Source organism: Schistocerca serialis, chromosome 1 (assembly GCF_023864345.2).
Source record: "Schistocerca serialis cubense isolate TAMUIC-IGC-003099 chromosome 1, iqSchSeri2.2, whole genome shotgun sequence".
In the NCBI taxonomy this organism is placed as follows: Eukaryota; Metazoa; Arthropoda; class Insecta; order Orthoptera; family Acrididae; genus Schistocerca; species Schistocerca serialis.
In genome coordinates this window covers 1,174,399,403-1,174,471,491 of record NC_064638.1, presented here as the reverse complement: position 1 = coordinate 1,174,471,491, position 72,089 = coordinate 1,174,399,403, and the positions used below count along the sequence as shown (strand labels likewise).

General features: G+C 42.3%; 1 protein-coding gene across 1 annotated transcript; it reads left to right on the top strand.

The window, feature by feature from the left end:
• The first annotated feature begins 23,285 nt into the window (after positions 1-23,285).
• Positions 23,286-64,801, top strand: LOC126456311 (mite allergen Der f 3-like). Its single transcript, XM_050092065.1, has 6 exons — positions 23,286-23,411; positions 27,106-27,209; positions 36,533-36,668; positions 43,771-43,887; positions 55,206-55,361; positions 64,640-64,801. The coding sequence occupies exons 1-6, from the start codon at positions 23,286-23,288 to the stop codon at positions 64,799-64,801; spliced, it is 801 nt and encodes a 266-aa protein (XP_049948022.1).
• Positions 64,802-72,089: the final 7,288 nt, after the last annotated feature.

Sequence of the window (72,089 nt, the reverse complement as noted above, 5' to 3'; positions counted from 1 at the left end):
CGAACCCAGACCATTATCATATGAAACTATCATCAGTCCAACAGACCACCACCCCCTCTTCTCTACGACTCATTTCTGTATCATAACACCGTTGCGGCATACAACATGAGAATTCTGACACACAGGCTCCCTGCAGTGGTTTGCGGGATGTTCAGTACATTCATTTACTTGGTTAACCGAATCGCCATGAACTAGTTGCCTTGGCTACCCAGTGCATACATTCGACTCTATTTTGTAATCACCGAAATAAAATAACGTAACTGCCACCTACACAGAACTACCAACAGGGTAGGATGCAGAAATTTAAATAGGAAGTGTTCCTTTCCATTTGAGCTACTCTATTGCGCTATCTGTTTGTTGAAATCATCGTGCAGTGCAAAAGAAATGCTGTAACTGTCTGTCTCTCAGAAGTCTAGATGCGGCCATATGCATTATCTCACAGCGCTGTGGAATGCCGAAGTTCTGCAGGAAGTGTTGTTCACTTTCAGAGGTGCTGGAGCTACGTCACAGCTAGTAGCGTAACGGTAAGCGTCGCGTGTTCTATTACATTCGCTACTACATTTTTTTAAAACGCAATTCTGCTGTCTGCTGAAGTTATCAATTTAATGGAACTTTGAACATAATTCCCTTCACTTCTCAACCCAAAATAGTCGCATGTGGAAAAAAGGCTAACTTCTGTCTCATTTTGTTCTTTTCAGGTTTAATAGACGACCAGGCAGCAGATGTCTCGAAGCTTTTGTTTTATGTATGGGGAGAGCGCATCGTGCCAAAATAGTCAGAAAAGTATTTTCTATATTAGCTGTCGTCTGGTAGTGGCATTTTATTCTTCGTCAAACCTTGTTTGACAGCTTTAACTCAGAACAAGTTTTCTACATGCATGTAATCAATAAACTGCATGTGCATTGTCAGACTGTTATAGATAACATCAGAGAATTCGCATATATCGTCGATGATTAATTTCTCTCTCATGTTTAGTATTGTATTAACAACACTAAAAGAAACCTTACGAAAACTGTGCACTGTATGTAAGAAATGCAATAAAACTACCCACGATAAACTTACGACGAAAGAAAGTCTGTTTTAACAAAACTGCGTATCTGTACACAAGCGTGCCTCTATCTGCACGAATTAGTAAACTACTACTCATTTAGATTTCGATTGGGTCTGTGTTTAAATGGTATGCTGTATCATACTCAACAGGTATGCAAATATGGCATTTCATAAATAAAGTTACGTATTCCTAGAAACCCAAAATTTGCTTGTCAACAGCGGAAAGAGGCGTTACTTGTTGTGCAGCATTGTAAGTTTTTCACCATTGCACTATGAGCTGAAAGTATTTTCTTACGATTTGCTTATCGATGTTTGATCTGACTGCTTGCAGCTCTTACACAGAAGGGATAAAAACGTTACATCAGCGAGGCTCGAACCGCGAACCTTAACAGTCGCGTTTCCAGAGGTCAGCACGTCAACACAGAGCTAGCGGATAGATACGTTTTGCGCCTTTCTCTCACGAGGCCAATAGTGGCTAGAACTCGTAAACCGTTATTTACAGGATGAGATTAGTTGCGATTGCCACGTTCAATGACTTTGCTGGGCTGAAAACCGTAAATTTACAATCTTCTGTTACACCTCAAGCGATCACTTTCTTCATAGCGCTGCTGTAACACATGTACTTGAAGATCATTTTAGTCCTTTTGGTCATTATAGAAGTAGTTGCCCAAGAACAAGTTCTTTCCCTGTCTACGGAATCCTTTTCATGTTAATATCAAACGTCAGCAATTACTCGTAGATCACATTAAAAGTAAAGTAATTGATGAAGACGTTACTTGATAACGAAAACGCGCTGCCTTTCTTCATTTACTTGCGCCTAGAAATGGCTGTCGAATACTGCCCAACCAAAAGCCAAGGGATCTTACTGCCTTCCAATATACGTCGCTGGCGGTTCTTCCATATGATTTGGTGCACGTGACCTGTTTCAAGTTCTGTATGACACAGAATGTTTTAGAAAATCAATTGTTTTCCTTTGCAATAAACAGAAATATTTTCATTCTAAGCTATCCGAGTCTACAATTTTCGCAATATTGGTTCAAATTTAATATTCACTTCCATAATGTAAGGAAAGTATTTCACAGTTGCAAAACCCGCATCCGACTCACTGTCCTTACACTTAGTCGCTGGCCATAAATTCTAGCTCAAAGTGACGCCAGTTTAAGTAACCTAATGTAGCGAAGACTGTTTGCCAGTGCTCTTTCTCACCGGAAAATATGCAGTTCACTCGTTGGGCTCCATAAGTACACTGTAACAGTAATTTCTGTGTGTATGCAATGCATACGGATTGTAGAATTTAGTGGTGCTCCCTCTTCCACTTCTGTGTACAATATGCCTGACCTAAACGGGCCCTTTATCATTACAGGCCCTGGGCGGTGCAATATCGTATTGACAACTGTAATTTGCTTATACTGATAACCTCATTGTTCGTTTTACCCGATTTTGTAATCATTTAAGTAAAACAACATGACCTTCGAGTGGAAGACATTTAGTCCCCCATTTCCTTCTGTGAAATTTGTCAGTAAGCTTTTTGCCTTCGAACCAGCGAAATGCGGCAGAGTACGGCTGGTAAACGATTTACAAACCACGATTTAGTGCCGTTAACACGATTTCTTTAAACATTGGCGTAGCTGAAGGAATTTAGTTTCTTCTTAAATCGTCTTATGCAGCAACGTTCACAGATATCTCTAATAGGAAAAGCTCTTTATCCAGGTACGAAGGTTGTAAAACAAACTTCCCACAGTTTGTGTCAGGTTGATCTTTTCGTCTGATAGCACTGCGTATTAAAGTAGTGTTCCTGTAGCTGTGGGAATCATTGGTAGAAAACGAGTTTCACACCAATGGGTACAGTACTGATAAATAGTCAAAATGATTATCAACCTAAGTCTGCGTTCATCCACAAACAGAGGCGTATTTGTAATATTGAAGCTAGACTAGGTATCCTTGTCTTCCTTGAGTTGGCATTGGAAGACATTTACACACACGTATACGTGGGTAATCCTAAAGGTAAGGTCTCCTATGGGACATGCAAGTGGCAACGCAGACACAAACGAGAGATCCTTAATTTTAATGGCAAGCAGAAACCACAGTGTTGGCTGCATGGTGGCAAGGTGATAAAGAGCAAGACTATGGGTACGAAGGTCTCAGGTTCGATCCCTAACCAGTCCCACGATTTTTATGTGCCATTTTACACATATTTCCCCTGGGACAGTGTTTGTTGATGTGGAAAATGCCGAGTTGCACTGTGGTCCGAAAGCCACGTAAAACTGTAGTTTTCCCTATTAACTGGCTAGGTAAGTCAACTCAAAGGTCGGATGAAAGCAACAGCATACCACCTCCAACAAGACCATGCCTATTAAAGCACTGTGGTGTTCAAACCACTCTTGCGACTGATGACTGCTTTACTTACTATGGGTTCCAAAATTAATGATCTTCGGGTTATTAACATTTTTGTGTTTTCATGCTGTTTCTTTGATACCAGTAAAATTAAGTAACCGGCCGAGCACTGTCACCGTTCGAGTTGTCAAGGTGGTAGACGACGATGCTGTCGAACCCAGTTACAATTTTGGTCATGGCTATGTTTCCGTCGAATACCTCTATGGGCCATTCTGCGTATTTCAAGATATACTTTTATACACTTGGTACGCTTCCAAATTGATATCTGATAGAGCTGTATTTAGCAACATGAATTAGATATGTTTTCCGTGCAATATATCGGACAACACGTCAGTACAGCGAGATTTCGCTTGTGTGTTGCGCATGGTGCAAGAAATATTTGTGTTTTGCTTGCTTCTGTGATAGGTTTCACGCCACTGAATGCGAGCAAGCTCACGAATAGACTGTCAATAACTGGAATTACGCAATAACACACTTAAAAGTTGTATTTTAGCATTATGTATCCCGATGAAAATAACTGTAAACAGGTTATATGCCTACTTGCTTATTATCGCGCTTCTCGATGCTTTCCTCAAAAAATGAAAATAAAAATAAAAAGAGAGAGAGAGAGACAGAGTGAAAACAGAAATGTATTTCAAATATCAGCTCAGTGACGCCATGTTCGTCTCGTGATGTAAAGCAAGGATAGTTGATAGGTAATATCTCGTTGTACTAGCGATATGTATGGCTACGGGGTTCTTTGTTTTCTCTCTGCAAACAACTAGAACAGAATTCAGTAACAAAGTGGTAAGAACACCTACTCAGTGCGCCAATTAAACACTCAGCCATTCTTGGTTATTTTGTTAATCGTCTGTAATGCAGTAAACATCCTTGATTATTGATTTGTAATTACTACCATTGTTATTGTTATTCGTCACCCCACAACAGCTTTCCTATCACTCATTGCCGCCAATGCACGTAACGAATGGATCTGGATGAATGAAATGTGGGATGTTTCGTCACGGAGAATATACACATTTATCTCGGCGTCTTGTGTCAGGGTAATATGAAAATCTCAATAAGAAAAGACGACAATAACACCCAACTATTTCTGTCCACTTACCACCATGACGACAGACAAATTGGCGTCTCACTGTATTTTGATTATAATTCGTTAGCCTTTTTGCGACCTCATTTTAATACCTCGTGGGAGCAGGCATAATATTTTGCTTTTTGAACACCGAACAATAACACACAAAGATAGTAGATGCAAGGATGCAAAGAAAAAATCAGTCTCATGGGTGTGGATCCAGTTCATCATAAGAAGACTAAACAAGAGGGAAATATTACGAAAGCAATGAATACGCTGGTTAGTATAGATTATTTGTATAGATCTGAAGATGAAAAAGCGCAGTTCTGCACAGTGCCAGCATCTGCACTTTAGTTTCTGTCTTAATGAGCATAATTTTTAGTTTCTTCTCTTCTGAATTATCAAATGAATTGATTATTACGTGGCACAGAATAATTAGGTAACTGTGTTTCTTACATCTTCCATTCGCACCAACATCTTTCTACATTCTCGTGCAATTCATGAAATTCTACTTGTATGATCACAAGACGGCACATACTTTACGGCAATTCTTTAATTTTCTAATAAAGCTGCAACTAATCTACAGAACAAAATGAATAAAGAAGAAAGGATATCTTCCATTCTTATTTCCCACTATTCAAAAACAGTCTTGTAAAATATGTTACGAAGCGTAACAATGAGCCACCCACAAATTATACTTCATATTCTTACAGACTGGAAGAATTTAAGGAATTGTCAAAAGTCTATAGATTTTCAAATAATTTAATAATTAGAACATTCAAATAGAACCAAATACTTACTAAGATTGTTCCGAGTTTTTCATAATTATATAGTCTCTGGGCCTTGTTATTTTTGTGCATGATACTAACGCAACACACGTACGAGGAAAGGAGTCAACATTTCGGCGAAATGCTTGGATAATTTTACACAATGGATTCAGATTCGTGAACTCAGTCATCATTGAGTAACATACAAACTTTTTGGCAACATTTAACTCTTTCTGTGACATGTCTCACACATACAAATGCTTTTTCATCCTCAATCAATGTAATGCGCCACAGGAAATGTAAAAATATTTAACAGTAGTTCAAACCGAAAAAAATGTTTACATTTGAACAATACGGGAAAACTTTCGCGCTCATCTTCAAGAAATTAACCTATAGTATCACTTGAACTGAAGGATCATATCATCGTACAGGAATACAACAATATGGCAAAATTCCAAAGATCTAATTTTTGTCCTGGATTGAAGGAATCCCTTACAAGCCTTCTTCGCTTTGCTGCCTCTGGTTAAGAGTCCGAGTACGAAGCTTTCAGAGATCTAAGCTCCCCACAAGACGTCTTCCTGCGTAATCACTCCTCTCTCTGTCCATTACTGACTGCTCCTTAGTTACTACTGTATGATGATAGGCTGGATGAATTTCAGTAAGCAGATTTGACTGGAATATCACAATTAGTTCATTATATTACAAATTATCGAATTACGGTAACAAAATTATGCCACAAGGTTCGAAGAAAATTTCAACATTCATGAACTCTTCAGTCTCTGATGCCGTTAAATACTTGTGAATTACTGTTCCGTATTCTTATTATCTTTCTACTGACACACAGCCTTAAAGATACGCTGTAAAAATCGATACCACACTAGTCGCTGAAATAAAAATTGCAGATGATGCCCATTTTATATCACCTTTATTCCAACATCCCTGTTAAAGAAGCCATTGCAATAATAAAAACTTTCTAATGCGCAAAAATGTTGGCAAGCTAAAATTATTATATATGTATAGTACTACAAATAATCATCAGCCGCGTGGTCACACGCGCCTTGCCATGGTTCGCGCGGTTCCCCCTGTCGGAGATTCGAGTCCTCCCTCGTGCAAGGGTGTGTGTGTGTGTGTGTGTGTGTGTGTGTGTGTGTGTGTGTGTGTGTGTTCTTAGCGTAAGTTAGATTAAGTAGTGTGTAAGCCTAGGGATTGATGACCTAAGCAGTTTGGTCCCATAGGAATTTGCCACAAATTTCCAAAATAATCGTCAACTACAGTTACTTTGCATTCAATGGTAATATTTATCAACAGCCATGGAGTCATCCATATCTGGCACAACAGCAGAAAATGCCTCTGACCACTATGGGACTTAACATCTGAGGTCATCAGTCCTCTAGAACTTAGAACTACTTAAACATAACTAACCTAAGGACATCACACACATCCATGCCAAAGGCAGGATTCGAACCTGCGACCGTAGCGGTCGCGCGGTTCCAGCCTGTAGCGCCTAGAACCGCTCGGCCACACCCACAACAGCAGACAGTTTCATAAACCTCCTAGACCAGAAAGTCAGCAGCCAGGAACCCCGCTTAAAAAACATGGTGTACTACAAAACATACATAGATGATATCTTAATATTACTCAAAGGTGAAAGTAAGGACACCAATAACATCATAAATTTGTTTAATAATATACATGAGAAAATAAAATTCACAGCTGAATGCCAGAAAAATAATACCATTAATTTTCTAAATTTGTGCATAGAAAATAAAGACAACTGGTGCAATTTCAAGATATTCAGATAAAAGACAACTTCCAGCGACACAATCCCTGGATCTACTCTCAACAGTCAAAATTAAACAAACGGGGAGCATTACCTTCCTAAAGGCCGGTACTGCCAACTGATGGTTCTCATTTTTCCACCCTCTTTCTCCACAGCCTCTCCAGTTCTGGAATAACATCTTCTAACTGGGCCATATTCAAACTTCATTCTACACTATTAGTCTATTTCTACCTGCAGCTTTGTGAGAGGTAAAGTGATCTTCCCTCTCTTAGTGTATATTTTTATTTGAGTTTATTTTACATATAACGTTTAAGAATGAATCATCATATTGATCTTACTTGGTCGATGGTTATGCGACCGGAATTGTCTGTAATGGTTACATACACAGGCGGCGCAGATGCTCGGCGTGTGAAAACAGTGAAATGAATACAGCAACAAAGCATAGAAAATTACCTTGCGTTTATTACTATTAATGATTTGACACTACGAGAGCAAAAGATTTTGAAAGATTGTTAAAATTAATCTTATGAATCAATATGTCTGATAAAGCTTCTTGTATGTGATGTCAGTATGCAACGCAGGAAATGCATATCCTCCTATTTGTATCTATTGTACTATAAATTTTTTTCCTTATTTTGTTACCTGAAGATATGACATTTCTGTGTCTTTATATATTGTAATTGGTTTACTATTTGTGTATATATATATATATATATATATATATATATATATATATATATATATATATACACATATATATATATATATACATATATATATATATATATATATATATAATTATGCATTTATGTTGATGTATAATTGGTTTGTTTTGTAAATATTATTTGTATTTTTACGCTGGGTCTGGCCTAGGGAAAACTATGATATCCAACGATTACATCGATAGGTCATGTGGAGAACCAAAGTGTTAGGATCTTTGGTAGTATTAACTCTGCCGCATGGAGCGCGGGCAGAGAGAGTCTGACTGGAGTAGGGCGGTGGAGCAGGTGTATTTTGTGACGATCCCACAAGGTGCCGCGCTTTCGGGGTTTGGCAGCATGTAATTGCGATCGACTTGCCATGATAGTTTCTGACACGGTGTCGTGGACGGGAAGCATTAGCTGGCGCACATCAAGAGCCCGTTTCGCCTGGTGACAGTGTCGAGAAGAAGGCGCGTCAACATCCAGCTTCTGCAACAGCGACGGCCGACAATGAGTGACTGTCGCCACCTCCTCGATCGACGACTTCAAACCTTCAATCAACCAACAAGGAAGACTGGAAGCACATAAAGTTTTAGGCCGTATGGCAGACCTCAGCTTTTCAAACTGTTAAATTTTTCTCACTAAATTACAGCAACGTAGCATGAACCTTTGTTGCTCATTGTCCCAACTGCATTACAAAGCAGGGTGCCTTCCTTTTCCGGAATGAACTCGAGTGTCGTTGAAATTCAAACGCCAGCGTTAAAGTAATATCATTCCATTTCACTGCTTTGATTTCAAAGTTCAGTTAAGGTATTCATAGCTGGCTACAATATTTAGATTACACAAGCGCAAATTAAGAGTGCGAGTTTTGTTACCATATTTTAGCTTACCTGTGACTGCAGCTCAGCTTGGTACGTACTAAATTTTACTTTTGTTAATCAGAATCATTTTATTCAAGTTCAAAGTTAAATCTCTTATTTCTAAATTGCGTAGATTCAAGTAGCTTTTGAAATGAATGTTGAGGTAGCCCAAGACTAACCATATTTTATTTTATTTCGTAGTGCTTCAGAAGCAAAGTTCACTATTAATTTCAGTCACTAAATTAACTTTCAATTTTCCGGTTTTATTAATTCTTTTGCTAAATTAAGTCAGAGTGTAGCGAAATTTATTACTTCTGACAAACATTCAGCTTTCACACAACACGTGTCAACCTTCAGTTGCCACGCTTTTAGTGCTAGTTATATGTGCATTAATCTTTCATTTTCAGTTATGATAGTAGTTGTCCATTGGACTGGCGACCGTAATTTTCCCCAAATCTCAAATATCTAATTAACGCCAATTAATTGTTAATGTAATGACTGCACATTTACCTTCTTTATTAACTTTACCCCTTTTCAAAATTAATTTCCACGAATTTCATTTGCATTTTTCCTTTCATTTAGATGTAACCCTTTCCTCCCTCTTTACCGACAAATTAACTTCAGTGACGATTGCTTTTCCCAAATTTCCATTAGGTGCATGCGGTTTAATTTTTCACTGTCATTAAGCTCGATAAGTGAGGGGGAGGTTACAAGTAGTATGAAATTCTTTAGGTTTGTCCGACAAATAACGTACATAATCCAGAAGGACTGCCAATAAAAACACTCACATAACGAAAAAATATTGTAATGAAGCATTTGAGCATCCAGAATGAGAAAAACTAAATTTCGGTTATCCGTTCAGTACTTGTCTTCAAGTTAATTCTTTAATAAAACATTCACTGTTATCAGATTTCTGAAGCGAAATCCAGCAATTCAGATCATTTTATTACGTAAGCAAAAAAAATTTTTTTCCTGTGCACTCGTGTTTTATGATTTCATTAAAAGACTGAATATTCTATGGAACTGTTATTCCTGTAATAGTATTCTAGAAGATAGGTGAAGCCCGTAAATTATTACATAAAGCTATTGGCGGTTTATGGCTCCGATCGAGCAATGATCTGCAGAGCCTTATGGCGGTTAGAAAATCTTTAAGTATATACTTAATAATTCAAGGAGAAGAGCTTCTCATAAAGGAACAAAGTAGGTTAATATTTTACCTCTAGAATTATATTCTGAAATTAAGCACAAAGTAATACCTTTAAGATACATACGTTTTCGTTTTACAAGGAGTATGCGTCAGAGGTGCTATTACACAACAACTTCCTTTTGCATTACTAGATTCGGCACTACTTCCCCGCTACATTCACCAAGGCGAAACCACGTGCTACAAAACTCACAAAGTACTCCACAACCCACTAACCTACGATAATTCAGCCACTGACAAATTTTACAGTATCTTTAAATAAATGCAATGAAGTAACAGGGGAACTTCACACACAAGCAAACCCTGCTATAAACCACCAGAAAACAATTTATAACCATATGGAGTATTACATACATTAGGAAAATTCAAAACAAAGAATTTTGTGACCAAACTGTACTGAAAAAAAACTAGCAGACAATGGAAATAGTACTTGTCTATCGCCGATCAGCATGCGCAGTTACTCTGTGAACTGGAGATATTGGCACAAGAGAAATAATAACAAGGAGCCCTTTAACTTGATTGTAGCAACAATTTGTAACAATTCATGGTTTCAGAATGAGATGTATATTTGGGGTGCCATCACCACTGGATTCCCCAAAAAGCTTCTGTGTACATTACCTGCTTTGACTTTTGTGCTTCAACAGACACTGCCCGGTCTTAAATAAACATTCAGACATTCGTGGCGACTTCGTGACGTGTTACTTGGGAGCATCTGTTTCATCTTCTTCGACTGGCGGCTGTTTTATTGACGGTCCGAAGTTTCTGCAGCATCAGTTTCTGGAGATCTCAAAGCATTATCCTCCGTTACTAGCCCTGCACTGCGTCGTTTGTTGATAACTGCTTGAAGAAGGAGAACGGTTACAGGGGTGATACGATGTATCTCAGGAAAACATGGAAAGGGAAATCACTGACTGTCTGTCCAGCTGATTGACTGGTCTGATAACAAAACAGAACGATGAGAGCAATTCCCGACCCATGGACATTGATATGTTACCTATCATGACATCTTGAAAACTTAATTATTACATGATATAATTAGATGTTAGGATGATGGCACAAGAACTTCGTCACGCTCTTGCAACTATCAGCTGACAGCGATAAGACTGTTAACGACATAATATCGTCATTGACTGGCATCTGGTTGCGATGGCTGCCGCTATAAACACGCTGTGTACGATGTAGGCGAATTAAGAACACCATGTCGCAGACAACTTTACTTGTGTTGCTCATAGTAGCGTCCGTGCGGTGCGCTCCAGGTGAGATATTCACCTCTTTAATCTCTTTACATGTTTATATATCTACTAGGACTCACGTTTATATGAGTGGAAGAGAATTCTTTATTTATTGTATCATAGATGAAAGTTTCTTTAATTTACGTATTGGACATGAAGAATCAGAGGCGAACCCAAAGTGTGTGTGTGTCACAGGGGTCATACATGGTCCGCTATCTCCCTCCCTCTGAAAAGGTCCAAATTTCTTAGATAAGTTTCGCAGAATAAAGTGCCAAGAAGACTAGGAGTCTATAAAACTGTGAGAATACCAGGCGTTTACATTTATAATTTCTTAATTAGTAGCGAACATTACGCCATACAATAAAGTACTAGAAATATCGTGATCATTAGTGACAAGCTCTTGTTAAGGAAGTGAAGACTGCGAGAGAATCAGCCTTACCTTTGTTGTGAAAGACATTTGTATTTTCAAAAACGATATTTCTACAGAGACATAGTTAACGTTATTACTTTTCTACAGCAGTTAATACAAACTAAGACCATCTTAATTACTCAATTCCTTTACTAATCGAAAGCGTTCAAAATTCGTTTAGAAAACGAAATAATGAATCAAAGCAGTTCAAGTACTATGAAAACGAAAACTTAGAATAAACAATCAGAGATGTCAATAGCACAACAGTATATTACATGGAGGTAAAAATAAGTGGAGTTGTCACGAAGTCAAAAACTTGAAGTCGACGCCGCCATCCTCGTTGCCCCAAAACATTACCTTCAGGTTTTTATTCTGTCCAGAACAGGAATCTGAGAATACACTGAGTTCACCCACAGAGTCAGGCCAAATTTCCGAACAGAAATGGCAGAACATTGAACACACTTCATCAACTCCTTTGCTGGAAAATGTGTCGTCATACATAAAAAATACAGATCTCCCAGAAGAAAGCAAATGAATATTGAGTGAATAAAATGATAGTTGCCTGTGGTAATAGGCTTGATTGGTTGGAATCTTAGGAATCAGAAGATTCTTCTGGTAATCCACAAATATTGCTTTCTCAAGCATAGATTTTCTAGATTTCAACATTCGGATTGTTTAATCTCATGAAACTTATATGCTTTCCTCTTATGTAGTTCAAGTAGTTAGATGTTTCTGCTTATTCAAAGCTTGTATCTGTGGTACATTTTTTCTCGTTATTTGTCTGTAAATCAAGTGTATAAGAGTCGGCTCTCAATTCGTCACACACTGAACATGTGTTTCGTTGCAGTTAATCATAACAATTAGTTGATATTGTTCGTATGCCACATATGACTGGTGTAACTTATAATACTAATTTTTTCAGATACATATAACTGTTTCCTACCACGAATCCTATAATGTAATTTTCCGCCTCTCAGTGACTGTATATATTGATGTATTTTAGATATGGGTTATCCTTAAAGTTTGTTTGGTCTAGTGCTGCGATTTTTCTGGTCTTCACATGGGGTTTCCCTGTAGTAGCCTAATAAGACAACTGTTGGTGACGCCAGGCAATGCCAAAACTTCTGGTTGACATACCTGAAGATAGTGTATTTGTCCATCTCTATTAAAACACTTCTTATAGCCAAAGAAAAAACCATGACATGTAGCTTAATCTGCACTTTTCTTTGGTCTTCTTCGCAGCACAGGATTTACGGTGATATGTCCAATCAAATGAGTTTTGTGTATCGCAGGACGTTATTTGATTGAATTCCTTCAACAATCTATTCATTTGTATAAATGGAGCATTCTGGAAACATCTTAATCGCAAGCGTTTACAATCGTTACTTGTAATGTGACTGGGACCCATAATCTTTTCGAAGAATAATAAATACTTCCCAACACTTTTCATTTCCTTGCGCTTGTGTTCTCTACAGAACTGGAATGTTCATCTTTATACTCCGACATTTCTGATGGGTTCATTTCACTTAAGAAACAAATTTATGCACATCTCGGTAATAGTAACACAAGAGTGTCTGTGCTCATCTTACTGAGAAAAAGTCCGTTTTCCAGTGTACTGTGGATTCCCAAAATGGCACAGTTTTATATTGGTCATTGCTTTATTAATAAATAATGTAACAGCTGGAACTTCGTGATTGACTGCCAACTACTGTTGGAAAGCCAGTAACATGAAGATACAGCATCATAAGATGAAACATAAAAGAAGAAAAAAAAGCACTAAATAGAAAATTAACCTTGATCATTCTTCCTTAGTACCGAGTAAGCTTGATCAGTTTTCTCAAGTATACCAAAAGTTTAGCACAGATTTTCTGCCACCTTGATCGCTTTTGCAAAAAACGAATGTTACCACATTATAGTACATGCAGTCCTCTATAAGATGACATTTTGAAAGAAATTTTAAATTTCGATGGGCCTTGATCGTTATTCCCGTCAACACTTCAAAAATACATAACTTTTCTTATTATGCATACTTACTTCACGATTATATTTGACAAGTAGACCTAAATTGTACCATATTTGACCTCCTATATAATGGATGCATGAATAAGTATCAACAGTAGTTACATGGCATCCTAGTATTACCGTTGATTTATCACAAAGTTTGGTGTATGCTTCTGTAACTTGGAAACATCAAAATGAAATTCAAATCAAGTAGGTTGTTCCTGAAAAACTGCCATAGAGAGGCCCTGGCAAGAAATATTCTGTAAAATGAAGCAAATAGCTATGGTTAAAAAGATACAATGATCTTGTGGGAAAACCAAGTGTGAAAACGACATGCATTTAAATAAATCTTTATTAAAAGTATGTGAAACCTCTATTTAAGAAGAATGTACATGTCACAGAGCTTAGGCTATCACTCTTAAAAATTTGTGTTATGTACTTGTTGTACAAAAACACCCATTTGACAGGGTCTAGGCTATTGAGACCATTTATTTATTCACAATGTGGTCTTTTGGACTAAATAATATAGGTGGTACTTGTTTAAATGCTCATTAATATCATCAGGGCTGTCTACTGGTGACATTTATTGAATTGCAAATCGATGGAAATGTTTTCAAGAATGAATTTATCGTTTTTTGCTGTTATTGGCCACACAGTAGCTGACATTTCAAAGATAAGATTTCAGAGCGAGAATGTGTGTAAACTGACGCCATGATAGCCTAATAAAACAAGAATTCATTTCTGGAAGGAATTATATCTCCATGCAGTTCTATTTCTTCGACATTCCAAAAATATTTCAGTTTTTGAAGTCCAGAAATCATGCCAGCATGCCTTGCTTATTTCTTTTCTCATTGCACACATTTATGGGCTGAAAAAAACAACACAGGTAAGATTTTGCAGGCTTGAATATTAAACATGTTGTACATATGATTTGAAAGTTGAAAATGTAACGATTACGAATCAGTATCAGTAAGCAAACAAGCATCGGGAATTGTAGATTCATCAGCTATCAACACAAATGCAGTGAAAAAGGATTCAAATCGATTACGAAAGCATCCTTTTCACATCACATACTTCTCTACTTTGCTGTTTGAAATATATAAACAAAACGAAAGTTACATTTACGAGGGCAAATGCGAAGTTTTAATGGATCATACACTCCATTAAGACCGGAAAAGAATTTGAGAATACGTTGTTGACTATATTTTATTAAAGTAAGCACTGCAATATTCTATTTAAAACAAATGTCACGTGCACACAGCAGGAATTACTAACAAAAAGCAAATGGAATTGATTTAGTGACTCCAATCTGCAGAAATCAGTCACAGATAAACAAAAGAAAAAAAGAGGACTCTTCATGCAATCTGTTAAATATATTTCCCAGAAAGACAGAACCCCTCCGCAACAACAGCGAAATTCTGGAGAACTCTCCATATCACTTTTTCAAACATCTACTGCTTGGAAAATAGGCAGCTCACCGCCTATGTCGACAGCAGTTCCCAGAGAATCATTCCATCGATCTGGTTGTGGAGCCTTCAGTACAATGCATCCCCGATGGGGCACGTGGCTGGATGTTCCATTTGGTGGTTCTTCGCTAACACAAAAGGCCGTAACGCCGGCTGCCTGCAGAACAAAACGAGATAAATGAGTCTAAAATGTAGCCACACCCTGGTTGGTTCACAGCTGTGTTGGACGACCACGCATACCCACTGGACCATCCCCACACCGCTCCAGCAAGCGCCTGCCGATCTGAATGTAAAAGCATAATAAATGTCCTCTTACCATGAAAGTAGATCCAGTTCATTATCTTATAGATTTATGAGCAAAGTCGGTACAGTTTTTATGTTTGACTGCATGTTACGATTCACATCTCATAATTCCGCGACATCCAACGAAGTGCATGGCTGCTAGTCACATATGACCAACCTGTATAAAATTGGGAAAATGAACATCCACTATTTTGCTATGAAAGCTGCCGATCACCACAGAATGTCGTCGTTGTTTCGAAACCATCATCAAAATAAAGGAAAAGCGAGAATTTAAACTCCAAAGAAAAAACATCTATGTCAAGCAATTCCTTTCAGCTTGATGGACAAATTAGATGACCTGAGAGCGTCTCTCGCTGTCAAATCAGTGTCTGTAAATAAATTATCATGCGCAGGCGTATTACGAACATATCAGACATGTGAAATAACATTAGAGAATACAATCTTTCACACCATTTTGCTCACATATCGAAAAAAAACACAATCATCCTACGTTAGACAACAATAAGCTATAATTCAAGAGGACGTTGCTGTTTTGTACACTATGGCAAGACCCATTTTACCAGCGCGAAGCTATATCACACCGACGTTTATGAAACACATCATGACGGCCTGTCTTGTAACAGAACATCCTGTAAGCTTTTACCGAGTCTCTCCCTCTTCCATTACATCAGAACCTAATACCGTGTGCGTGCTTACATTTGACCTTTTTTCTCCATACTGCACTCTATCGATCGGCATGTAAAATTTCTTTCAAATTACAGACAATGTTTTGCAATAGCAACAGATTCTTGCGTTCTAGTTTTATAAGAAACTTGAGCATCATAGCCTGTTTCAGCCAATTTACTTCCACAACGAGCTATAATTCAAGTCGTGTCGACTTGGTATTAGAGGCTATGAAGTATGAAATAACACAGGACTTGGGTAACACCTATTTTTAAACACGCAATCGTAACAATAACAATAAAAGCAGTCGTGATTCGATGAGAATATCTGCATACCACTCCTTGTAATAGAATCTCCTATAAGATTTTACTGCGTCCCTCTCTTCCAGGACATCGAAAAATTAATAACATTTGCGTGTTGACATCGAGCATATTACATACACATGTATCCCTCCATTAGAGCAGGCGGCCAGAAGTTGAAGTTGTTCACACAACCTGTGTAAAGATTTTTCAACTATACTGGAGGAAAACCATTTCCACAAAGTATCATTACAAGAGAGTGTACCTGTATTGTTCATTCTTCTTCTTTTGCTACTGCCTTTGACCCAAAGATTTTGCAATTTTGCAGGGTTGGCAGGGTTACAATCAGATGTGGCAATGTTAATTTGAAGGGGTGGCCAGATGCTTTTCTTGCCGCCACCCCATACCTCCCCCCCCCCCCCGGGACTAAATCAGTGTACCCCAGCTGCCTTCATCTAGTGTAAATCATATCATGAAATAGTGTGAACGTGTTTCAAATGTCTGTGAGTCGAGTAACTGAGGCGGGACGTGGGGACCAGCCCAGTATTCACCTACTGGAATTTGGAAAACCGCGTAAAAACCACATCCAAGCTGGCTGGCACACCGGCCCTTCGTCATTAATCTGCCGGGCAGATTCGATTCGGGGTCAGCGCGCCTACCCGAGTACAGGAAGCAGCACATTAATACTCTCGGCTAACCTGGCAGGTCCTGTATTGTTCATTCATAAGCAGTTTAATACATTGTTTATCAGCTGTAACACATCTAAGCAGTGTATCACTACAGCTTTGTACACCATCATGCACTTTGTTTTTCTACCATGACTTCGAGGTCTGAGTCAGGTATTAAATTGATATTAACACTTTTTAATCCATTTTCCCTCACATAAAGGTGGAAATCACATGGTGTAAACTAATCAGTTCCCACAACACACAGAATGGTACAAATAAAACACAGAGGTGATGTTTCTCATTAACAAAAATGTGGAAGACCTCACAAGATATGGAAACTGGAAGAGGTTGTGGCATTGTAAAACGTTTCCAATAGCTATCTGGAGGTGATGACCTATACAGTTAATGTCACCGTCCGCAGTGAGATGATAGCAGATGTCTAGTGTTCTGTTTCAAAGAGCTTTTTTCCCTCATTTTGCAGTACTATTCTGGTGTTGGCCATCATCGGAAGATACTGCTTACAACATTCACAAGGTAGTAGAAATAAAAAGAGATACTATTAGCTTATTGGCGGAAAAAGAAGGTGGAAGGCATCACATCATATGGAAATAGGACGAGCCTAAAGGATTGAGGAACGTTTTCAAACAACTATCTGAAGGTGATAACCTCTGCATTTAATCCCATGCTCCACAGTAACAAGCAGCAGATATCCAGTGTTCGCCAATGCTCTCTCCATCTCAGGCAAGTGGTGCCAGTCAATCATTACATGGTAATCAATAGCATACCAGTTGACAGATGGTTTGGAAAGACACTGTTGATATGGGGCAATGTATTGTAATATGGACTGCAGTTGATAGCATGATCAATTTTAGTGATTTTACCAGTTGTTCAGTAATTTCAATGCCAGCCAATGACAAAACAGATTGTTTCCCAATTTCTGTGTAATCACTTTGCAAGTACCATATACTAGATTGCAAATGCAGAACGATGACTGTGGAGTACATCCATTAGATCATATATATCATATACTAGATTGCACTTGTGGAGAGATGACTTTGCAGTTGTTCCATTCGGCCATATAGAGCAAAGCGTACTAGACAGCGTCCCATATCGATGTAATTAGGTTATCTGCATATTTCCAGCACATCGATGTCATTATCATTGTTACTGGGGAGTCTAGGCAATATTGTTGCGGAATGTCAGTATATAAATTACATCGAAGATGTTATGCTCTTTAGCAGGAAGAATTTAAATGTGCTTACATCCCCTACAGAATCGTTTTGTAAAGAGTTTTTCGTGATTCGTGGGGCTGTAGCATTGTCAAAAACAACGTACAAGTGGTTGAAATCGACTTCACGATTGGTAATATGCATGCATAGTTGTGTGCGTGTAGTGCTGTCAGCAGTTGAGAGTTGCTGCAATATTGTTGCGGAATGTCGGTATATAAATTGCATCGAAGATGTTAGGCTCTTTAGCAGGAAGAATTTAAATTATTTGTCTGTAAATTACATTGCTGAGGGTGTGCACTCTATAGGTATGGGGAAGGGAAACTCTCACATTCCAGGATGCTAAGTGCAGTCGACACACTGTCGGCTAATTAATAGCTTATTACTAGGATAAATAATTACCCAAAGTTCACAGTTTGTAGACGTCCTGATATGGCTGCGGAGATGCATCAGTGTTGGAAGAGGTAAACAAAAGTAGCAAAGCTCATCTGGTAGGAATAAGAGGATATACTTATATGGAAAAAATATCAGAGAAGCAGCTGAAATCAACTCTGCACACATGTCAACCGCCTGTTACATATCCCTACACAGTAGAGTGGAAGTCAAACAAACGAGTAGAACTGTGCTAGACTTTAAGTTTCCATCTATTGCATCACTACATGAGTCTTCAAACAAGCTATGTGATATGAAGTGGCTGTATTCGGATTGGTTTCCAGACTGCGAGTTTCCAATCTGTACCACTCGTTGAATCTCACCAGAGTATGGGGCGAGTGTTTACTTTTCATGACCTTCCTGTGCAAAACGCGTGCATCTAGATCACTGGGAAGGGGGGCATTCTTAGGATTTTTAGTAGGCTGGTGCAAAGGACACGCAAATATCCTTGTATGAAATCAAACAACGTATGGGTATGCCAGCAGTATGACCACATATATACGGAAAAATACATAATTAAAACAAACACCCACCAGCATAACCAATACACAAGGATACAAGAGTTAGCGTGTGCTCAGTAGAGAAGCAGTAACAGTCGAATGTGTCAGACAGAAGAGCACAGTGACTTCTAACATAGACTAATCACTAGATGTTGCTTGAGTAACAGATCAATCACAGACATTTCAGCCCCTATAAAGCAGGCTAAGTGAACTGTTGGTGACAAGATTGTGAAGAGAACACAACCACAGGCCTCATGTGCTGAAGGACAGTGATCGTCGAGTTTTGCTTATTGTGCTCGTACAAAAATCTTATAAAATCAGTGGAAGGTATCACTCATGTCTTCCAGTGTGCTACCAGCAGTCCAGATAATACATTTAGAAGATGGGGATACAATGGTCAAGCAGCTCCTCGTAAGCCACACATTTCTGGTGTCAAGGCTGGCGTAAACCTGAGGTGGTGTAAAGAGCTGTGGCGCTGTACAGTGGATGACAGGAAATAACTGATTTGGACTCATATATCAAATCATACACTGAGGTAATCGGATGGCAGGGTTTGCATTTGGCGAGTACCTGCTATCCTGTGTAGTGCTAACAGTGAAGTAGGAGGAAGTGGTGTTACAGTACTGGGGTGTTTCTTGTGGTTAGTCTGTGGTCCCCCCATGCGATAAGAAGAAGAGACAGAGAGAGGGACACACACTAAATGCAGAACGATATGAACAAGTTTTACAGTGCTGTTTACTGCATACTCTTGAGAGGACCAGTCCAGACATGAAGGTTGCATCAGCATGTTGGTGGACCCTACCATGAAGCAGCATCTGTGTGGCAACAACTGGTGAGCAACGGCATTCCTGGATTGGAATGGCCTGCACAGGGTTCTGATATGAACCCGATGGAAGGGCTGCCATTCCTCCACAAACACCAAGGCATGTCACTAAAAGTATCCCCAGCAGTGTCAACCTTTCATGAAGGCGGTGGATGGACACACCCAGTGTTAATGTGTCCTAATGGGTGACTGTATGCTTTTGATCAAATAGCGTATTATGTGAAACAAGAAGACAGATTTAGAAGCTGTAAGAAATAATTATTTTATATAAAACTGTAAAGTAGAGACGAAGAACCAGAACATGAGTACAATGAAGTCAGATAGCCATTTGGATCTGTATGTCAATCTAATGGACGTTTGATAAGCCGCATGTGATACAAAGTGAAAATAGAAGAATCATTGCGATGTAACAGTTTATGGCCGATGGAAGAGACTGTTTTAAGTCTCAAACGATTAAAAACAGTCGATTGCTGTGTATCGACCACAGCAGCCACGTGACTATAACAAGACTGACATTTATACTACCGTAAATGGTAGCGAACATTACCAGATACAATAAAATACCAGTATCGTCGAGTTTATGAGGGACAGGCTCTAGTTAAGTAAAGTTAAAGAATGGGAGAGAATCATACGTAACTTTTCTGGGGAAGACATTCGGATATTCGACTTCAGTGTTTTGATACACCAGTATGATCGAAGTATACCAGATATGTCACAGGGGAGCACTGAGAAAAGTTTCGAGGAAATGTTTTTAAAAAGTTGTTTCATTACCATAACATACCTAATGGGATACAAGTGGACATTCATATAATACAAAATAAATCCCCTTTCTGGCACCTGTGATTGTCAACAATGCCCGTACTTTCATTGTATGAGGTACACATGGTAAATGTGTCATCTAGTGATGAGGAGCTCGTGAATGAGTCGTTCAAATGAACGCTTCACTCCAGTGAAGTGTGAACTAACCACTCAATTTCAATGAACTGATACTTCAAACTCTTCACAGATAGCACACTCCACACTTTTTTCTAGTTCACTCACTCTCTTCCCCTCTCCTACTACATCGGCGCTACGTTACTCATCCTCCCTTCGCTTGAGTCCTCCCTCTACTGCCTGTCGACCAATCGCTCGGTGTTTGTGGTAAGCGATAGGCTATATATAGGGGTTGGGGAGGTGAGGGTTGAGGGGAATGCAGCGTCAGATGCTTCCTGCAGTGCTGGCATCATTACCCGTGACTGTTTATGCAGTTAAACTTCGCGTCCACGGGTAGCTTGCCGTTGGCAGCGCTTGCAGACAAATGAATATTAAAGATGCAAACGAAGAGGCTGGCTGTATGAGCACGCACAGCTAACATGAAAATAAAAGGTTTGTTAATAACACTGAAAGAGGGGTTTTACTTGAAATCGTACCAATGACTATAGGTGACAGTTTGCGTTTTGAATGTGGATGGTTATTATTCTCAACAAAAATAAAATGTGCAGGAAAACTTCTGAATAATTACTTAACGTAGGTGTATAGACTTTGTGACAGTGGTAAACATACTCATTCTACACTCCTGGAAATTGAAATAAGAACACCGTGAATTCATTGTCCCAGGAAGGGGAAACTTTATTGACACATTCCTGGGGTCACATACATCACATGATCACACTGACAGAACCACAGGCACATAGACACAGGCAACAGAGCATGCACAATGTCGGCACTAGTACAGTGTATATCCACCTTTCGCAGCAATGCAGGCTACTATTCTCCCATGGAGACGATCGTAGAGATGCTGGATGTAGTCCTGTGGAACGGTTTGCCATGCCATTTCCACCTGGCGCCTCAGTTGGACCAGCGTTCGTGCTGGACGTGCAGACCGCGTGAGACGACGCTTCATCCAGTCCCAAACATGCTCAATGGGGGACAGATCCGGAGATCTTGCTGGCCAGGGTAGTTGACTTACACCTTCTAGAGCACGTTGGGTGGCACGGGATACATGCGGACGTGCATTGTCCTGTTGGAACAGCAAGTTCCCTTGCCGGTCTAGGAATGGTAGAACGATGGGTTCGATGACGGTTTGGATGTACCGTGCACTATTCAGTGTCCCCTCGACGATCACCAGTGGTGTACGGCCAGTGTAGGAGATCGCTCCCCACACAATGATGCCGGGTGTTGGCCCTGTGTGCCTCGGTCGTATGCAGTCCTGATTGTGGCGCTCACCTGCACGGCGCCAAACACGCATACGACCATCATTGGCACCAAGACAGAAGCGACTCTCATCGCTGAAGACGACACGTCTCCATTCGTCCCTCCATTCACGCCTGTCGCGACACCACTGGAGGCGGGCTGCACGATGTTGGGGCGTGAGCGGAAGACGACCTAACGGTGTGCGGGACCGTAGCCCAGCTTCATGGAGACGGTTGCGAATGGTCCTCGCCGATACCCCAGGAGCAACAGTGTCCCTAATTTGCTGGGAAGTGGCGGTGCGTTCCCCTACGGCACTGCGTAGGATCCTACGGTCTTGGCGTGCATCCGTGCGTCGCTGCGGTCCGGTCCCAGGTCGACGGGCACGTGCACCTTCTGCCGACCACTGGCGACAACATCGATGTACTGTGGAGACCTCACGCCCCACGTGTTGAGCAATTCGGCGGTACGTCCACGCGGCCTCCCGCATGCCCACTATACGCCCTCGCTCAAAGTCCGTCAACTGCACATACGGTTCACGTCCACGCTGTCGCGGCATGCTACCAGTGTTAAAGACTGCGATGGAGCTCCGTATGCCACGGCAAACTGGCTGACACTGACGGCGGCGGTGCACATATGCTGCGCAGCTGGCGCCATTCGACGGCCAACACCGCGGTTGCTGGTGTGTCCGCTATGCCGTGCGTGTGATCATTGCTTGTACAGCCCTCTCGCAGTGTCCGGAGCAAGTATGGTGGGTCTGACACACCGGTGTCAATGTGTTCTTTTTTCCATTTCCAGGAGTGTATTTTGGATTAAATTTTAAAAGGAAAATAAAATTGGACTGCATTTCGTTGGAAGCCCTAGTTCTCAGTCAATGAATACAACAAATAATGTTTCACTTGGCAGATAAAGACTTTTTTGGGCGCTTCATGAAAAAATGTCGAGCAAGATTCAATGTATCACCTTCTTTATATGTGACAGGCTTCTCTGTTTATCTTTCCTTTGTCCCCTTCGACCATGCTCTATTTAAGTTAACTCAGACGCTGTAAGAGCGTAAAACGTTGCGTGCACGTTACTGCATAGTTCGGCCATCTGCTGGTAAAATTATGAAGTATTATGAAGCTTTATTGTACGAGCGAGGCGAAGCGAGCGTAGCGGCGGCTGAGCGGCGTACTGGGCAACTTCGCCAGGCTTCCGTACTTCATGAATGAACTACTTCATTTGAACGCTCTGCGGCAAAGAGTGAAACGAATGAAGTAGTTCACGGGAATGAACGAGTTCGACCCATCTCTAGTGTCATCCTTTGCAGGTGGCGCAGTGCAGCGGAGGGTGTCGGTACTACAAGGTCGCATAGTCAACGGCGTCGAAGCCGCACCTGGGGAGTTCCCTCATCAGGTGAGTACTGATGACAAAGAAGCTGGCCAAATGCCTGACTGTGTAACTTACAAGCGCTAAAAAGAGGAAATTCACATGAAACAGACTGGGTTTCCATTGAAAAACAAAATTGTTGCTCATTGCTGGTTACTTTTCTAAAAAATGGTTCAAATGGCTCTGAGCACTATGGGACTCAACTGCTGAGGTCATTAGTCCCCTAGAACTTAGAACTACTTAAACCTAACTAACCTAAGGACATCACAAACATCCATGCCCGAGGCAGGATTCGAACCTGCGACCGTAGCGGTCTTGCGGTTCCAGACTGCAGCGCCTTTAACCGCACGGCCACTTCGGCCGGCGGTTACTTTTCTACAGTGTAATTCTACAGCAGGTGCGGCAGGAATTCTGCACGTGTGCGGTGCACATGCACGTGTACAATTAACAGGTGTTCTGCGCGCACACAGGGGCAAGCTGGCCACCCGATTCTCTCCCCTCCCCGCCATACCGTCTCACCGCTTCTTCCTTTGTAATGCGTCTTGTTTCCCGGCCTGCTTTATTGAATGAAGGAATAAGGTTAGTAGGAGTGCTTGAAAGTAATCGTGGTTTGAAAGAGTACCCATTACCTACGATACCTTTTATTTAATTATCACAGGGTTCGATTCCCGGCGGGGTCAGGGATTTTCTCTGCCTCGTGATGACTGGGTGTTGTGTGATGTCCTTAGGTTAGTTAGGTTTAAGTAGTTCTAAGTTCTAGGGGACTGATGACCATAGATGTTAAGTCCCATAGTGCTCAGAGCCATTTGAACCATTTGAATTATCACAGGTGGAGTTTACAATACGTTTAATGTCTGCAACAAAATTTCTACATACAAACGCAAAAAGTTACGTAAATTTTCAATACTGATGTTTGCTCTTAACCGAGACTTTCATAACAGAAAAAAATCTCTCACAAACGTATGTCGAGCCAAACATTGACATTATCTTCATGGCTTCACGATGGAGACGAGGAAACTCTTGCTGTGGAAAGTCGTGATAAAAATCTATTACACGTCTTGCCAAAAGGGACTTGTCTCTCAGACGAGAATTACGCTGTAGATCTATTAATTCCATTTGCAAACTGGGATGAATATCATCTACAGAAACAGCAGATTGTCTCGAGAACTATTCAAAACCTTGGGATAAGTAAGATATATCCCCAAATCGCTTGAGAAATTCCTCTTTTATTGCACCAAGAACGGCAACATACTGAAATTTATTATAATGGCATTCAATATTAAACTTCCGCTGACCAGCCAGAATACTGTCACATATTATACATTTCCAATTTTCACGTTTTTGCACAGAGAAAAAAATGATTCACCCATTCCTTTTTAAAAGATAGCAAATCTCCAATTCTCCGTTTCCTTGATTCACTCTGCATTTTACGGTTCTTGAAATACAACGTTCACTACGTAGTGGTCGCTTCGCTTCAACGTCCGCAACTTAGCCTGGTACTACACTGCCGCAACCTGCCGGCTGTCGCCACTGCCCCATTCGACGGCTGCACGCGAGCAGCACACGGGCAGCGCTGTGTGCTCACGAGCCGCGTGCAACGTTTGCCCGCCCCTGTTCTACAGCAACAATCTGGCTTTGTCCATTATAAATGGTTTCTTTGAAAGTCTGCGACTGTGAAAACACAGGCTTGTCTATAAATAACTAATCTGCTACCAAGAAAATCCTGACTGCTAGCAAACAAGTTATTTATAATCATTCTCAGTAACACTCCTACCCATTGATGACCTCTCCATTACTCAGAAAGGAGTAAGAAAATTTTTCAGCTATCTGTCGCTATATATCTTGTAAATGACAACTCTTTAGAATGACAATATTGGTCGCAATGTCCATACGCTCTGTAACAAAATAACTACACACCATCGACAAAACATTCACACACTGGTGAGAGCGAATTCATTCCAAGCGTGTGTGTCAGTTTTTATCTCTCTATCGACATTATTCCGTGGTTTATTAAGTTTTCAAATTTATACTGACTTTTTGATCACACGGTACGATGGACATTCCATAAATAATTCACACTATTTTTTTACTTACAAGTATATTTTTTTCAGTATCTCTTTACAGTGCTTCAGTATAGTCTCCTGCTTCTCTGTGAATGAGCTGCAATGTCTGGGTAACTCTATTATTCCATCCAGGACACCACTTCTGTTCATCTGTCGAACGCCTCGGGTAACGGTGGTGCAAAGTCTAGCAAAACAAGATAATGTCACGTATAGGTTTTCGCAACATCCGGAGAAAGACGAAGTCTGTTGGACTCATGTCCGGGCTGCAGGGAGGACACGGCAACACTTCGCATCCGTATTCTCGCAGTTTTTGGGCTACAGTATTGCCGATATGCGGGCGAGCATTGTCGAGGAGAATGAGTAGCCCAGCCTCGAGGAACTGAGGTCGGGCTTTGTGCATTTTTCTGTGTAGGTTTTCATGAATTTGTGTTAATACAATCCTAGGACACTTGCTCCACATGGAACTCTATTTAACAAGATGATTCCTTGGTGTTCATAAGCAAAAGTAGTCATTTGCTTGAGTCTTGATCGAGCGCTCGACGATAATCTGAATTACTCCACTTATTGGACTGTGATTTCCACATTTCATCAATAGCGACAGAAGAATCCTTGACCTTCATTGTCGAATCGTTGTTTGAGCAAGGATGCAATGTCCCGGCGTTTCTGCTTCTCTTCAGCAGTCAAACAATGTGGGACCCATCTCGCAGAAATTTTTCTCTTCTTCAAATCATTTGTCAGCATACGGAGCACCGATGTTGGGGGAATTCCCGCGGCTTCAGAGAGATCCACACAAGTCGCACTGCGATCTTCTTCAAGAGCATCTGCCACGAGTTTCACACTTCTTTCACTTGTTGACGTTTTTGGTCTTCCTGGTCTTGGATTATCTTCTATGCTCATACGAAAACCATGAAAACTATTAACTCAACGTGAAACTGTACTACGGGCTATTGTAAATTTACCATAAACTACACTTAACGCACTGTGGATTTCTGTCGGGTTTTTGACGCGTAAATTTTCGAACTTGATGTACGACCTCTGGTCTTCAACAGTCACAGTACCCGACACCCCTGCAGGGTACATTTCTAACTCTCGCCAATTTTGTGTCAGAGTACACAGCGACAAAACAAAACCACGTGATTCTTCCTCAAACTCCCAACTACATCTGACGTAATTTTCATTGTTATTGTATCAAACAATGCACAGAAACACCAATCTCTGCATTACTTATAAAATGTAGCTGGTAGTTCAGAACTGCTCTATAGTGAACTAAATAAGAGGTAACGAGTGCTGGAGCATATTGTGATTCAGTTCAGAATTCTATAGACTCAACAACCAGTTGTTAAGGAGGCGAAATCGACAGACATAAGGGTAATTTCGGGAGTAGGGGCCCGCTGGAAGGTTTATTGCCAGTCATTCGTCCCATTCGCGAATGGAACAGGCGGGGGGGGGGGGGGGGGGGAGGGGGAGGAACTGATGGGTGCACAGGAAGAGGAAGTTCCCTCTGCCATATAGTGTAACGTGCCTTGCAGAGTACACCTCTAGGTTTTGTAGGCAATGATAAACTACCTACACAAGAAACCTACTCAGAGCGACAAAGCTGTAGACATTTGGATTATGGGACTTTAATTTCTATTATACGTCTTTTTTCCTGTTTGAAGCAAGTGGGAGGATGTAATACTGTCTGTCTCAGGCATCGCTGCGGGCCAATGGATATCATCCTGAACCAGTACTGGGTGGTCACAGCAGCACACTGCGTCGAAGTGTGAGTACCTCCATAACTATGTAAAATATAGCGATTAGGGCCATATTTCCAGAGAGTATCGCCCACTAGAGGCAGGAAGTTGTTCGCCTCACAGTCACAATTTTTTTTCTTTTTTCTTCGTCGTTACTATTTCATCCCCCCGTCCTGTATGGGTAGGGGGTGGGCTGTCAGCAGATACGATTTGCCGCTCTTCAGCCATGCGAGAGGAATTTTTTTTAAAAGAATTAATATAAACACTGGATAAGGCGTTTGACAAAAATAAAAAGACAGAACGTCAGTTGCGTTTGTTAAAATATAAAAGGTTGACTGGGCGATGAATTAAAATGTAGACACAATGAATGGAAAAAGAGTGTTGCACACGAATGTATAGAAACGGATAGACAATTGCATAAAGTAAAACGGAAAGGCCGTATGTAGCTTATTAAAATAGATACATGGATGAATGAAGATATCAGCGAAGACAGACTGCCAGGGAAAGGGTGCTAGGGGAACGTAGCATTTACAGCTTAGGAGAGGATCTGTAGGTGTTGGTTAAAGAAGGGGTGAGCGAAGAGTGGAGAGGAATGTGGTTCTCAACCAAGACTTAGGAAGTGAGTGGAGAAGATTGGAGGGCAAGGGAGCCCTGTTGAGGGGTGGGTATGAGCGATCTCTTCGATGTGGTAGACGGGTATATATCAGCGCGGATTTCGCTGACGGGTAAGCGGAGGTGGTTAAAGTTTCGTTGGGACAGGATGTGGACGGTGCGGAGATATTGTGTTGGGGGAATGTGGTGGCAGAGGTGCGATAGAGTACCAGGATCAGTGATCAATGGGAAAACTAGGAGGTGTGGGCAGTAGCGCCGAGTTTACGGGTAATATAGGATCCGAAAGGCTGGGCGCTTGACGATTTGTAGGGCATGATAAAAGGATGGAGGATAAGAAGTGCGTGCCACATTGGCAAAGCAGAGAATGCGTCGGAGGGCCGGCAGCTGTGGCCGAGCGGTTCTAGGCGCTTCAGTCTGGAACCACGCTACTGCTACCGTCGCAGGTTCGAATCCTGCCTCGGGCATGGATGTGTGTGATGTCCTCAGGTTAGTTAGGTTTAAGTAGTTCTAAGTCTAGTGGACAGCTGACCTCAGATGTTAAGTCCCATAGTGCTTAGAGCCATTTGAACTACACTCCTGGAAATTGAAATAAGAACACCGTGAATTCATTGTCCCAGGAAGGGGAAACTTTATTGACACATTCCTGGGGTCAGATACATCACATGATCACACTGACAGAACCACAGGCACATAGACACAGGCAACAGAGCATGCACAATGTCGGCACTAGTACAGTGTATATCCACCTTTCGCAGCAATGCAGGCTGCTATTCTCCCATGGAGACGATCGTAGAGATGCTGGATGTAGTCCTGTGGAACGGCTTGCCATGCCATTTCCACCTGGCGCCTCAGTTGGACCAGCGTTCGTGCTGGACGTGCAGACAGCGTGAGACGACGCTTCATCCAGTCCCAAACATGCTCAATGGGGGACAGATCCGGAGATCTTGCTGGCCAGGGTAGTTGACTTACACCTTCTAGAGCACGTTGGGTGGCACGGGATACATGCGGACGTGCATTGTCCTGTTGGAACAGCAAGTTCCCTTGCCGGTCTAGGAATGGTAGAACGATGGGTTCGATGACGGTTTGGATGTACCGTGCACTATTCAGTGTCCCCTCGATGATCACCAGTGGTGTACGGCCAGTGTAGGAGATCGCTCCCCACACAATGATGCCGGGTGTTGGCCCTGTGTGCCTCGGTCGTATGCAGTCCTGATTGTGGCGCTCAACTGCACGGCGCCAAACACGCATACGACCATCATTGGCACCAAGGCAGAAGCGACTCTCATCGCTGAAGACGACACGTCTCCATTCGTCCCTCCATTCACGCCTGTCGCGACACCACTGGAGGCGGGCTGCACGATGTTGGGGCGTGAGCGGAAGACGGCCTAACGGTGTGCGGGACCGTAGCCCAGCTTCATGGAGACGGTTGCGAATGGTCCTCGCCGATACCCCAGGAGCAACAGTGTCCCTAATTTGCTGGGAAGTGGCGGTGCGTTCCCCTACGGCACTGCGTAGGATCCTACGGTCTTGGCGTGCATCCGTGCGTCGCTGCGGTCCGGTCCCAGGTCGACGGGCACGTGCACCTTCTGCCGACCACTGGCGACAACATCGATGTACTGTGGAGACCTCACGCCCCACGTGTTGCGCAATTCGGCGGTACGTCCACCCGGCCTCCCGCATGCCCACTATACGCCCTCGCTCAAAGTCCGTCAACTGCACATACGGTTCACGTCCACGCTGTCGCGGCATGCTACCAGTGTTAAAGACTGCGATGGAGCTCCGTATGCCACGGCAAACTGGCTGACACTGACGGCGGCGGTGCACATATGCTGCGCAGCTGGCGCCATTCGACGGCCAACACCGCGGTTCCTGGTGTGTCCGCTATGCCGTGCGTGTGATCATTGCTTGTACAGCCCTCTCGCAGTGTCCGGAGCAAGTATGGTGGGTCTGACACACCGTTGTCAATGTGTTCTTTTTTCCATTTCCAGGAGTGTATTTGATGCGTCGGAGTAGGGCTTTATGGGCATGAAGGATTATGGAAGGCTGCATTCCCCATGTTCGGTCAGTTAGTACTGTCAGTGATTTTAGTCTGTTGTTTGCTTTCTGTTGAATGATCAGTAGATGAGGCCTCCATGGTAGTCCGATGTATTTTACTGTGTCACATTCTCCCTTTTTCCAACATTACTTTTATTTTCCCAAATTGCTGAACCAAATCAGTGGCATGCCGTTTCTGAGCATCAGCAAACTGAATATCTCCGGAAAACCCGACATTAATTATATGATTCGTGGATACGAGAAACATCATAATCGTTGTTAAAGAATTATTGTAACTTGCATGTTAAGAGAGAGTGGCGTTTGAAGGCAACGGCACATTGAGTATTCATCAAAGGCACATTGTTCCTGGTACAATTTGTTATAATCAAATTTTAGTTAGTAACACAGTTACCAGTAAAGCTGTCAGGAACTGTAAGATGCTACGTATAATCATCGAGCGCTTGTGACCAGGTTAGCGCAAGGAGTGGCGTGACAGATCGTAAGACAAAATGTAATTTATTGGTTAGTAGCATCCCTTTACGTCCAACCTTTTTATGTTTTACCAACCTTCGTGTTTTTAATGGGTTCTGATACTTTCATATTAGTTTAGTAGAAGTATATACTACAATATTCGACGTTATGTAAATATAAGTCCGCTGTTCTACAGCGCAGCCTGTAATACTTGCAGAAAGATATTTTGTCCTTTCTTCTTTCAGTTTTTGTATTTAATGTGTTGTAAAGATTCTGCTACTGAGTAAGTACAAAGTAGCAATGACCGTAGGGTTTTAGTAAACAGTGAGAATGTTCAAATAATTTTAACCTCATGTGGAGAACTATTGTAAAGTTGTGTAGCACTATTTCTAATGTAACTTTCATAAGCCGACGTCCTCAATGACTGGATTTGGTACTTTATTTGCGGCCTTGTAACATGTTCACGGATATTGAAGTTTTTATTTATGTATACTACAGAACCGAGCAGCCTCGCTAACTTATGGACAAGGGAGGAAATGTACGTTATAATAGAGCTAATATAGGAATTTTACGCCCGTCAATTTCGTAAACAGTGTGATTTACGAGTCAGATGCAGCTGACAACTGCCACTGGAGCGCACTGTGATCGCGTATACCACGTTGGGGCCCACGTACCGTAGGCACAGGTCGCACCTTTTCTAAGCTTTCAGCGGCACGTTCAACTCGGCACGCTCAACGTTGACGTTCAAAAGCATGGTCCGTGTGGGGACGGTCTTAGGAGAGTCTGCTGCTTCCGGCGACGGGTTGGGGCACACAAGCCGTGTGACTACACTCCTCGGAGAGGAATCGAGCAACAGTCGCAGCTCACAGTACACACTGCCGTTACCGAGCCATTCACTGACAATGTCTGGTACAAACGTGTCAGTTACTGTCGCAGAAGGCAAAAAACTGGTGGAAATGGTGTCCATGTTTCCATGTACCTTGGTATAGCCAGTGCTGTGTATACAGATCAAAACGTCAAAGACAGCGCTCGGAAAGAGTGTGGAAAATTTGTTCAGAGATCAAGTAAGAATAGCATTGTAGTCACTATTTTCGAGTTATTTATTAGCAATGTATACTACAATCACACAGACGCTATATAACCAGAAATAGCTATTCTAAGGGGTACTAGTAACCTGATTGTTTTGCCATGCTGCCGTGCCTGCTCGGCTGCTGAAGTACTTCGTGTATAACAGGGTATCACACAGTGTGATTCAGTTCCACCTACCTATGTGCTTTATGTAATCCACAATGCCTTCAAAATTCACGTTCAAGGAACGGACTTTTTTGTAGGAAATTTAATGTAGTTAAATTATGTGCTGGGACACGTTGTCGCTGGAGACCACGGTTTTCGAGTTATTCAATAAGAAAAGCGTCTGAACATGACTTTTTAAGCTTTCCTTGAACAGTTCGAAATCTACGGCCTCTAGAATAAGACGTACCCACGTACAAATTTTAACTACATTACATTTTCTACAAAAAGTTCCTGTTCATTTTTCTGTAGCACTAATAGTTGGTGCATAGGAAGCGATAGAACATGATCATGGTATTTGAAGTCGTTGCGAATGACATAAAACCCACAGGCAGGGGCTGTTGAAACAACCTATATAGAAGTGGCTCAGTGCCATCTACACTGAAAAGACAAAGAAACTGTTAGATCTGTCTAATATCGTGTAGGGTCCCCGCGAGCACGCAGAAGTGCCGCAACATGACGTGGTAAGGTCGCCACTAATGTCTGAAGAAGTGCTGGAAGGAACTGCTATCATGAATCCCTCAGAGCTGTCCATATATCCGTCAGAGTACGAGGAGGTGGAGATCTCTTCTGAATAGCACGTTGCAAGGCATCCCAGATAAGCTCCATAATGTTCATGTCTGGGGAGTTTTGTGGCCAGCGGCAGTGTTTAAACTCAGAAGAGTGTTCCTGGAGCCACTCTGTAGCAATTCTGGACGTGTGGGGTGTCGCATTGTCTTGCTGTTGTTACCCAAGTCCGTCGGATTGCACAATGGACATGAATGGATGCAGTTTATCAGACAGGATGCTTAGGTAAGTTTCACCTGTCAGAGTCGTATCTAGACGTATCAGGGGCCCCACATCACTCCACCTGCACGCGCTCCACACCATTACAGAGCCTCCACCAGCTTGAACAGTCCTCTGCTGACATGCAGGGTCCATGGACTTATGAGATTGCCTCCATACCCGTACACGTCCATTCGCTGGATACAATTTGAAACGAGACTCGTCCGACCACGCTACGTATTCCAGCCATCAAAAGTCCAATATCGGAGTTGACGGGCCCATGTGAGGCGTAAATCCTTGTGTCGTACAGCCATCAAGGGTACACGAGTGGCCCTTCGGCTCCTAAAGCCCATGTCAATGATGTTTCGTTGAATGTTTCGCACGCTGACACTTGTTGATGGCCCAACATTGAAATCTGCAGCAATTTCCGGAGAGGTAGCACTTCTGTGACATTGAACGACTCTCTTCATCCGTCGTTGGTGCTGTACGTATAGGATCTATTTCAAGCCGCAGCGATGTCTGAGATTTGTTGTTTTACCGGATTCCTGATATTCACGATACACTTGTGAAATGGTCGTACGGGAAAATCCCTACATCATCGCTACCTCGGCAATGTGTGTCCCATCGCTCGTTCGCCGACTGCAACACCGCATTCGAACTCAAATCTTGATAACCTGGCATTGTGGCAGCAGTAACCGATCTAGCAACTGTGCCAGACATTTGTTGCCTTATATAGGCGTTGCCGACCGCAGCGCCGTATTCTGACTGTTTACATATCTCTTTATTTGAATACGCGCTTCTGTACCAGAATGAGATTTTCACTCTGCAGCGGAGTGTGCGCTGATACGAAACTTCCTGGCAGATTAAAACTGTGTGCCCGACCGAGACTCGAACTCGGGACCTTTGCCTTTCGCGGGCAAGTGCTCTACCATCTGAGCTACCGAAGCACGACTCACGCCCGGTACTCACAGCTTTACTTCTGCCAGTACCTCGTCTCCTATCTTCCAAACTTTACAGAAGCTCTCCTGCGAACCTTGCAGAACTAGCACTCCTGAAAGAAAGGATATTGCGGAGACATGGCTTAGCCACAGCCTGGGGGATGTTTCCAGAATGAGATTTTCACTCTGCAGCGGAATGTGCGCTGATATGAAACTTCCTGGCAGATTAAAACTGTGTGCCCGACCGAGACTCGAACTCGGGACCTTTGCCGAGTTCGAGTCTCGGTCGGGCACACAGTTTTAATCTGCCAGGAAGTTTCACTTCTGTACTAGTTTCTTTGGCATTTCAGTGTATTTCAGACATACTACATGTGCAAGGATGAAAAGAGACGTACATTTGCATGGACTTTTATTGAATTTCCTGTGTTATATGATCCTTTACCAATTTTTACTATCATAGAAAATTTTATATTTAGACTTATCGGCATGTAACCGACCGAACACATAAAGTTTTCCTGAAACTAGGAACACTTCCCTCCTCCAGTGGCCTGCAGCAGACTGCTGCTATGCTGCTAGAGGAGGAACGGGCTCTTTCTCATACTCTTCGCAGAATCGTATTGGTATCCCTTCGTGTCCACTGACTTTCCCCCTGTTGAGCGATTTCACTGGCTTTTGCATCCCATATTCACCTTTTCCAGACATCAAATGTGAACTTAAAAAATGGTTCCAATGGCTCTAAGCAGTATGGGACTTAACATCTGAGGTCATCAGTCCCCTAGAACTTAGAACTACTTACACCTAACTAACCTACGGACATCACACACATCCATGCCCGAGGCAGGATTCGAACCTGCGTCCGTAGCGGTCACGCGGTTCCAGAGTGTAGCGCCTAGAACCGCTCGGCCACTTCGGCCGGCAAATGTGAACTTAAACACACGTTCATCTTCCCTATATTGTCATATATAAGAAGGTGTAACGACGAACACTAACTTCACTTAACTAAGGTTTATTCAGCACTTGCACGTACAAGAACGCGGAGCGAACTGCCTCCGGCCAGAACACATACGGTATATATACAGTTGCAGAACATTCCAGCAAAATGATTCTAGACATTTGTGGACACTTCTAGAATGTACTCGAACCGAATATGGAAATTAAAGTTTTACGGTTCAGGGGAGTTTTGAACTCACGACCCTGCATGCAACAGTCTAGTATCGCAACCACTATACAACGGTGACCGTGCAACTCAACATTTTCTGCGACAATATGTTGAATCTAATTTATTAATACTAGCAGTTTCGGCATTTTACTACGCCATCCTCAGGTCCCGTGACCAATGTGTAGGAGGAATCTAACCGCACTTGCAGTCGAAAGAGCGGCCAACATTAAGTAACTTGTACCCGTAGACTGCCATTTTCAACAACACGATCCTTTCGTTCGCCAACTGAAGACTCTTTGGTCAGGGGGCCTGAAGATAGCATAATGAAACGCCGAAACTGATCACATAAGTAAAATACATTCAAAATACCGGGGCTGAAGGTGTTTTTACCTTTACATTTTACGCTGAACAGGTGAAGTCCTTCAACCACGTTCTACAAAGATTAGCTTGCAGAGGCTACTTCGATATCTGTCACTTCGGCGTCCGTGAAACTATTTAAAGGAGAAACTGCGATACGATGTTGCTCACTGAACATTTTCGGAAAAAGAGGTTTAGTGTTCCGGCATTCTCTCTGTTATCCACCGCATCAAATTCGCCACACTTTCATACGTACCGGAACTGAAATTTAAATATGCAATCAGACTCATATTTCATTTACAAGTCCTTTTATTTACTTTCGTCGAAATAAGAACAACGGGACACTTAATATCAGTATTATGGATGATGAAGTAAACGAAGTTAAGGAATTCTGCTGCCTAGCCAACAAAATAACTCGTGACGGACGGAGCATGGAGGACATAAAAAGTAGGATAACACTGGCAAAAAGGTCATATCTGGCCAAGATAAGTATGCTTGTATCAAACATAAGCCGTAATTTCAGGAAGATATTTCTGAGAATATACGTCTGGAGTACAGCATTATATGGTAGTGGAACATGGGTTGTGGGAAAACCGGAACAGAAGAGAGCCGAAGCGTCTGAGATTTGGTGCTGCAGAAGAATGTTGAAGATTAAGTGGACTGATAAGATAAGTAATGAGGAGATTCTGTTCAGAATTGGAGAGGAAAAGAATATATGGGAAACACTGAGAAGAAGAAGAAGAAGAACTGACAGGTTGATAGGGCATATATTAAGACATAAGGGAATACCGTCCTTGGTACTAGAGGGAACTATAGAAGGTAAAAACTGTAGAGGAAGACAAATATTGGAATACGTGCAGCAAATAATTGCGGATGTAGGTTGCAGTTGCTACTCTGAAATAAAGGGGTTGGCACAGAAGAGGAACTCGTGGCGCGTCGCATCAAACCAGTGCGTTTTTAAACCATATCTTTTGGAATACTTTTTTGGATGTAGGCGTTTTGTATGAATTTCCTAGATCTTTATCTCCACTTTGCAGAAAAGCCCTTTCTCGATAGAGAGAAGCCCGTTGCTTTTCTGAACTTTGAATGTAAAATAAGTAAATGTCTGTGGTCTTCAAACGAACCGCTGAGTGAAGGACAGTTTTAGTTTTAGTTATTACATGTATAAAATATGTAAATAATATCTTTCAAATTATATTAGGTCAACCAGAAATCCACTGACAGAATCTCAGAGGTGATAGTGTGGACCAAAAAAAGAAAAAGCGTTAACCCTAAAAACTATAACTTAAGGGCTATGAGCACCTTTTCGTCTTCGCTAGTATGAAACATATCTGTTCTACTGTACAAGTGCTCACAGCCCGTAAGGTATTCGTTTTAGAGCCCATGTTTACCGGATATTCTTTCTTGTTTTGGTCCGTACCACCTCCTCCTAAAACACGAGAAGCTAAGAGCTTGGAGGAGAAGTGATGTGTTTCACCGTATCGAAGATAAACAAGTGCTCATAGCTTTTATACATTTTAGTGCCCATGTGCACTAGGCAATTTTTTTCTTGGTTTGGTCCATACTATCACCTCTGAAAGCTTGTGGTCAGAGATCGGGTCCCCGCCCTGTATAAGTCGACGACACATCTCCCTTAGCGCTGTCCACCTGCAAACAGCTCCGTGTAAAGTTACAGCTACTTCTCTTCTCCAAAGACGTGACTCACTCTTGTTTTTGTCCGCTGTAGTCCCAACACATACGACGTGCTAGCTGGTACTAACATCGTGACCGACGGAGGAACCAAACACTCGGTGACAGACATCACTTCTCATCGGGATTACGATCCCAATGATTCCTGGATCAACGACATCGCCGTGCTCAAGGTCAGTATTCAAACTATTCTGAAATATGGATTTATGTCGAAGGAACTCAGTAGTATTCGACAGCATTTAAACTATACAGACTCAAAGATTCAGTATTCAAACTATTCTGAAATATGGATTTATGTCGAAGGAACTCAGTAGTATTCGACAGCATTTAAACTATACAGACTCAAAGATTCAGTAAATAGATGAGATGGAGAAGAATCGAGGCTAAGAAGGTGATTGTGGTCCTGCACTGGAGACAAGCGACAGAAGGACAGTGACAGGATTCCACAAGTCTGGAAGGCGTAGAAGACTGTCACAAAGAAGGTTGAAAATGTACCATAATATTGATACTGATAGTGATAGTATCCTCATTACTACAGTTTTCCTTCCAAAAACCTCAGTTCATGTGTTCAGAACTCGACATCGAAAAACAGCCCACAAAGTATGGTTCAATCGAGAGACTCGCGTACGTCAAGCACCTAGGCGAGATACTTGAACCTACTGAGAGGGAAAAGATTACAGAAACTCAAGAGGGTCTACATCCAGTTCCACACGTTGGCAGACCACCCGAATGTTGTCCATCCATTCCTCTCATAGAGCGCGGATTTTCAGCGGACCAACAGTGAGGACTGTGTGAATTGATTTGACCGTGGTTTTTCTGCTTACTATTTTTATTTTTTAGTGCGAAACGTTAACCGAACACGCCACGAAGACTAAATTTGTGGATGTTCAGCAGCTGAATGTTAAACAAAAGGTACATATCACTATCATTGTAAACATCGCCTTCATATGTCACAGAAACTAGTCAAGAGAGCTAACTTCTGGTTATTATTAAACACTGCTAGCTAGTTTTCTCCTTAATTTCATTAATAAACATTTCGTAAATATGAAGTCATATTCTTGGATATCAAGCTTTTGCTTTTAAGATTTTTATTTTCTTTTAAATTAAACAACTTTACAATGGGTAAATTTAATGCAGTTCTTTAATATTGAATCCTACATAGGCTCGTAACGAAAATTCTTTTTATTTAGTATTGAAACGTCAGACTGAGCCAAAAGGATAACTATCGACTCTCATTGTTAAGGAATTCAGGATTAAAAATGTTAATTGTTGGTTTCTTATTATAAATTCAACTTCTTTAAATATAAAAAATACATTTATTACTTGTTTCAAGTAAATTTGTGATGTAGCTCTCAGAGGTATAAAATACTCCTATTTCCCCTTCTACCTACTGACTTCGCTTTGCGGCTGCCTTACAAAATAATACAACAAAAATGACCTTTAATCGAAGTCGTCACTTTTTCGCTACCAAACAAAGATTTACTATTCCAGTTCAATCACAATCTGTCTACACGGATCTAACCCCAAACGCACACTACACGAGTTGATCAGCTTAGATGCTACCCACTCAAAATTGGGACAGAGGAAACGTTTTATTTTGCATATGATACCAAAATGCTTCGCACGTGAGGTTCTTCACTGAAAATACTTCTTCTGTAGACATTAGTCAACAGGCAACTCTCTCAAATTTAAATCGGTCCCAAGACGATCAAACATATTGTGGCATATTATTGAAGACTAGACTGCTCAATAATGGTGTCAGTTATATTTTCAATAATACTGTGGTTCTATAATGCTGTGGTTCAGGATATTGGGCGACAAAGACGTTACTGCTGTGATAATTACTTTACTTTGTTGCTAACCGAAAAGAATGTAGATGAAAAATTGCTTCACGGAGCGTCAGGAAACACTCATGAAAATTTGTTGAGAGAACTGAATTTGATTAAAAAGACATAAATTTTTGTGAGCTGATGGCCCAACATTTGATAAATTACTGGAAATGGTTCTTCCCATACACTGCCGACCCCATACATAGGCACGTGCTTCTCTTCCCCTCCCTCCACCAGGTAAATTTCTGTGGGCGCCCGTATCCCCATCATCAAAAAAACAAAATAATACAATGACACACAGTTTTATCAAGTTATCTCTTATCTATTACGCTACAGTACCTTGCCACTGGCAGATCCTTTGAAGACTTGAAGTTTATAAGTGTAGTTTCACGGTACACTATTTGAGTAATAGTTATGTAAACGTGTTGTGCAACAGTATGTGAATTAAAGGATTATATTTGGGTAGTAATGTATATGCACACATAAATATCTGTATATACTTTCATTCATAACTTTGAACTAAAAAAATTTTTTGAAAAACATTTTCCTCCGTGGCCGTTTCCTACATTTTCTAAGCAACAAATCATACGGTTCATCATTCTTAAAACAAACTTACGATTTTGTAACCATTTGCCCTAATATCCCGCAAGGCCAGCAATGGTTTCTACATTCTGATATACTCTAATATAACGCTCTTTTGTCTCGTTTTCAACTCATTTTCCACTCAACGAAAAATACAACCTAACCTAACCCTCTTTGGTCTATGTTGCACATGAGAGACTGTCAAGGATCATGTCAACACTGCCCACAGACGGACAATATCTCTGGGCAGAGCAAACATTTTTGATGTTCTCAGTATTATAACACAACCTCTCAATTTCACTCCTATACGTCCAGTATTATTGCGCGTCAGGAGGTAACGTAGAATAGCATTGACTGTCTAGGGGGCGTTATAAGTAGGCTAAATTGAACGACGCTTCGACCCTTTTACGGCAATACATTTCATTACGTCAGACTAATAGCGCACCACTTGTGACTAACTTAATTTTATGATTTACGTAGTATTCTGGTCTATAGTCGCCGCTCTCTGGAGTTGTGGTGGTTGTTTACTTTACTGCTTTTGCCACCAGATACAGCCTCCTCTGTCCACGATGTGCTCTTAGCTCCCATCATTGCCACTAGATGTCACTCCAAGCGCCAATAAATACAGAACAGAAAATACGAATATTGCACACTAATCCCAACTATGAACAATAGTCACGCTTTGTGGACACTGACTTCGATTTTTAATACTCCCAGTGCTAGTTTCTTACATGAGAGGTTTTCCCTTCCAAAAAATGTTTGGCTAAATAAATGAGACGTTACAGCCTGTAAACAAATTCTCACGTAGAAACGCTGCATCACTGTGCAATTGTCGTAGGCACCATTAGGAGAATTGTAACCAATTCCAACAGTCAGTCATATGAAGCTCTTGATAGATCGAGATGTGGGAAAGATGAAATGCGGTTGAATGTACAATTCACAGAACACTCCTTTTCATGATCCCGCCAAAACATTTACGCTGTCTAATAGTGACAACTTGAGATGATGTTACAGCAGCAAAAGCGGTCGTTGAATTTCTCTCGTCAGTTTCTGTTCATTGTCGTTGGTGTATTTTATTCTTAGTATCATTCGTCTTGAAATGTTTTATAATACTTGCAGACAGACCGTAACAACGTTCAGGACAGCTTCCATCATTCCGTCGCACTGCAGGGCTAACAGTTTGATGACATTTGAGACAAACGAAGACCAGATTCACTCTTTCGTCTGTTGTGTACATTGCGAAAGTCTGAATAGCTAGCAGCTACACTAGCAAGTTTCCTAATCGACATAACAGCATAGCAGAGGTAATCACACCAACTGCGCCTTCGCTACGAGACTGCTTTTATTTGGCACACTAGGAAACGCGTTTGTGGCAGCTCTTCTCCTGCCGGCAGAACACTCATTTGTGGCGCTGCTGCATTGTTACTATTTTATCACGTTCAGCACTTACTATGTCACTGAAGTTCCTTTCAAAGACACTGTTCAGTATCAGACAAAGAAACATAGAGCTGTTTTATGAAATAATTTCTACTGCTTTAGTTATTTTCTACTAATGTTTCTTAGCACAATGTGTTACGGCAGCTTTCTGTCATAATCGAGTACATTGCGTTACGCTTACGTTAATCTGAAGTGTGAAGATACTGAGTGCGCCAGTGAGATTATGTACTGCAGTTTAACCGTGTACGGGAATATTCATTATTTCAACGCATAGCTTAGGGAAGTTGTATGTTTAAATTATTTATTTGGTGCCTTTACTTACATATTTGCTGGAAATTTACTTGTCTGGCATCCAGAGCACGGCAATAAACCCACACATATCACTTAACACATTCACATGTAGATACTTACATTTCAAATACTCCTAACTGCTAAGATAAACTTTTTGAAGTCGCTAAGATAATACATCAATGAAAATACAGTCCTTTTTATAGAAGCATATTTATTTCATGGCACACATTATGTAATACAAATGATCAGTAATGTTGTTGTTGTTCTGGTCTTCAGTCCTGAGACTGGTTTGATGCAGCTCTCCATGCTACCCTATCCTGTGCAAGCTTCTTCATCTCCCAGTACTTACTGCAATCCAAATCCTTCTGAATCTGCTTAGTGTATTCATCTCTTGGTCTCCCTATACGATTTTTACCCTCCACGCTGCCCTCCAATGATCAGTAATATTAAGAAAAAAAATTTTTTTGACTATGTTAATGAAACAAGCATTCCACACTGGAGAAATGTTTGAAGAAACTTTTATTGTTCTTTTCTGTCTTATCATTTAGCAACCTGCAACCATGAATTGTGCCTGTTTTAAATAATATTTCGATGTCTTATCTAAGTTTCATACGCAGCGAAAACCAATTGAGGCCATGATCAAGTCTATAAACGGTTGAAAAGTGCCCTCTTTCTTTCGATTGATAAAACTAGTGATAAAATTTGGAGTTGAAATAGCAGAGGGTCACGCAAATGTCCAACCTAGTGAATTTTTGGATCACTAACACGACTAATGGGTAGTTGCACATCGCTCTATTTTCATCCTCTGCTCAACATGGCTGTATAATTGTTAGATTTTACCTAGTTTCCTATCAGTTGAAGATAACTGCAAAATATGACGACATTTGCAAAGAAATCAATAAAACTGGAAACTCGAATAATTGAAAACAAACATTTTTTATTGTGCATGCAAAACATGTATTTTATTCAGGAAAGCTGAATTCAGGAGTGTGTGATGGTCTCACATTAATAAAGATAAATTGAAACAGTTTTGATAAGAACACTACGTCAGCAACGGCGATGTATGTGTGTAACAAAGCTAGCAGTATGTCTGATCTGAATAAAGCGTGCTCCAGTGCAAGACGAACATTACACGTAGGTGCCAAAAGTCAGGAAGCACTTTACTCTGTAGTCATTGAAAAGCGGTAATAAAACCTTCCAACGATATCTGTTTAGTTTCATTTTAGTGCTGCTAGCTCACCAGAAATTAATATAAAGAGGCTTTACGGTTCACTGCAGCACATTGCATCACACACTGCTAAAAGTAACGTGCCAGCTAACTTTCTAAAAGCCACGGAAATATAAAGTTCTCACAAATAACCAACAACCGTCACGTGTGAATGATGAAATAAGTTAAAGAGTTTAACGTATAGCAAAAAACATAGTATTACACTTGCGCACAACCGATACACCATACGCAATCTATTTTCAGCACTGCTTGTTCTGAACTTATCACCCAGACCGCGACAACAACTTTATAATACACTCCTGGAAATGGAAAGAAGAACACATTGACACCGGTGTGTCAGACCCACCATACTTGCTCCGGACACTGCGAGAGGGATGTACAAGCAATGATCAGACGCACGGCACAGCGGACACACCAGGAACCGCGGTGTTGGCCGTCGAATGGCGCTAGCTGCGCAGCATTTGTGCACCGCCGCCGTCAGTGTCAGCCAGTTTGTCGTGGCATACGGAGCTCCATCGCAGTCTTTAACACTGGTAGCATGCCGCGACAGCGTGGACGTGAACTGTATGTGCAGTTGACGGACTTTGAGCGAGGGCGTATAGTGGGCATGCGGGAGGCCGGATGGACGTACCGCCGAATTGCTCAACGCGTGGGGCGTGAGGTCTCCACAGTACATCGATGTTGTCGCCAGTGGTCGGCGGAAGGTGCACGTGCCCGTCGACCTGGGACCGGACCGCAGCGACGCACGGATGCACGCCAAGACCGTAGGATCCTACGCAGTGCCGTAGGGGACCGCACCGCCACTTCCCAGCAAATTAGGGACACTGTTGCTCCTGGGGTATCGGCGAGGACCATTCGCAACCGTCTCCATGAAGCTGGGCTACGGTCCCGCACACCGTTAGGCCGTCTTCCGCTCACGCCCCAACATCGTGCAGCCCGCCTCCAGTGGTGTCGCGACAGGCGTGAATGGAGGGACGAATGGAGACGTGTCGTCTTGAGCAATGAGAGTCGCTTCTGCCTTGGTGCCAATGATGGTAGTATGCGTGTTTGGCGCCGTGCAGGTGAGCGCTACAATCAGGACTGCATACGACCGAGGCACACAGGGCCAACACCCGGCATCATGGTGTGGGGAGCGATCTCCTACACTGGCCGTACACCACTGGTGATCGTCGAGGGGACACTGAATAGTGCACGGTACATCCAAACCGTCATCGAACCCATCGTTCTACCATTCCTAGACCGGCAAGGGAACTTGCTGTTCCAACAGGACAATGCACGTCCGCATGTATCCCGTGCCACCCAACGTGCTCTAGAAGGTGTAAGTCAACTACCCTGGCCAGCAAGATCTCCGGATCTGTCCCCCATTGAGCATGTTTGGGACTGGATGAAGCGTCGTCTAACGCGGTCTGCACGTCCGGCACGAACGCTGGTCCAACTGAGGCGCCAGGTGGAAATGGCATGGCAAGCCGTTCCACAGGACTACATCCAGCATCTCTACGATCGTCTCCATGGGAGAATAGCAGCCTGCATTGCTGCGAAAGGTGGATATACACTGTACTAGTGCCGACATTGTGCATGCTCTGTTGCCTGTGACTATGTGCCTGTGGTTCTGTCAGTGTGATCATGTGATGTATCTGACCCCAGGAATGTGTCAATAAAGTTTCCCCTTCCTGGGACAATGAATTCACGGTGTTCTTATTTCAATTTCCAGGAGTGTAATTACATATGTAACAATAATTTTCTTTAATAAAAGAGTTCCTAACACTTAAATTTGTTAGCTAGCAAAACTCTTCTATTACGTTTAGTGTCTAATTCCCTCAGCATCGTCTGCTCTACGGATTACATAACATATTATCTATGTATACAAAATAACTTTATAAAGAACATGTTACGTTCGTGCCTCTGCAGGTGTCGCCAGCTTTTCCAATTGATGGCATAACAGTGGCGCCAATACAGCTGCCGGAACAGGGAAAGCAGGTTCCAGATGGCGCCAACGTCACCATCATCGGCTGGGGAGACCTCTGGGTAAGAACTGTCCGCCTAATTTTTAATTTCTGCAGTAAACTTCTTATAAAAGCCAGTACTTTCAACGTGTAGATTCCCACTTTGAAGGTGTGGCAACTTAGACAGCGCTATTATTCTTGCAAACAGAAGATGCAGGTGAACAAGTAGATGCTTCTTTGCTGGATCTATAATAGTTGTTCGACATTGTTCTACATTCTCGGCTAATAACGAAGATACCATCACTCTGAGTTCTTCTTAGATACGGTTTTGGTTCGAGATACGTTTGACTAATAGAAGTCAGTACCATCAGACTCTCTACTGACGATAACGTAATTGATCAATAGTAGGAAAGTGCAGAGAACAAGATGTCCATGTGGCGCAACAAATCACAGATCTAATAAATGCAGATGAACATAAGATACTGATCATAAGAACGGAAAGCAACTTAGTGGTATTCGATTACAAGATTAGTGATGAACTTCTGGAGCTCATCACATCATTTACATATTTATGGCTAAGAGTAAGAAGCAGTATGAACTGGGAGGATCACGAGAAACCAATAGCAGGAAAGCCGACTGGGAGACAGATATACTGGAAGAGCAACCCAATGTAGACTACTGCTGCAGTGTCTGCAGTCCTTATCAAGCAGGCATGACGACAGGCTTCGGTTGAAGTCGGTGGCGTGTGGCTATAACTGTATCAGTTTCGTATAGACCATACGAAAGTGTAGCGGAGATACCTGGGGAACTTAATGGGAGTCTTTCAGAGGGAACGAGCGGATGACGCCTCTGCATGACGACAGGGATCGTCTGGAAGCGCTAGTGGCGCTAAGAAAAAATGATTCAAATGGCTCTGAGCACTATGGGACTTAACTTATTACGTCATCAGTCCCCCGAGAACTTAGAACTACTTAAACCTAACTAACCTAAGGACATCACACACACCCATGCCCGAGGCAGGATTCGAACCTGCGACCGTAGCGGTCGCGCGGTTCCAGACTGTAGCGCCTAGAACCGCTCGGCCACCCCGGCCAGCTGGCGCTAAGAAAACATGATTATTCAGTGAATCGTTTATTGTGATAACTTTACAAAGAGTGGTGCACTGTTGGCCATAGTTGCCTCCTGCCCTGGTCACGGACAGACTCTCATTGTCTGCACCAGTCCTTGGACCACCCCATCCGCGATGTGGTGTAGGTGGCAAGCGCTCAGACTTGTACAGCCGGCTTGGTAGGCCCCACACGCAGAAGCGGTTAGGCGTACCAGACGGTGGTCCGCCAGGAACCCTAGTCACCATCTTCCGTCCCACATTCAGAGAGTACTGCACCTGATACTGCACTGCTGCTGGCAGTTCATCAACTCTCCCATCAGCTGTGGTACAGCATGAAGTTCGTCAGTGGAATTCACCTCTGCGGCACTCCACGGCTGCCTGGTACTGGGCTGGTTGATCTGAGATAAGACTTACTGAAACAAAATGGTCACGGGACGGAATGTCGTACCCGGACTCCATCGTTCCCATTGACTTGAACCGTTCTCCTCTACTTGGAGCTGGAGCTCCAGTATTTAAAGAGCTCCCAGTAGTTTTGTGACGTGAGGTTTACTAGCGATGACCGCCTGTGGCCTCCTTTTCTGCAACCCTAGCTTTAATTCTCTCTTAGCAACTAGTTAAACTGGTCTCTGACGTTTCTCCTAGCCATGTCTATTGCTTCTTGCAACATCCCGCCTCGCGAAAGAGCGTGCGTGTTATTTTGCTTAGTCGTTGTCCTTTTCTACATTACTGGCCATTAAAATTGTTGCGCCACGAAGATGACGTGCTACAGACGCGAAATTTAATCGACAGGGAAAAGATGCTGTGATATGCAAATGATTAGCTTTTCAGAGCATTCACACAAGATTGGCACTGGTGGCGACACCTACAACGTGCTGACATCAGGAAAGTTCGATTTCTCATACACAAACAGCAGTTGACCGACGTTGCCTGGTGAAAAGTTGTTGTGATGCCTCGTGTAAGGAGGAGAAATGCGTACCATCACGTTTCAGACTTTGATAAAGGTAGGATTGTAGCCTATCGCGATTGCGGTTTATCGTATCGCGACATTGCTGCTCGCGTTGGTCGAGATCCAATGACTGTTAGCAGAATATGGAATCGGTTGGTTCAGGAGGGTAATATGGAACGCCGTGCTGGTTCCCAACGGCCTCGTATCACTAGCAGTCGAGATAACAGGCATCTTATCCGCGTGGTTGTAACGGATCGTGCAGCCACGTCTCGATCCCTGAGTCAACAGATGGGGACGTTTGCAAGACAACAATTTGGTGGTTTGCAGTTTCACTTGATGTGTACCATCTTACGTTTGAGACAGAAGTACATTGAACAAATAAATATCAGAACCCGGATTACGCTCATGGTTGAAAAACTGTAAATAACTGTCTTATGGCTATGCTCTTCATGATACCGTTTCACATGCTGCAATATTTGGTTTCCTCAGATTTGCTGACTCCCGGAATTTGTCAAGATGTCCATCGTCTGTAATAAAGTTGAATCCAACGAGTTGTCGATAAACGTTAGGTTTTGGTGGGATGTAATCTGAAGGGCTCTCTCTGGCGAATAGAACGTTGTTCTGGACACGCTAATTAGTGTTGTACCCATAATGGTGGCTGGAAGGTGAAACTGTCTTCCTGCTACCTCGCATCTAGTCCCATTTATTATCAACCCGTTACCTTGCAATTCTAGTCGCATAATTCCGGTAGGTCTTCAATTTTCGTAACAAGTAATCATTACTGTTTCTGACGCAAAAAGGGAATAAAGCCACTTTTATCTCCCACTCTGCCGCCTCTAGCTTTCCTAAAAACAATGGCATTTCACATGACTTTTGGTTCGTTTGTATCGCCCTTGCTGAACATAAATAATAATTCTTTCCTGAAAGCAATCGTTGAAATCTGCTACGGACATGACAACATAAGCATCTCTTTTCTTAGAAACCGATAACATTTCTGGTGTTTGAACTGTACCCATTTCTGAATTGTACTCCACTTTATTGGATATGGATGTACCGTGTAACATTGGTATTGTGCAATCATTTCCTATTACTGGAAATTTAATTCAGTGGTTACTTCCACAATAAATATACGATAAAATACAGCTCATTCCTACTTGTTATTGGTACGATATGCTGCAACTTCTCGAAAAAGTCTCTTTGTGCTTGTTGTAATGCTACGAGACTTTTCTGTGGGCTTACTAATGTTGAACTCAAGTGCCCATGATCAGCATGGTGTATTGGCTCATGTAATGTCTCTACCTCTACTCTTGCGTCGTCTAATGTGTTCCCTAGAGTGCGTATTGATGCGGCTACCAGCATTTTATCATATACACCACTTAAATGAATAGTTTAGATCAACAAGCACAGTACCAGCCATGCGTAGGTCTCTAGAAGAGCGTAGCGTTCCAAAGGACTGGAAAAGGGCACAGATCATCCCCGTTTTCAAGAAGGGACGTCGAACAGATGTGCAAAACTATAGACCTATATCTCTAACGTCGATCAGTTGTAGAATTTTGGAACACCTATTATGTTCGAGTATAATGATTTTTCTGGAGACTAGAAATCTACTCTGTAGGAATCAGCATGGGTTTCGAAAAAGACGGTCGTGTGAAACCCAGCTCGCGCTATTCGACCACGAGGCTCAGAGGGCCATAGACACGGGTTAACAGGTAGATGCCGTGTTTCTTGACTTCCGCAAGGCGTTCGATACAGTTCCCCACAGTCGTTTAATGCACAAAGTAAGAGCATATTGACTATCAGACCAATTGTGTGACTGGATTGAAGAGTTCCTAGATAACAGAACGCAGCATGTAATTCTCAATGGAGAGAAATCTTCCGAAGTAAGAGTGATTTCAGGTGTGCCGCAGGGGAGTGTCATAGGACCGTTGCTATTCACAATATACATAAATGACCTTGTGGATGACATCGGAAATTCACTGAGGCTTTTTGCAGATGATGCTGTGGTGTATCGAGAGGTTGTAACAATGGAAAATTGTGCTGAAATGCAGGAGGATCTGCAGCGAATTGACGCATGGTGCAGGGAATGGCAATTGAATCTCAACGTAGACAAGTGTAATGTGCTGCGAATACATAGAAAGAAAGATCCTTTATCATTTAGCTACAATATAGCAGGTCAGCAACTGGAAGCAGTTAATTCCATAAACTATCTGGGAGTACGCATTAGGAGTGATTTAAAATGGAATGGTCATATAAAGTTGATCGTTGGTAAAGCAGATGCCAGACTGAGATTCATTGGAAGAATCCAAAGGAAATGCAATCCGAAAACAAAGGAAGTAGGTTACAGTACGCTTGTTCGCGCACTGCTTGAATACTGCTCAGCAGTGTGGTATCCGTACCAGATAGGGTTGATAGAAGAGATAGAGAAGATCCAACGGAGAGCAGCGCGCTTCGTTACAGGATCATTTAGTAATCGCGAAAGCGTTACGGAGATGACAGATAAACTCCAGTGGAAGACTCTGCAGGAGAGACGCTCAGTAGCTCAGTACGGGCTTTTGTTAAAGTTTCGAGAACATACCTTCACCGAAGAGTCAAAAATGGTTCAAATGGCTCTGAGCACTATGGGACTTAACAGCTAAGGTCATCAGTCCCCTAGATCTTAGAACTACTTAAACCTAACTAACCTAAGGACATCACACAACAACCAGTCATCACGAGGCAGAGAAAATCCCTGACCCCGCCGGGAATCGAACCCGGGAACCCGGACGCGGGACGCGAGAACGCTACCGCACGACCACGAGCTGCGGACACCGAAGAGTCAAGCAGTATTTTGCTCCCTCCTACGTATATCTCGCGAAGATACCATGAGGATAAAATCAGAGAGATTAGAGCCCACACAGAAGCATACCGACAATCCTTCTTTCCACGAACAATACGAGACTGGAATAGAAGGGAGAACCGATAGAGGTACTCAAGGTACCCTCCACCACACACGGTCAGGTGGCTTGCGGAGTATGGATGTAGATGTAGATGTAGATGTAGATGCGTGTAGTGCCGCAGAGCTGAACTCCACTGACGAACTTCATGCTGTGTCACACGAACTACTACTGATGGGAGACCTGATGAACTGCCAGCAGCAGTGCAGTAGCAGGTACTGTACCCTCCGAGTGTGGGATGGAAGACGACAACCAGGGTTCCTGGCGTATCGCCGTCCGGTATGCCAAAGCGCATTCAGGTGACGGGCCTACCAGTCCTGCAGTACTGGGTTCAACGCCTGCCGCCTACACCACACTGCGGTTGGGGCCGTCCAGTGAAGAACAGGCACGAAGTGGGGGTCGAGTACACTCCCTCAGCCGGTAGCAGCTATCCATACTCCACGAGGCTGGGCTGTGCGTCCGTACTGACGCAAGAGGAACGACGTCTCGCTAGTACACAACGACAAGGACTGGCGCAGCGTCCGACACTGAGAGTCTGTCCGTGACCATGACAGGAGGAAACTACGGCCAAAAGTGCACCATCCTTTCTAAAAGTTGCAAAAATAAATGATTCAGTGAATACTCATGTTTTCTTAGCGCCACGAGCGCTTCCAGACGATTCCTGACATCGTGCAGAGACGTCATACGCCCTGCCCCTCTGTAGAAGCCGATCAGCAGATCTGTTTCCAATAGAGCACAAGTGAGACATCATCAGACAACAACACCAGCGTCATCCACAAACAGGAATAACCGTTTCTGCATTGACCGACCAAGTGCAGAATGCATGGAACCCCATCCCACAAACTGACAACAAAAAAAAGTTCAAATGTGTGTGAAATCTTATGGAACTTAACTGCTAAGGTCGTTAGTCCCTAAGGTTACACACTACTTAACCTAAATCATCCTAAGGAGAAACACACACGCCCACGCCCGAGGGAGGACTCGAACCTCCGCCGGGACCCGCCGCACAGTCCAAGACTGCAGCGCCTTAGAAACTGGCAATACAATGCATGTACGTTTGTATGTTTGCAATCAACACTCTGTTGGTTACATCAGTTATTAATATACCGGCACTTCACATCTGTAACGGCTTATCTCGTGCTTACATTAACCTGCGATCTTGCAATGTTAATGACTTAGGTATATTACCTAGACAAATTTATTCCCGAAATTTCATTACTCTACGTTACTTACTTCATGGTGTTGCGATTTTTCCCCATCACTGTTGGAAAATAATGTTAGTGCATCTGGAAGACGACACCGATTTTAATCCAATGACAGAATATGCCACCTGGGATATAGTAGATGCACTGACAATGGTTTCGACGTCGTCCGGCAACAGATAATGCAGTGGCATAGTTACCAGAGTGCCATCTGTGTCTGCCGTTTAATAAGAACACTGACAGCCAGAAGGCTCAGTATGGTGTAGGCGTGTGAGATAAGCATACAACCATGCCACCGAGACGCACTCGTGCTTCCTACAGCCAAATGAGCAAATTTGAAAGTGGTCAAATTTTGGCCTTCCGAGTGGCGTGATGCTCCTTTCGGAGTATTACCACCGAAGTTGGACGACGCTAGCATCAGTGGTCACATGAACATACTCACATCCGTAGATGAGATTATGGCGTCCACGTGGCACAGACGCCTGACGTGATCGTCACATTGTAAGGTCAGCAGTGACAGATCATACAGCTACAACAGCACAGATAAGAGGGCTTGTCAACACGAACTGTGGCGAACCGATTATCAGCAGCGGGACTACGGGCATGCACAGGTCTAGCACGTCTTCCACTCACGCCACAGCATCAATGTCAGAGGATCAAAATGGTTCAAATGGCTCTGAGCACTATGGGACTTAACTGCTGAGGTCATCAGTCCCCTAGACTTACACCTAACTAACCTAAGGACATCACACACATCCATGCCCGTAGCAGGATTCGAACCTGCGACCGTAGCAGCAGCACGGTTCCAGAGTGTAGCGCCTAGAACCGCTCGGCTACCCCGGCCGGCTCAGAGGATCACTTGGAAGGTAGAATGGCGCGCCGTGGCCTCAATCCCAGTTAGACAGGCGTGGCTTGTGGACAAAAGGGTTCTCAGGGGTGTACTTGTGAAATTATAGACTGTGTGTTTACATGAAGTTTTGTTAGAAACAACCTAACCTGAGTTTCTGTCCGATTATTTCGTCCCAGAAGAATCCATTTTACTTCCGAATTGTGTGGATGAGGAAAATGTGATTCAAGCTAGTCACTAAATCATGTAAATCACACACAGTTCTGTTACTGAACCCGTAAACACTGTAGGATTACATTATACATCTGTTCACGTATACCTGTAATCATTAACAAGCAAGTTATTGCTCGTGAAAGTTTGGTAACATGACTCCCACTACGATGTAAACATAACCTGAATTGCTGTCACATTCCATTTGCCCTCGTCGCGAAGCATAGACCATTAGTGAAAAAACAGCTTTAATTCTTTAATCTATTGGTCGGTGTCCACAAATTAATGGCGGATGCCGTGATTTACGCACGCGACCGTATCAAGCATTAAGATCCAACTGTCTTTGAAGATAAAAGTGCATACGCGCTTGTAACACTTCCCCTCAAAAGGCACACAAAACATACACAACTGAGGCAGAGTAGTTTTAAAGATAGAGATAGTTTAAGTAAAAGAAAAATACTTATATCTAATGGTGGATCAACAAAACTACACTGAAAGTTAATAGTTCACACCAAGAAATTTAATTTACGTATCAAAAGATAAGAAAGCAAATAGTTTTATAATGAAAACTATAATGAGACCTCCAAGGCTATTTTCTGTCGCTATGGAGAGCCTTTAAATGTCAAATGACAACTAATTTAAATTAGACTGTAATTCTTAATGTCCGTTATTATTTATATATTTATTTACATTTTTTAGGCACATAGAGGATCACATAAAGCAAATAATGACCTTTGTCTTATTCTTCTTGTTCTTCCAGAACTGTTTCATCATCTCGCTATTCTTAGCTTGACGTTCATCTGATCACTTTCTTCCAGGTACCTTGGGTTTGTCGTCTCTTGAAATTTATGTCTGAAGACGTTTCAATCTTCGCTGTCTCTCAGTGACATTTTGGAATTTTTTAAATCAATTTGGATCTGTTTTATCCAGACCGTTATCTCTGTAAGTACGTCAAAATTTTCTTTGCTAGTCGGTTGCCATCTAGTCTCATGATGTGTCAGTAGGATTTCAGTCGTCGTTTAAGGAAATCGGTTTCGATGTTGGAATATTTTTCTGTGACTGTGTGTGATTGTAGACGACGTCCTTCGTCTGTGGGTTCTGGGTGAAGGATTTTACGAATGATTTTCTTTAAGACTTTTTGATATTTTCGAAGTCTCCTTTGTAATTAATGTTTAGTGTCTCGCTGGCGTAGAGTGTTTCAGGTTTGGTAACTGTCGTGTAGTGTCGAACTTTCGTGCTGATGTTTATGCATTTTTTATTGTTTTTTGTGCTAATCTTTCTGTACCTATAGTCTCAATAATTTCTTCTAAGTACTTGAAGTGTTTAACCTTGTTTAATGTGCCATATTTTGTGATTACATTTTGTTTTTTGATGTGTTTTGTAGCCATGAATTCGATTTTAGAAAAAGAAATTTGTTCAACTTTCTCAGCACAATCTTTGAGGGCTTCAATCTGATGGAGTGCTGTTTGTTCATCACCAGAAAGGATCGTGAGGTCATCAGCGAAGGCTAGGCTTGTGACGTCAATGTTATCCTTTTCTTTTCCTAGCCTGATGGGTCTCCAGATGTTTCGATTTTTCAGTTCTTGTTTCCATTATTTGGTGATTTTGTCTAAAAAGATGTTGAGAAGTAGTGGGGAGAGGCCATCGCCCTGCCGGGCGCCAGTCCGGATGGAAAAAGGTTGTGAGATTTCCCCTTTGAATTTGACTTTGGAAGTTGTGTCTGTTAGGGTTTGTTGGATGAGCCGTTGTGTTTTTGGATCCATATTGTTTTCTTCGAGTATATTAAACGGGGATTGTCGGTCGACAGATTCGTAAGCTTCCTTGAAGTCGACAAATGTGTAAATCGTTGGGAGAATTCGTATAGCTCGAATTTTCATCGTAGACTTCAGGTTGAAAATTTGTTCGGTGCCTGACGTGCGTGTTCCGAACCCTGCTTGATATTCACCTACTATTAGGGTTTCGAGTTGTTCCTGTGCGCGCAGTAAGAGGCAAGCGGAGAGGACTTTGTAAGGAATGGAAAGGAGGGAGATTCCTCTGTAGCTATTCACATCAGATTTGTCTTCTTTTTTTGCGAAGTGGTGAGATGAGAGCGCATTTCCAGTCGTCTGGGAGATCATCACTTCGCCATATGTCTTGAATGTGCCTGTCTGATTTTCTGTAATAATCGTATTCCGAGATTTTTCAGTAGTTGTGCGGTGATTCCATCTTCTCCTGATGTCTTTCCGTTTTTCAGTTTTGTGATGTGGTGTCGAATTTCTTCTTGTGTCGGTGGATCGCTGTCGTGTTTCGTGTGACTTGGGGTGTGTGTGTGTGGGAATCTTTCGGATGGTTCAGGGCAATTAAGAAGGTAGGAGAAGTAGTGTGCCAGTTCTTTGTAGTTTTCTTGGTTGGTGAGTGCGAGTTCACCGTCTTTTTTCTTGAAGGTCAAATTTTGTGGTGTGTAACCTTTAATTCTGTTAGCGAAAGCTCTATATAAATTTATGCTTCTGTAATTTCTGAAGTTGTCCTCAACTGATTTGAGCTGTTCAGCGATGTAGTTGCGTTTGGTTTTCCTGATGGCTCTGTTTCTCTCTTTGTGGATGTCGAGGAAGTGTTGTAGGGTTTCCGGCGATTTGTTGCTGTTATATTTTTGAAAGGCGATTCGGCGATTGATGATGGCTTGGTCGCAGCTGGAATCCCACCATAGGTGTTTTGGCTTTTTCTTAAGGGTTATTAATTAGTCGGCTTTTCTGATTATTTTGCTACAAAAGTCGGTCCAGTTGTTTGTCGGTTTTTTCCATTCTTCTGTGACCTTTATTTCTTGAATTCTAGATGCATCGAACTTTTGGATATGTGGTTTTTTATGTTGTACTCTCTTCGGAGAAGGGAGGTGGTTGTCCGAGTCGATGTTCGCACCTCTTCTGACTTGAATGTCGTGGATGATTCTGTAGTAGGGGCAGGAGATGGCAACATGGTCGATGTTATACTCAGCAACATGTTGGATTGGGGGTCGTCATGTTTTCTGTTTTTGTGGGTGTTTTCTGAAGTTAGTGGACATAACTTTGAGGCTGAATTGTTGGCATATGTCAGTCAGACGTGTGCCATTAGTGTTAGTGTTTTGTACCGAGTTGAGCGCTAAAGTCTCTCATTAGGATTTTCACGTCGTGTTGCTTAATTTTGGTCATAGTTTTTTCGAGCTTGTTCCAAAATTTTTCGACGGTTTCGGGATTTTCCTTCTTTTCGGTATTGGTGGGCGCATGCGTATTAATGATCGTATATATTTTATTGGCACTCTGAATGCTCATGGTCATGGGTCGGTTGTTGATGGGTGCGATTTCTTTAACAGAGTTGATGGAGGATTTGTGTACAAGAAAGGCCATTCCGAAGATTGGTGCACCTTTCGCGACCTTCTGTTGTGTTTTGCTCTTGATGATGCCGCATTTTTCGTAGTCCATGGTTTTATTGTTAGTGAGTCGTGCTTCTTGAAGAGCAGGTATGAGAATTTTTTTTCTGTCGATTTCTTGAAGAAGATTATGTAATTTTACTGTCTGGATCAGTGTATTGATGTTTAGTGTTCGAATGAAAGTTTCCTGCTTGTAGGGAAGTTACCAGATTTTATCTGCTGTGATTGTCTGGACTCCCTAGACTCCAAAAGTCCAGTTGCCGTCTGTCGATAGATGGATTGTGTACCACCTGGGGTAAAGCTGAATTAGCTTGCACAGTTAATGATTGCTTGTGTTTTACTGGTTTGGTCTGGTCAATACCAGAACCGGATAGGACAAAAGGTAGTTGAGGCCTTTGAAACATATTTTCAGCCGGGCTCACAGATGCTGACCAGCGTACCGGTGATTTTCACTCAGACGTGTCTGAATTTTGAATTGCGTTGGTATTTGGTCCGCCCCGAGTATTTTATTTCCTCGGTACCACTCATATATGGGAGGCTTTCCCCTGTCCGCCACCTAGGATGGAGAATACAACAATCTGAGACGGGATTTATTTATTTTTATTTTTATTATTTATTTATTATTGTCGTGTTAAAATTTAGGGGACTTCTAATATCGAAGATATTAGATGTGAGTCACATCACATATTTCAATACGTTAAATCGTAAGTTTTGAAAATTGGAACACATCACCATAGCACTAGCATAAGGAAAGTCTCTTCCTTTTCCACAGTACCACGGGCTGAGTCCAATTGAGCTGCGCAAAGTGGACCTTCAAATAGTAAACCAAGAGGAATGCGAGGCAGTGTGGAATAACCAGGGCTACGCTGTCCACCCTACGCAGATCTGTACTGCTCGTTTCGAGGATGTAAACTACGACTCCTGTAAAGTAAGTAAATAGCAGGCTGATTGCGAAAAGTATATGTGTGCGAGGAACACACACGAGGTAGCTCGTGGGTCGATGAAGAAATATACCAGCTTGTCTCTGTCGATTGACTTCTTACCATACCGTTGGATTCGGTCACAGCATTTAAACTTAGCGGGAAAAATAGTAATCTATATTCCTCAAACAGATCATTGGTAGTTCAGGAGCTCTGTGGACACTCTTTAACTGGTACCAAGTTGGCAAATGACTCCCTTCTCATTTCAGTGAAGTGGAGACGTGACAGAATGACAGAATCGAGTCCTCATATTTGGACGTGTCTGTGACGACACGGTGTGTGCAAGGAGTGGTGTGTTTCTGGCAGCACGTTTTACATGGCATATGAATAATGGCCGTAAAATAGTCGTAACTGACAAGGAATGAAGGTGTCGCGGCATGTCGTTTCCCAAAACATTTCTGTGATTATATCCAGGTGCTAATATGTTGCGACAAGTGCACTGTCATCGGCCTCCAAAGCGTTCCCCCTGTAGCAGTTAAGACCGCAAAATTTACCTTTCTGCCTGCACGTCAAACAGACCCCTCTACAGGTTCTTTGCTTTCCGTCGAATTATAGACTGTCCAATCCAAGCATCGCCCACGACGTGACGCCCGAGTCATGGTGTGAATTGATGTCAGAGCCTATCCATGTGAAAAATTTCGTTGCTTTCCGTCGAATTATAGACTGTCCAATCCAAGCATCACCCACGACGTGATGCCCCAGTCATGGTGTGAACTGATGGTTAACACCAGCTTGGGAGTCCCCTCCTGGAGTTCCGAATGGGGGACTAGTCCAGAATCTTTTGCCAATGGAGAAATCATCACGACACTTCTTCAGTTATAGGCCCTATATCCTGTGGATACACACTATGTGTCTTCAGTGCAGTGGTTTCCATTGCCCCTCTGCATCCTCACGCCGTTGATCATTCTTCAGTCTTTAGGGGCAATTTCCAACTCCAAGAGCAAGAGAATGGCCTGAACATCTGCCCGCTCCTCTGTCCTCTTTCACAATGTCGTTGGCAGACAGAGGGTGACTTCTTATGCCGGAAGTCTTCGGCCGCCATTTCTGATGATTTTCATTCAATATTTAAGCGGTGGTGGGGTTCGAACTCGGGATCAAAGACGTTTTGATTGCTAATCAAAGATACTACATCTATACCACCGGTGCACTCTTAGTTACTGCTGTTCGTCGTGCGATGTAAATTACTACCACTCAGACATTGAGGTATGACCACAAGTCACGTAAAGCGGGTTATAACCACGAATCGTGTAGACTTTGGGTTGCACATTACCACATAAGGGTACATCTACTTACGTTTCGTTGTTTATGACTCTGTACTTATATATTACGATATTGCAAATTATTTATATACATTTATTCGTTACTTATTCCGTGAGTTCATACTGGATGCTTATTACATCCAACGTAGATATCGACCACCACGTCACGTTAGGAGCTAGAAGGGTACTATGCATCTCTTGTTACAGTGTTCCGCGTTTCTTTCTTTTTATTTTATGTCAACTGAACACGTTAGTGGTGTACATGTTATCAGTATCCTTTACACTACCGATATCCTACTTTGTGCTAGTGGCTCTATATGTATCCTATATCTCGACCTTTAGCTACCGTTTTCTTGTAGGGCCATATCTGTGTATAATTTAATTACACTTACTTTCATATTCTATTGATATCACTATATTAACAATTATTTGCATACACTTATTCATTACTTAATTTATGGTCTTATACTAGTAGCTTATTACACCAAATTTAGACATCGAGCTCATATTACGTTAGCACCTAGACCTTGTATTCTACTGTTGTTTGTCTACTGTACTGTGATTTTTAGTCTATACGGCGTTTTAAAAATGCAATATTTTAGTTCAAATGGCTCTGAGCGCTATGGGACTTAACACCTGAAGTCATCAGTCCCCTAGAACTTAGAACTACTTAAACCTAACTAACCTAAGGACATCACGCACATCCATGTCTGAGGCAGGATTCGAACCTGCGACCGTAGCGGTCGTGCGGTTCCAGAATGTAGCGCCTAGAACCGCTCTGCCACCCCGGCCGGCTAATATTTTAGTTGTTCCCTTTAGTTACCTACATACACCTTGGCACGTACTTCATTTTTTCTATATTCTCAGCATCTAAACCTCGAGTTATCTTCTGTAAGCTTATTCAGTGACGATATGCACTGATGAGCCAAAACACTATGACCACCTGTTTAATACCTTGTTCTTCCATCTTTGGAACGAAATACATCACTGATTCTGGATGTCGCGGATCCGACGATTTAGTGCTCCGTTCGTGGAGGTATCTGACATTAGATGTCTACGCACAAGTCATGTAATTCGCGTAAACAAAGGGCCGCTGATCTGCGTACGTGGAGATGGCATCTGATAGCAACCCAGATGGGTTCTACAGGATTTCCATCAGAAGAATCTGACCGCTGAGACGTCAACGTGAGGTCGCTATAATATTGCTCAAACGACTTTAGCACGGTTCTGGCTCTGAAGCACGGGAAGTTATACTGGTAAAGGATCACCTTCGGGGAAGACATCAAGCTCGAAGGGATGGAGGTGGTTCGCAGCTGTGGCGCGCTGTACGTTTCGAGTCGTCGTTCACCTCGATGACGGCGTTTGTGGAGACGACCAACCACCTAGTGTAGCATAAATGTAATTCGCCCGAAGAGCCGATACGTTTCCATTGATCGGCGTTGAAACTCGATTGTCCGGTGCCCACTGCAATCGTAATTGACGAGTCGTGGGGTCAACGTTTAAACAGATAGTGATGGTCTGCTTCAGAGCTCAATGTTCAACAATGTACGATGAACGGTGTGCTCCGAAACATTTGTGCGTGCACCAGCATTTTGCTCTTTCGGTAGAGGTGCTACAAATCACCACCTCCCCTACTTTACAGAGAAGACAAGCCTCCGAACCCCGCGTTCTGTGAAGAGTTGTGGACGTCCAATCATTTAGCGCCTAGTGGTAGTTTCACTGTCCTTCTACCTCTTTCCGTAGATGCTCACGACGGTAGTACGTGAACACTGGACCAGTTTCGCCATTTTCCATATACTTCTTCACAGGCCCAGCGTAATAATAATCTGCCCTTCGCAAAGCCATTTACCTCAATGAATTTACCAACTTGCAGCCCGTATCTTCGCTAATGTGATCCCCATTCATGCCTGCGCCGCATACATCCTTTTGTCACCGCCTTACATGCTCGCAACACCACTAGTAGCATCTAGCGCCGCGGTTATCAGTGGTCACAATTTTTCGGTTGATTGGTGTATTTCCCACACTGGTCGACAAAAGTTTGTAGTCTACTATACCAGAGGTCTCACTGACCTAGGCACTTCATGCATTATTTAGTTAGAGGCCAAATACTGGACGGAGTTTACTACTGGCATGCTTTTTGTCCGGTTCCCTGTCATGCAAGCATACCGCTGCCACAGCGACACACCACGACCATTCCAGTATCAACAACACCTTCATTCAGTTTGTGTTGAGCACTGCAGTAACATGCCACGTAATGGCATACAACAGTTTGATAGAGTCAGGACAGTAGCTTTACTTTCAGCAACATGTTGCCGATCGGTTACGTGTCACTCAAAGTGGTGCGTCTAAGACGCGGAAAAAATACAGAGATACGGGAAATGTGAACGACATATCTCGCAACGGTCATCACCAATGCAGGATCGTTACCTCTAACTGTCAGCTCGTAGGCGCCCAACATCAACTTGACGAACAGTGGATATTATTTCCCCCGGGCAACAGAGATTCGTATCCCATACCAAACGGAGCGTAGAAGATTGCATCAGGGCGATTTTCATCCCAGAAGACCAATGAGAAGTTTTGCACTGAACCAACGGAACCTAGGCATTCGAAGGGCCTGGGCTCCTGCACATCAACATTGGAGCCTTGCAGAATGGAGTAATGTCATGTTTGCTAACGAGACCAGGACTGGTTTGCGTCTGGACACTAGAAGTGTTCGCGTTTGGAGAAGGGCTAGACGACACCAAGAACCCCGATACGTTCGGGAAGTCTACCCGTTTGCAGGAAGAAGTGTGATGTTGTGGACAGCAATAATGATGGAACAGCAGACCCCTCTAATTTCTCATCTACGACAATTTGATTGGTCTCCGATACTCCAAAAGGCCCTACGGACGTGAAGCCGGTGACAACATCGTCCTAGTCGATGACAATGAAAGACCGCGCCTTATTCTAGCAGTGTCTCGGTACCTTCAAAGACCCAACATCAACCAATGCATTGGCCAGCACAGTCCCCAGACACGAATGCAACTGAGCACGTGGCCATTGCGCAGCGTCCGAATCCACCTGACAATCTTCAGGACATCACTGAATCTGCCAGTGAGGACCGGGACCTCTCACCCCAAGATAAACTTGATGGTCTCCCCACAGCATGCCTCGCAGAGTGGAGGAACTCATCCTTATGTGGGGAGGACATACTCACTATTAAAGAGTTATAATGATCATCATGAGATAAAGATTTTCACTTTTTTGTTTTCAAGATGAAGGAGACAGCCTGCTTTGTTTTGTGATGATTTTTTTGTAACTAACCTAAATCGTTCTTTTTTCAGAAGGAATTATGTTTAATTTTTAATAAGGTATTGTACAAAGCTCAATGGGTGTACTATTAAAAGTCGTTCATGTATATCGCGTTGTTTTGTGCACTCCCTGGAGGCAACTTTTTGCTTGTGCTTTATACGTTACGACTGCATTTCTGTAGTTCGTAATATCTTTCCTTCTGACTTGTGATTCTCACTCGTCTTTCATGTGCTGTGTAGATATAAGCTTGTGCAGTCGGTGCAATATACATGATATTTTATGTAAATGCTGCTGTATTGCTGGCATGCCGATGTATCACTTACTTGCTGTTCATGTAATGATCAGTTCCGGTTTGACACAATATAGTGCACATATGATGGAGATTTATTGATGTGTACTTGCATAAAGTATGTTTTATATATCCATGTTGTTTAAATCTGTACACCAACCTATTATATCTCACCTGTTTATGCTTGTATTCTCGATCGACGTGCGTTACAGATCCGATGACGGCAACTTAGATTTGCCGAAACTGATCATCATAAATAAAATTATAGTTATCGATCCTGGCTGTTGAAGGTTTTGCTTTTGTACTTCATACTATTTTTTATTGATCGTCATCTGGGAAAATGTTGTGTCATGACAGGAAGAATCCGTGCTGAAATATGACATGACTTGTTCTCCATAACTACTAGAGTATTCGTAATTGGATGAGGAAACTGGAGCAACCGAGCAGCATGCTGCTGCCTTTGTAGCGAATCGATCCAGTCAGTACGAGAGTGCTACATTGTCACCTTTGCAAGGAAGAGGACTTTCTTCTTGTGAAACGACGTCCAGTTAGCACTCATTTTGCGTACTATATGATTATTCTCTTGCTTCAATGATACACTTAGAGCAAAGACCACGAAAACAAAATGCAGAAGGGTGCGTCCGGAGATAGACAATTGAAACAGGAAATGGCGAGTTGATTATTTCTGCTCTTCATCAGTTAAACAGACACATTTCGTCGTATACTGTCCAGTCACATTAATGTGTTCACCTGTGAAAAGCCTGCAAGGCTAACTGCTTCGAGACTTACAGGAAGGCAGTCAATCAGGTCCTGGAAGATACCGACAGCGATATGGAGCCGTACTGTCTCCATTGGCGTGTCCGGTTGCACTTGGTTTCTCGGGTGAGGATCCATGACGCGAACAGAACGAACGAAGTTCAAAATGGTTCAAATGGCTCTGAGCACTATGGGACTTAACATCTATGGTCATCAGTCCCCTAGAACTTAGAACTACTTAAACCTAACTACCCTAAGGACATCACACAACACCCAGTCATCACGAGGCAGAGAAAATCCCTGGTCCCGCCGGGAATTGAACCCGGGAACCCGGGCGTGGGAAGCGAGAACGCTACCGCACGACCACGAGCTGCGGACACGAACGAAGTGTCTCGCAGATTCTCGATTAGGTTTTTAATCTGGGACGTTTGGTGGCCGTTGGAGTGCGGTAAACTCATTCTGGTGCTCTTCGAATCGACCACATATACTGCGAGATGTATGGCAGGTTGTATTCTCCTGCTGTTAGATGCAGTCGTGCCGAGGAAAATCGAACTGCATGTAGGGGTAGGCATGGTCCCCAAGGATAGATGTGTTGATCCACTTTGCCTTCAAGAATGACGTGATCACCCAGGGAATGCAACGAAACCATTCCCCAGACCGTAACGCTCCCTCCTCCGCCGTGGTCACTTCTGACGAGTGTTGCGAGTGTTCACTTTCAGACGTTTCATGCTTTAAACGCCAAGGATCATTCGTCCGATTGAGCATAAAAAGTGATTCACCTGGAAAGCACCTGTCACTGCTCAGTGGATGCCCAGATGTCTCAGTGACCTTCAAATTCAAGCCTTCTTCGGCGATGAACAGCAGTCAGGTCTGGTGCATGAAAATGGCTACTGCTGGGGACTCCCGTGCGCAACAACGATTGCTGAATGTTCGTTGAGGAGACACATCTGGTAGCCTCTTGGTCCATCTGTGCTGTCAGTCGTTCCACAGTTGCACTTCTGTTCGCCTGTACACACCTCCCTAGCCTCTTTCATCCATGTCATCTACGGCACGTGGTGCACCACCGTTGCCTCGACGCCAGTCTTGTAGATCGCCATTTTGTCATGCTGAGTATAATCACGGCGCCACGTGAACAGTTTACAAAATTAACCGTCTTAGAAATGCTCCCGCTGTTAGCCCGCAAGACAACGATCGTCTCATTTTGTTGGACATTAGATAAATGCCTTCGTTTCGGCACTACGAAAACGACTGCACTTTTTTCCGCGTCCCATCGACACGCTTTATGTACGCTCCACTTCTAGTGCTGCCATCTGCCGTCTGTGAGTAGTTACTGCGCGACGACGTCGAATATAGGCGGAGGTTACATTAATTTGATTGGGTCGTGTAACATGTGAGGAAGGCTTTAGGGCTTGCAGGTGTTGGACTGAAAAGTTAGGTCTAATTGCATGACCACCTCGTTTCCCCGATTTTACACCTATTATTTTATTATCATGTTTTCTTGTGGGGACAAATCAAAAGCCCCGTTTACCTGACGTCACTTGCCGACTCTCACTTTTCGCCCGGATACTTGCAGGGTCTGGTGAAGTTCATGCAGTTCCTGGTGCACTTAGCAGAGTGTACCAGGATTTTCTACAACGTTCTGAAATTGATGGTCTGCTTTTGATCACCTTCTGTAATGTAGAACGTTGCTGAGTAAGCAGCACATTATCTTTGCTGAACACACTGCGTTTTTGCATAGATTGTCTTTCTAGTTCCTGATATTGCAAACTTTCGTTGGCCCAGGATTACTTTCACGACCACAAGCTCGTGCTCCAAAGTGGTCTACTTCGATCCATATATCGAATATTTCAGTTTTGTGCGCAACATTTTGGAACATCCTGTCTACCTGTGCACAGCTTGAAGGTTTTTTTTTGTTTTTTTGTTTTGGTTTTTTTTTGCTATTGACGACATTTGAATATTAGAATCAAGTTTTTTCACCAAAGGAAGACACTGTTTTATAATTTCTTCAATTATCTAAAGCTTTGTTTCACAATACTTTCTTTTCCTCTCTATGCATTTCTGTAATATCGCTGTGAGCAGCATCATTTGAAAATGGATAAGAAACTAACGTACAATGATGTTAAATATAAAAATATTAAACCAACTGCAAAAAATGAAATACTTCAGTAACAATACAACATTACATACTAGAACAAATATTGTTGTTCGTGTCTCTATGAAGTCCAGAAGTTACAAAATCACAATTAATTTCAGAATGAAATTGATTATTTAAATTCTGTGTTTCATTCGATGTCTTTAATGTTTGTCCATCTTTCATTTCGGAAAACTAGATTAAATCACGTATGTTATATATACGAAATTGTTAAAGATTCTCTTAAAATGTACGATTAATCCTTATACATAACCAGGTTTTTTTCTTGTTACATACTTTCACTCAGTGAAAAGTGTATTTCAGTAGACATTACTGATATGTATTAAAGTAATTAAAAGGCTAACTACTTGAAAGTTAGATTTGCGACTTTTCTTTCCTACGTGGCAGAAAAAAATTTCAAAGTATATAAAATAGAATAAGGATCAGTTGGAGCAAATATCGTAAATTTATTTGAAAATTAGATTTTAGGAGAAGTAAGCTCAAAGTACATTTTAGAAGGCATATCGTACAATGTTTTGAGAAATCCATCGTTTCAAATTATTGTAACAATATTTTGATTAAAACACTGCTAATTATTATCCTCTAAGCTGCATCAGTGCTGACTACTCACTCGCAACTTCCATCACTGCTGGCTGTTCACCTCCAACAGCTAGTCTGATCAGCCACAGAGTCTCTTACACAGTGCACTGAGTACTGTCAGAGTTATTGACGCAGAGCGCAACATAGCGCTGCCAACATACAAACACATAAACAGCCTACTTACAAATGCTCATAACTTTTAAGCTCTCCATTTTAGAGCACATGTTTACTGACTTTTTTCTCGTCTTTTGGCCCATACTGCCACTTCCCAAAATGTGGAAAGCAAAGAGCTTGCTGAGGAAGAGATTTGTTTCACCGTATCGTAGATGAAGAACTGTTCATAGCTCTTAACGTATGCATTTTAGATCCCGTGTTTACTTGACCTTTTTTGTTTCGTCATATCCCTGAATATTGACCATCACTTCTGAAACACCCTGTATTTAAGAATATAAATCGCAGTTCCTTCGACTAGAAAAATATGTGTTATGTTAAGAATAGTCAGAATATAGGTTTTCACTATCTGATTTTCTTGACATACAACAATTAACTTTATTCAATGATTTTTGTAGGGTGACTCAGGTTAGGATCAGAATGAATTGGAGCGAGTATATTAAATTTTATTTGAAAATTGCATTGTAGCAGAAGTAAGCTCAAAATAGATTCCAGAACGTATGTTATACATTGTTTTGATAAAACAATCGTCTAAGATGGAGACTATAATCAGTATCTTGAATGAAGTGCTGATACTATGTATTTAGGGATATGAACTACAGTAGACCCTCATCAGTAATATCTTTCAGTGGAAAAAATTTGTAGTTGTTAAGAATGGTCTGAATATAGCTTTCCATACTCTGTTTTTCTGCGCATACCACAGGTGACTTTATCCAGTGATTTTTGCAGGGTGATTCAGGGGGTCCTCTGCTCTACGAGGGAAAGATTGTGGGGATGGTGTCTTGGAGCTACGAGTGCGCTGCCCCTCCGTACCCCTCTGTCGGCACACGTGTCTCCAGCTACGTGGACTGGATCATGGACAACACCAACGGAACACTGGTGCCGCACTAGCGCCGTTGGATTTGTATTTGCTACATTTTTAAAATATTGATCAAAATTAATTTATTACAATATCTTATCAATGTTAACAACTACGTACAAGTGACAATAAAATTTGTTTATCGGCGATCTTGTACTTCGTATGTAGCAATGAATTAGTCTGACATTCTTTACATTTTAATGCTTGTCATTTAATGCTAATCTTATACAGCAAGGTGAAAACATGCAGTTCTGAGGGTGAATCAGCAAATTTCAGTCAACACCTGGAAAAAAAAAACAAGCTGTTAGCATGAAAAGTGGTGAAGGCGTCAATCCCGCTGAACATACTCACAGCTCACTGCGACACATTTTTCATAACGATGGATGACGTGGCGGAGACCTTGATTGTAGATGCCTGCATTTGAGTTCTGCAGCAAAACGTTCCGCCTCGAAAACCAACTCGTTGTCACTGGGGGAATACCTGCCACACAATCGTTTCTTCGTCTGAGGAGGGAGGATGAACTCACAGGATGCACTTCGCAGAATACAGAAATTTGACGGCCCAGAGAACCATATTGTGTGACTATGCTGCATGTACAATGAGCTGCAACGTTGTCCTCCAACATAGAATCCCCGATAGACAATATTCCTTGATGCCTCCGTCAACGTCTTCATGAGATTTCGATATAATTCTCCTGTTGCGGTTTATAAGCATAATATTATAGCACCAAACCATGAAAGTCCAAAAACACTCAATATCACCAAGCCTGATGATGACTGGGTCAGATCTTTCCTCGGCGGTCATGAATCCAAGTGTTTTACTACTTGCTTTGCTCCTTTGGATCGGTGATATATCATACATCCAGCACTATTCCAACTAAATAAAGCATCTTGAATGTCTCGACTCTCCTGCAACCTTTTCGCTGCTGCCTCGGTTTGGCAGAATTTTTGAATCGGTGTGAGCAATCGCAGAACCATGCGGGCCACGATGATCTTTATCATCTACAAAACATTGTGCAAGGTTTTGAAAACTGATCCTTGGCTGATTTAACTAGTTCCTCTTTTATGATAATCCAGTCTTTGGTCAGCATTTGCCTCCATTTCTCATGTAGTTGCTGGTTCTTCAGAGAGAGATGGCCTGTCAATTTCCTCTTGGTGATTCAGAGTTTTTTTTATCACACTGAAACCTTCTGCACTGTAGTATCGACCAGAGATCGAAGTACCACGTCAGAGTCGGCAACGTACATCGATACCACAGACGTCGACGGGGTATCACTGCAATCAGCAACGACAAATGGAAGAGGCTACAAACAAACCCTCTCTCACACAACGGTAGCGTCTTCATACGGAGTTCAATACATAGCTGAGCATGGAAGCGCTCTGCCACACTTCGTGACCTCCACTGAAGCAGTCAACATCATAAAGTAGGACTAAGACGTTATTCTTGCAACCGATGGAAATGTACTTCTGTAAACGTTGAACATTGTACTTCAAGAGAAGAGTTTGTGATCATACCGATCAAGGGATGCTTTAATAGCCAAAGACAGTTGAAAATATTTAAGCTCTTGTGTGGCAAACGATCTTGTTAAGGTAAGTAAATATTTTTACCATTCACGTAATAAAGTCAACTAATATTTCGTGTGTTGCAGTCTAATGAGTCATCTCCCAGAGCAATCAAACAACCCACTGTTATGGCCAACTGTTTGTAGTTTCGTCTGGTCATAACACATCTAAGCATTGTGTCTCTGAAAATGCATAGTTGTTGTACACTTCCACCATATCAGCAGTGATTTTAGTAGCGTTGTTCCCCTTTAGATGCAGAAAACAAATTCCTGCACCAAACTTTACTTCATCAATGAGATGCACCATAATGTTTTGACTCTTGTAGGGGCATATTCCGGTACTTTGCCGCAGGGAGTTCAATGTCTACCAGGACTCCAGACATGTACCTGTAAGCAAAGAAAAATTGAATTACGTGCCTTTATTTTTTTTCACGGTGATAATTTAAACTTTATGGTTATCCCCATTATAAGAAATAGCAGCGTCCTCCAAAAACTTCCGGTTCTTAATATATATAGATATATGTCCCAGTATTACAATGACTAATTGTACCAGTTTATTGTACTGCCATTACGATATATATCTGCCTTCGTCGTATGTAACCACGCTTTTGTACAGTTGGATTTCTAGAATCTGAGCTGTCAAACGCTACGCCAGATATGTACTTCACGACAATTGAAAGGCACTTATAATAAACAACAGCGTTGTTCATTAGTACCACAATGGTGCTGACAACATATGCACCGACAAAACTAGTTTCACGAGTTCTTCTGGATAATGTCACAACTAATCCTCAGAAAAAACTGAATAAAGGGAAAAGAATCTTCCACATTTATTTCCCATTACATGAAAGACATTCTCCTGTGCCAACATCTTGATGAAACGAAGCAAAACCAGCAATTACGTAAAACTGTACATTATACTGCTACAAACTCGAAGAATTTGATGAATAATCAAAATCAATAGATTCTAAAGGAACTAAATAATTAGAATATTTACTCACAGTCAGATTGTTCATTTTCTTTCGTAACTATTTATTCTCTGGGGCTTTGCATTATTCTACAGACGTTTAATACGCTAATTATACTGTATATTAACATGAATCCACGTGTTTCACTATCTGCTTCGCTGCTTTGGATCGGTGTCATATGATGCACCCAGCACTCTTCCATTGTGATTATGCGACTGAACAAAGTATCTTGATTGGTCTGACACGGCTGCAAAATTTCCGCCATGGGCGCCCTGATGTCGCCACAGCCTTGAGCAGTAGCCACAAACCAGTCGGCTGCAGCTGTTTGAGGACAGTACGAAGTTCTCCTTGTGACCTCTCATAACAAGAACAGTCCCTGTCCACATCATACTATGTAAACAAACTGAATAAGGTATCAGAAATATAAACAAAGTAGAGAGGAGTAATTGAGGAAGTATAAACAGGCCTCCGCTGCGGAGACTGAATCGCTGTGGTGGCTGCTTGCAGAGAGTACTTCTCATGAGGCCAATGGAACTTCGGACATTAAACGTCATATGATGTGTAAATGAATTGAGACTGTAATTCATGATGCCTTTTTTTTATCTCTGTCTCCATTGTGTTAACACTTAGTGCACCTATCGTGTGCCAACCTCTTCATCCAAGATTAACACTTGCAACCTACATCCTCAATTATTTGCTGGATGTATTCCAACCTGGGCCACACATAGTCAAATACCTGTTGTCATTGGTAGGAAAAGTAAGTTTTTTTTGGATAAATCCAGACAACAGGTTCCCCTGCCTAAAGAATATCTCCAGCACTTTAAAAAATACTGAAAAATGTATCGTAACAATGCTGAGGGATAAGTCTTTGTGCCACCGGGGCACAATATGTTCACGACCATCTATGTCTTGGCTGGTAGTGGTGTAGCTCCACTAAGGGTGATTAAATGCCCTAGAAACTCAATTTGTGTGACCTGAAATATACACGCTGAGGGGCTAATTACAATGGCAGCCTCGATAACGCGCCGAAAGATGGTAGTTAAGTGGTGGCAGTGGACCTTGGGCGACTTTCTGTACATCAGGAGGTTGTCGAGGAAATGCTGCCAGGTCTGGGCAGCATTCTGAAGAGTGAAAGTCATATACATGGTCTCGTAAAGCCCAAAGAGCGCGACAGTTTCCGATTTTCCGGAAGTCTTCAGGTGCCACAGCAATCTGCCTGAACGCCTTCACACATTCAGTTTTGCTAAATATAACGGAGCCTGCCAACGAGTGGCTAAAATGTAAGGCAAGAATAGTCCCCAAATGATCGTCACAAACTTTCTTTCTTGGGGATTAAGTGTAAGGCAGATGGTCAAACTATGCCTTAGTCGCAACATAGCCTCAAATGCGGCCGATGCAAGAGCGAGACTATTGGGCATGAGTTGACATGGATGGCATGAGATGGATTTGCTGGGCGTAGTTATGACGTAGTGGACCGTCGAATGTTTAGTGTCCCTCGGTGGACAAGGCGGGAGAGCGACCTCCGGAAATATGTCCCTCATGTCTGTGTATGGTCCAGGGGGCTTCTCTGGTTTTATGGAGAAGAAAGTGAACTGCCTCCACTGTCCCGCTATCGCCAGATTCGTTGTTGAATGAATCAGCTGGGCCTTGGCGACGTCGAATAGCAGCTTGTAGTGTCTGAAGAAATCTGCACCCAAGATCGGCACATTGAAGTCAGCCGCAGTGAATATCCGCACGAATGCACGGCGCATTCTGAGGTCCAAATTTATATGGTGTATGCCGTACGTTTCTACAGTTTAATTGTCTGTCGCGGCCAGAGGCAATGCATCAGCCTTCTGCCAGACTCTTAACGTAGGTTGGAAGATAACAGGCAAGTTGGAACACGTGTCCACAAGGTTCTTCGCACTGCCAGCCAGAATACTGCACTGCAGCAGGGTGTGCGTAGGACTACTTGCAGCTGGAATTTGGGCATGAGCAGGGAGGCCAACACTGTCGCCTTGTTGCTGAAGCGGAAATGGTTCGAGCAGTAGCTCATACGACGCTGGCAAGCACTGCTTCAACATCTGGTACAGCGTCGCCGGTTGCACGATCCAGTTCGACGGTAGCTGGATCTGCTACTGCTGTGGTACCTGTTGCTCTTTGGCTATGAGTGTGCCACCCTGCGAGACCAAGTTCTGAACTAAGTGATGCAGGTCAGCGTCTGAGGCAGTGGTTGTAGGAGAAGTGTATCGCCGTGGAGCTGAAGCTGTTGCCATGGCTACAGTATCACTAGCTTCTACAGCAGCAATATTGGGCTCCGTTGCCAGTGCATCATGCACCCGAGTAGCCAAGTCCAAAATGGCACCCAGCAGGATTTGTCTGCGTGGCAATGACTACTCGCACTAGTTCTGAGACACCATGCAATAGCAAGACTGGAGCCATGCCTGACAGTGCGAGATTCCGTGCATGGTGCAGGAAGTGAGTTGGCCTCCTATTACCGCATTCTTCTTGGTGCAGCAACTGATGAGTCTGCTGATCCTGTGACGTTGAAATTCTCCAGATGAACTCCTCCTGTCACTTATATCAAGACGGCATTGTTGGGGTGGTGATTATGTTCCACACTAAGGCCGCATAATGTTGTTCTTGCTGGCTCATGAAATGTCGGAATTTGGCGGGGTCGCAGGTGATGTTATTGCTCAGAAAAACCACCTTAACTTGACCAACCCACACGGTTGGGTCACAGGGCCAAAATGTTGGCAGCCTAACCAACTCCCATCCTGTGCCTCCCACCACTCCCGTACCCTTTCCCAACCTTTTAAACCACCTGCATCGAAACTTCGCTTATCGTGTAGTTTTCAAATAATTCTAGCTACGGGAAAGCGCTCTATACATCAGAAATGATGCTGGCTTCTGCTAATTAACAAAAACAAACTAAAAATCCTAAATACCTACATTTACAACCTTACTCGTATGTTAAATAAAACATTAAGGGAAGTTATTATTTCACCAAATCGTTACAAAATTAGGATCTTCGTTAATATAATTTCTTTTCTGGTTTCTGTTTCTACTTCATAATTCCACTCTACAGAGATGAGCATAATTTACTTTCTGCGACTACAAAAATCATATTCGGTGCCACATTTTTACTATACTACTTCCTGTGTTAACACTCATATAGTGGCAACACAGTTATTTGTGGTCATACCAATTCATGTTATAAGACAAAGTATTTAATAATGCTCATTATATCTATCTTCACACCTTACATTTTCTTGTATAAGGACGTCACTTCTACATTAAAATGAAGTTACCATATGATCCATAAGGCTATATAGTTCGCCAGTCACATTACTTCTACTAGACGTAGTTAATTATTTTGTGATCACGAGTTGAGAAGATGGGAAGATTACTTTGCTTCACATCATACTACAGGAATTTTGAGGCTGTATAGGACGAGATTTGTAGTTCATGTTGAAGTTCAGTACTCAGTTGTGTTACTTTTGAGTAACTCCCCCAGGCCTCCCTACCCCCACCCCCAAATTTGTGCTTTGTTTAAGCTTTGTCATCTCCTATTCTTATTCCAAAGTCAGATAGTATTACTGATTCATTGTCAATGCCTGGGTGCATATTTCAGAGCAGAATTGTTTTCATAACATTGAATGAACACTTCTGCATAGATTTTGAAAGGAGATTGGCTTACCCTGTCAGGATTTCTTTCTGGTAATTTTCTTATTATTAATTTCTGGTTATGTATTCAGTTTAGCTGCAATTTTTGATTTTTTATGTATAATACTGTCAGAATTTCACTTACAAATGATTGACACCCAACAGGGTTCTTTTCTGGTAGTCTTTTTGTTTGCTTGTTTTTTCAGGTGATTTTTCAGGTGTAATATTGATTTTTTGTGTAAATTCCGTTACATGCAACTTTCCAATGTGTTATGACAACTTTTTTTGAATTTTCTGATCATTTTGGAACTATAAAAGCTTTCTCTTTCCAGTTTAATGTTAAGGAACATAGAAAGCTTTTATTAAGCCTCATGCCATACCAGTGATATAGAAAGACCGAGTAGAAGCAAAGACTGAAAGGTCGTTACAACACTGTGTCATTGAGCACACTGTTGGCTTATATAAAAGTCCATTAATTATTAGTGCCTTAGAAAAGTGACTCAAGAAGACTTGTATTGGATTCTCGATAAATAAACATTATTATCCTACTATTATATTGCCATAAACTGATAGACCATTAACGTTAGATGAGTTATCACAGAAATTTCATGGATTCAATGTTCTGTCGTTCACAGATTTGAAGGAGTTTACTAGCAGACTGCACTGACGTGTAAAAACGTCCAGAGGAACTTGAACACCAAGCACAAATTGAATCTGAGGGTATAAAACAGCATCTTCTTACCGCTCCTATCCAGTCACATCCTAATCTAAGCAAGGAATTTTGTCTTGGGAGTGGCGGCTCAAACACAGAGCTCATAGCTGAAGTCTTCCAGGAATTAGAAGAAGATTGTTTTTGGGACCCAGGTGCTCACAAAATGTGAAATTAAGGATTCCGTTATTTAGTTGGAAGCTTTGATTGTTGTGTGGAGAGCTACAAAATTTCGTTAACTTTTGGTAAAATACCAGTTCAACTTTTGTGGGCATCAGGTGCGTAATGCCATTTTAGTTCTTCGTTTGGAGGTTAAATTTCATTAGCAGGACATTACTGATAGAAAATCGCAAAAAAATATTTTTCTTATATATATGAATTTAAATTCATGTATTGATTGTTATCATGTCTCTGCTTCACTTGAGACTCTCTTCGTA

Bases quoted from the DNA above. Each gene is read 5' to 3' on its own strand.
- LOC126456311 (XM_050092065.1), top strand. From the start codon at position 23,286: ATGAACGAGTTCGACCCATCTCTAGTGTCATCCTTTGCAGGTGGCGCA. The intron at 43,888-55,205 runs GTAAGAACTGTC...CCTTTTCCACAG, and splicing joins TCGGCTGGGGAGACCTCTGG to TACCACGGGCTGAGTCCAAT. The intron at 55,362-64,639 runs GTAAGTAAATAG...TGATTTTTGCAG, and splicing joins TAAACTACGACTCCTGTAAA to GGTGATTCAGGGGGTCCTCT.